We start from the raw sequence: 52,156 nt of genomic DNA, 5'->3' as shown, positions 1-52,156 counted from the left end.
AAGAGCAAAACAACAAAAACACATGTTGCCTTATACGTATCAGCTGGTGAGGCACAGGGACCATGACAGTTCTGCTGTCCATGTGCCCATTTCCACAGTGTGGAAAGAATGATGGTTTTTTGAAAAAGGGAAATGTGTAAAAAAAACCCTTTCATGTTCCACCTGTGCTGCTCCATCTGCTGCTCTGTGAGTTCCACCTGTTGACATCCTTTTGGGAACTCTGCCATTGATCAGTATCCATTGCTGCCAACTACGTAGAGGCTTATGTAGTTCCTGGGGTTGGTTGGGTTCTGTCATCATGAAGTTCATTAAAAAATGTTTCATGAATATTTGCTCTGACTGAACTTTTGAAGGCTGGACCAGTGTGAAGTTTGTCTCATTTTAAGCTTTAGATGATAAAACTTTCCTGTTTTATTCTGTTTTCTCTTCTGGTCCTAGAAGCACAATATTTCAAAGTGGAATCAGCTCTGTTTCACCAAACTTGTGATACTTGTATTTTCAAACTGAATTTCAGCCCACCTGTGTTACCTTCATGGCCCACGAGGGGGCCCTGGCCCACACGTTGGGAATTACTGGAGCCGACAAGGTGGTAACTCAGAATACAGTAGTTTATTTATAAAACATGTATGAAAATAACATGTTTGTCAGCATCAGTGGTGTGAAGCATGTGTGGCAGAGCTGAGAGAGATTCTCTGTTTGTTTCGATACAATGTGATGGTAAAATAATGTTTACCTGCTGGCTTTCACAGAGGTGTTATATCTGTCACTGTGAGTCAGCACTGAGCTGCCGAGCTCGCTTCAGTAACACAATGATGACTTAACTATCTTTTGCTTCTGCTGCAGAATTAAAATGAGGAAGAACAATTTAAGCTAAATATGTGTGTTGCCTTCCAGAAAACATGTTTTATCTCTGACAGCTGGCAGCAGAGAGAGCAAGATGCAAAGGTTTAAAAACTCAGTTTTTTGTCTTTGCTGGTTGTCATCTCTTGTAGGAATGAATTTTTATTGATTATCCACTTCCTCTTTCCTCTCTCAGTTATGTTAAAAGCATCTTGCTAAATATGTAATATGTTATGTATGTCTATGTATGTCATGTATGTGGGCATATGGCAGCACGGTGGTTAGCACTGTTGCCTCACAGTAAGAAGATCCTGACTTCAATTCCACCATCAGGCCGGGGTCTTTCTGTGTGGAGTTTGCATGTTTTCCCCATGTTTGTGTGGGCTCTCCCCAGGTTCTCCGGCTCCCTCCCACAGACTAAAGACATGCGTTCTGTGGTTGATTGAAAAATCTAAATTGCCCATTTAGATTGTGAATGTGCGACTGGCTGTCTGTCTGTGTGTGTTACCCCTGCAACAGACTGGTGACCTGTTCAGGGTGTTCCCCACCTGGGATAGGCTCCATCACCCCCTGCGACCCTGAAAAGGATAAGCGGAAGCGAATGGATGGACACATGTATTTAGTTACCAAGTATATTTTAGATTGTACAAGATGTGCATTCAGATTATTTTTTTAAAGTTTCACAGTGTGATATTATATATATGGCCAAAAGTATTCACTCACATCCAGATCACTGAATTCAGCTGTTCCAGCTTCTTAAATTCTAAAACCAAATGGTGGAGTCCTGGGTATTTACACCCTAATGCAGGTTGTTGCTTAACAGGGTCGTTGGCCCACTATTAATCATGTGACTCAAGTTGTGAAAAAAGGCGTGGATCACTATCGCCAGAGGTTTTGGGTAAACCATAAAATTGTGTGACCTTGCCTCACAATTTCATGTGAGCTATCGTCACCTAATGCAAGATGTGCCTGGGCATATGGGAAGGGATCTCAAAACTAGATTGTAGGTGGCAGATGGTTGGTGTCATAAGCCATCCTCTCTGTTCAAAGATGGTCGTTCACGGTGACATAGATGTCCTGTTTCAAACGATCTGTCTCTTCTGTCCAAAATGTGAAGATTGGCGTCCTCATTGGCATCGTTCATCTGACCTTGAAGTGCAGACGACGATCTGAGGCCGACATCATATTAAACCCTATGGTTTAAGAATGGGATATCACTCATGTTTATATGTTTGTAAAAGCAGACAAGTGACTACTTTTGGTATCAGAGGCTATGTCTACACTTTGACCTGTTGTTATTTCTGTCTGCTGTTTATTTACTTTCCGGCTCTTTGAAAGGTCGCGTCAAAATGGACTAACAATGAGGTGGAGTTGTTGCTGCGAATAACACAAAAGTACAAAATTGCAAAAGCAAGTGAGAATTAAAGAATTTGAAGAAAAGGGAAGACACAAAGGACAACTGTCTGCCTTTCCTGGACTGCGCTGTGCACATTGAAGAGAACGGCAACCTCAACATCGAAGTTTACCGGAAGCCCACACACACGGACCAGTACCTCCTCTTTGACTCCCATCACCCTCTGGAACACAAACTTAGAGTAATCAGGACCCTACACCACCGGGCAGAACGTGTTCCCTCTAAGCCTGAAGGGAAAAAGAAGGAACACACACATGTAAAGGAAGCACTCAAAATGTGCGGCTATCCTAAATGGGCGTTCTTAAAGTCAGCAAAGAGGCACAGAAAAGAAGACCAGACACCAGCGAGGGAGGACAGATGCAACAACATCGTCATCCCCTATGTAGCCGGTGTATCAGAGAAACTCAGGAGAGTTTTCTCCAAGCATGACATCCCAGTGTACTTCAGACCCAGCAACACGCTCAGACAGAAACTGGTTCATCCCAAAGACAAAACGCCAAAACACAAACTTAACAATGTGGTGTATGCTGTACAATGCAGCGAGGAATGCTCAGACCTCTACATTGGAGAGACCAAACAGCCACTTCACAAGCGCATGGCACAACACAGAAGAGCCACCTCCACAGGACAAGACTCAGCAGTCCATCTGCATCTTAAGGATAAAGGACACTCTTTCGAGGATGCCAATGTTCACATTTTGGACAGAGAGGACAGATGGTTTGAAAGAGGAGTGAAAGAAGCCATCTATGTCCACTGTGAGCGACCATCTTTGAACAGAGGCGGTGGTTTACGACACCAACTCTCTGCCATCTATAATCCAGTTTTGAGATCCCTTCCCAGACGCCTTAACGCCCACTCACAGCCTGGGCCATCTGACCTCAGGAATTCGCATGATAAGGTGGGGCCAGGTTTCACAATGAACACACCCGAAACTCTGGCTGATTGGGACCCACGCCCAGTTTCCCACCTTGGCTCAGGCGATTAGAGGATCATCAGGGGGTCCTTTTGTCCCTCTGTGGGGGGTCACTCCCACTAGGTTTATATCTGGGACTCTCCACCATTTGACGTTAGAACTGAAGAAGCTTCTCGGATGAGAGGTGAAACGTCTTCAAGCAACTTAAAGAAGTCCAGACGCTTTTCTTTGCAAGCTCCTTTGACTACGATGACCTGGATGACTGAGAACCTTCACAGACAATTTGAAGAAAAGCTATATGAAGCATGTACAAACAGATATTAATCTTTAATAGGGCTGTCAAAACTGAGAGCAAACAAAATGCCCTCCGCTAGCTTAGTTTAATTGATCACATGACAGCATCACTGTCATGGTCCTGGGTCGTTGACCCAGCGTTTTGTTTTGTGATTATTTCCCTCTGTCTAGTTATTCTGTGTCCTCCCCCCTTGTGTCCGGTTCGGGTTCTAGATTTCCTGTTTTGTTCTGAAAGTCTGTGTCTGTTGTCATTGTGTTCAGCTTGTGTCCTCCAGTCATCATGTGTATTCAGATCAGCTGTTCTTCCCTCCTGTGTGCGATTACCTGATTACCTTGTGTGTGTATATTTAGTGGGTGTCGGTCTGTGTTTGTGGTCGGCTCGTCTGCGTTCATCCATGTATCACTGCGTTAATCTACATTCATCTGCGTTCTATGGTGTTCCTGTCTCTGCGTCTCTCTGCCCCGCACCCCTTTGTATGGTCCCAGGTTTGTCACTTAGTTTCTCCCAGTTTAGGTTTCCGTTTGTAATTACTCGTGCTTCATTGCCTGTTTTTGCCACTACCACCCTGTAAATAAAACGTCACTCGTGTCATCAGTTTGCTGCATTTTGGGTCCTCCTTTTCCTCCACACCACACGGCTCCCTCCGCCAGCCGTGACAATCACATGACTAAAACGCGTCATCGTTTTAAAAAGTCTCAGTTTACGTCGACCGCACTGTGCCGCGAAAACCGCGTTTTTCAAATTTATCCATTTTGGAGAGTGTTTTCAATTTTTCTTTACCAAAAAGGCCGTCTCAGTGTGGACGGAAGGCCAAAAGTGAGAGAAAAAGTTGGTTTTGTGTTCCATCCCCATCCAGGAGAGCATCCTTGACGGCGTTTTCAGCCAAGGAAATCTGAGCTTTTTGAAAACGCTCTCCAAAGCGGATACATTTAAAAATATAGTTTTAGCGTCGCAGTGTGATAGCTTTTGTTCAAATTCTTTAATTCTCACTTGCTCTTGCAACTTTGTACTTTTGTGTTACTCGCAGCAGCAACAGCTCCACCTCATTATTAGTCCATTTAAAAAACTCTGTGCTTTTCCTCTGTGCTGGGCCTCAGTTTGCCGCGACGTTTCAAAGAGCTGGAAAGTAAATAAGTGGGAGACAGAAATGTCTTGCTTTTCACGCATGCGCAGTACTGGAACGTAAGTGTTTTTGGCCGTTTCAATGTAGATGAACAACTCAGTGAAAACGCATGAAAACAATAGTGTGGACGTGGAGCGTTTTCAGACGAAAACACAGTTTTTAAATTTATCCAGGCTAGTATGGATGTAGCCTTAGTGTGGACATGGCCAAAGTGAATTTACTGTCTGCTCACACATTAGCTCTAGTGAGTATGTGGCAGCTATTACACCTCTTTATGTGTAAACGGGGAACAGGAAGTTCAGTCAAATAAAACTGTTTAACACAATAAAGCAATGCATGGTTGTTGCTGTGCTTTGTATAACTGCTCAGTCTGCATCATTCACTCAAGTTACTGTTGCTACAGGACTTAAAACCAAAGTTAAACATCAACTTTAAAAATAAATTATCTTTAATTAATGTAACAGTGCTGGAGTCATTGGGATGGCTGTAGCTGAGGAGGAAGAGCAGCTAGAATCTTCTAATTATCAGAAAGGTTGAGGTTCACTTCCTTCAAGTCAGAACAACTTTGGGTTTAGTAACAGAACAGGTTTGAATAGAAAACAAAAATGGAACCACACAAGAAGCAAGCTAATCTGTTCTGAATATACAGGAACTGCTGCAGTCAAAGATACAACTGCTGTTTGAGCTCAGTGTGAAAAGGAAGGAAGCAGAAAGAGTCAGAAGAAGAAGTTACACTCGTATCTACATAAATAACAACATCTCTTTCTTCTGCTTAATTTTTAGTACAAAGTAAAACAGTTAAAGCAGCAGAGCTGGATGTGAGGATGAGGCGCTCTTTGCTCTGCGTGCTGGAGTTATTCTGTAAGTACATCACTGACTTTCTCTGTTTGCATGTTACTGATTAAAGAAACTATTTAAATATCATGAGGAGGTGAAACAGTTTGTCTAAGAATGTGATTGGTGCTGACTTGGCTCATTTTAACACTGTGTGGGATACACTGCTGTTTTACATTTAAAGTTCATACTTTATGAGCTCAGAAACTGATTTGAGGATGAACATCAACTGAAAATGTACATTTTTCAAAGAGTTGGATGATGTTTCAATCTTGATTTTAGGGCTCAGTACACTCTTCTATGGAAATGCTGAAGGTAAGATTTTTTTTTCTTTTCTTCCTGTTTATAAAATCTGAACAGTATCGATCTGTATCTGTCATCATCCTGGATTTTGGACCAAGCATTTCAGTTTTGGACTCTCAGCATCTGTTTGATGTTCTCTGTTTCACTTGGTTTGTTGTAGTTTTTCAGTTTTTAGTTTTTCTAATATTAAACTTATTCTTAAATTATGTTTTCATTCATATTCTGTGTGTATAGTTATCTTTTCAGTTATTCTTCAAGCTTGTTTCCCATCCTGCTGTGTTCCCTGAGTCTAGTCTGTGTTTCTCTTAGATCTCCTGTGCTTAGTCAGACTTGTCTTCATGTTTGTTTACCTTTTGTCTGGGTCAAGTTTGTGTCTTAGTCTCTGCTTCAGTGTTTATGCTTCCTGTTTTATTTTGACAGTCCCTTGTCCCGTGTCTTGTTTTCAGCTGTTTCTTCCCTCTGTCTTGTCTCCCTGATTTAGTTCCCTGATTACTACATGTTAAAGCCAATCTAAAGAAAATATTAGTTTAGTTTAGTTTAGTTCCACTGAACTAACTGTGGTTACAAATGGCTGTTATTCTAAAACAATTCATGATTTATTTATTTTTTGTAAAACTCATTAAGTAAAAGCTTAAAGTCTGCACTTCAGTCACATTAATTATTTGATTTACAATTGACTGTGGTGGTGAACAGATGCAGAGCTACAAATCTAGTAAAACATAATGGTCTTTTTAAAATTCTCACTAAACCTGCAGTGACAATAGTTCTCTTGTTTTGGGGGGATTTTTTTTTTTTTTTTTTTTGTATTTCTAACTTACAGTACATGACAAGCCCGTACTAACAGCAGACAGCACAACCATACCAGCAGGGGGCAGTGTGACACTGACCTGTGATGTGAAGGACTCTGCTGACTTAAAATATGAGTGGTTCAGACAAACGTCATCTGAAGTAAAGTCCATAATAACTGGTGAATCAGGCAGAACGATCTCTGTGTCTGAAGGAGGCACGTACACCTGCAGGGCTGAAGGGAAAAATATCATCATTACAGGAAGTGACTCAGTCACAATTAAGAAAACTGGTGAGTTTAAACATTTCACTTGAACTCAAAAAAAATTCTGTTATTATTATTATTATTGTTTTTGTTGTATTTGAGGTATTTTTAAAGACAGATCAGCATTTATTCACATAATTATGATAAAACCTGCTGCTGGAAACAACTTTTTGTATTATCTTTTTTTTGTTCCCTGTTTTGTTGTTGTTTCTTTTTTTAACAATATTTGTTGAACAGTCTTGGCTGCTGTGAAACTGCAGCCCATGTGAGTTTATCTACAATTCAAACTGAAGTTTCCTGTTTTCATTTATACGTCTGTTTAAACAGGACATCAAGAAAACAATTATCTTCCCACCAACAGTTAAAACCCTCTAAAACCTCTAACAATGATCCAGCTGTTTCCAGGCAGCTTACTATTTTATATTTGGTGTTTTTGGCCAATTGTTTGTTGTTGTTGTTTATTAAAATATTTGTAAAATCAGTAACCTGAAAGTTGCAAGACCCTTTACCCTTTGTTTTATTAAAGCTATCAAACCACATTTCACAGTGAGCAGGTGGCGCAAAGAAAAAAGATCATTCAGGTTCATATTTTTATGAAAGAAATTGTTTTGTTTTTCAGTTTGGTTTTGACTGTGGAAAATACATTTGTTGACATCTTTTACAACACTGAGACTTTGTATTTTGAGAGTTTAACAGAGTTGTTATGAAACGGCAGATAAATGAGCACGCAATGAAAAAGATCATTCATGTAAACTAAGGTTGGGCGAGTATTTATCGAGCATCGACGACAGGCTGAGGCTGACACTGGTCGTTTTTACAAGAGCGATTTATTTATCTCCCCATGAGTAAGTTTGCTAATAATGTTGGTTAAAGCTAAGAGAAGCAGTCAACAGGAGAAAAAAATAACAGGGCTGTTTTAACAGCATCTTCTTCCAGCTGCAAGCAAATACACTCACGTCAGTGTGCCCAAATGCAGCAGCCACTTTGTATTTTTTTGCCAACTAGTTCCTCCATGTTTAGACTTCTTCTGTGTCCTAAATGCACAAATCAGTCCGTGCATGATTAGTTGCTCGGCCCATCAAAAAGTCACCTGTGTGTATTTATCGCCTATTGTTACTTACTGGACTGATGAATGTTGGTTGGAAAAATATATGGCTGAAAAAGCCATTAAATAAATTTCCCATTTTTTCTTCATTCTCATCAAACATGCATTGACATTAATTTTCTTGGTTTATCGTATGTCCGACTTACAGTACATGACAAGCCCGTACTAACAGCAGACAGCACAACCATACCAGCAGGGGGCAGTGTGACACTGACCTGTGATGTGAAGGACTCTGCTGACTTAAAATATGAGTGGTTCAGACAAACGTCATCTGAAGTAAAGTCCATAATAACTGGTGAATCAGGCAGAACGATCTCTGTGTCTGAAGGAGGCACGTACACCTGCAGGGCTGAAGGGAAAAATATCATCATTACAGGAAGTGACTCAGTCACAATTAAGAAAACTGGTGAGTTTAAACATTTCACTTGAACTAAAAAAAAATTCTGTTATTATTATTATTATTGTTTTTGTTGTATTTGAGGTATTTTTAAAGACAGATCAGCATTTATTCACATAATTATGATAAAACCTGCTGCTGGAAACAACTTTTTGTATTATCTTTTTTTTTTAACAATATTTGTTTGTTGAACAGTTTTGGCTGCTGTGAAACTGCATCCCAGCTGGTCTCAGATATTCACTGGTGAGACAATCACTCTCAGATGTGAGATTCAGGGAGGTGGAAATTTTATATAACTCTCAAGGCTGCAACAGCAGTGGTGTGGAAGGTGAGAGAAAGGACCGAAGAGCAGGCACTGACTAATGACTAATTGGGAGAGAGCTGTATTTACAGTCGTGAGATACAAACAGAAGCAGTGCAGGGACAAAAGAAATGCCTAAACTGGGAAAACTAAAAATCATACAAAATGGCCTGCATGTACTCAGTCCCTAAGGACCCCAAAGCGCTTTACACGACATTCAGTCATGCACCCATTCACACACAGGTGACGGCAAGCTACATTGTAGCCACAGCCACCCTGGGGCGCACTGACAGAGGCGAGGCTGCCGGACACTGCGCCACCGGGCCCTCTGACCACCACCAGTAGGCAAACATGGGGTTAGTATCTTGATATTTGGCATGCAGCCAGCCTGGGATCGAACCACCGACCTTCTGGTTAGTGACTGACCTTCTCTGCCATCTGAGCTACAGCCACCCCATACAAAGAAACAAAAAACCTGGGACATAAACCCAGTACATGACACATAAAGACCTGAGATATGGAACAGGGAGCCTGGAATGCAGAAAGACAGGTGGGATAACAGGCACACAAACCAGCAAGAAACAGAGGAAAACACTGATCTTAAATACACAGGCACTAATGAGGGAGTGAGAAACAGGAAGGAAGCACAGCTGGGAATAATTAGAGATAATGAGGCAAGAGGAAAGCAAAACTAGACACACTGCACACAGGACGGGCTATCAAAAAAACCCAAAAACATGTAGCATGACATTCATAAAGATGCAGAATAGACACTGAGACATGAAACACAGGGAAGACGTAGAGACAGAGAAACAAGACAAGCATTTAACACATGGAGACAAAAGGAAAACAAGGATACAGAACAAAACCTTCACTAGAGACATGACAGCAAGAACACAGCGAACGGCAAAGAACAGAACAGGAAACCAGAAACTATAAATACGAAAAATCCCAGAAAACAATAATTCAAAGAATATATCCATCCATCTCCATCCGCTTTATCCGAGGCCGGGTCACGGGGGCAGCAGCCTAAGCAAAGAGACCCAGACCTCCCTCTCCCCAGCCACCTCCTCCAGCTTATCCGGGGGAATACCAAGGCGTTCCCAGGCCAGCCGAGAGATATAATCTCTCCAGCGTGTCCTGGGTCTGCCCCGGGGCCTCCTCCCGGTGGGACATGCCTGGAACACTTCACCCAGGAGGTGCCCAGGGGGCATCCTTGTCAGATGCCCGAACCACCCCAGCTGGCTCCTTTCGATGTGGAGCAGCAGCGGCTCTACTCTGAGCCCCTCCCGGATGGCCGAACTTCTCACCCTATCTCTAAGGGAGAGGCCAGCCACCCTTCGGAGGAAGCTCATTTCCGCCGCTTGTATCCGCGATCTCGTTCTTTCGGTCACTACCCACAGCTCGTGGCCATAGGTGAGGGTAGGGACATAGATCGACCGGTAAATTGAGAGCTTCGCTTTTACACTCAGCTCCCTCTTCACCACGATGGACCGGTGCAGCGTCCGCATTACTGCAGCTGCAGCCCCAATCCGTCTGTCGATCTCCGGCTCTCTTCTCCCATCACTCGCGAACAAGACCCCGAGATACTTGAACTCCTCCACTTGGGGCAGGAACTCATCCCCGACCCGGAGTGGGGACTCCACCCTTTTCCGGCTGAGAACCATGGCCTCAGATTTGGAGGTGCTGATCCTCATTCCCGCTGCTTCACACTCGGCTGCGAACCGTTCCAGTGCGAGCTGGAGGCCCTCACCCGATGAAGCCAACAGAACCACATCATCCGCAAAAAGCAGAGATGAGATTCTGAGGCCACCAAAGTGAAAGCCCTCCGCCACTTGGCTGCGCCTAGAAATCCTGTCCATAAAAATTATGAACAGAACCGGTGACAAAGGGCAGCCCTGGCGGAGCCCATCACCCACCGGGAACGAGTCCGACTTATTGCCGGCAATGTGAACCAAGCTCTTGCAACGGTTGTATAGGGATCGTATGGCCCGTAGCAATGGGCCAGACACCCCATACTCCCGCAACACCTCCCACAGGACACCCCGAGGGACACGGTCGAATGCCATCTCCAAGTCCACAAAACACATGTAGACTGGTTGGGCAAACTCCCATGCACCCTCAAGTATCCTGGAGAGGATAAAGAGCTGGTCCAGTGTTCCGTGACCAGGACGAAAACCGCATTGTTCCTCCTGTATCCGAGGTTCGACTAATGGACGAACTCTCCTTTCCAGCACCCTGGCATAGACTTTCCCAGGGAGGCTGAGGCTGAATATAACGTAAACCAAAAAACAAACAGTGGGTCACCAGAGCCAGGGCTGTGACAACAGCACATTTATTTCAGGTTGCCAAATCTGCTTTCTTTAAGATTTAAAATTTAATATAGTTTAAACTTTGACGTTGACATGTTTTCATAGAAGTCATTTTGCTTTGACATTTCCAATCAGCTCACAGAGAAACCGACACACACACAGTCAACTACAGCTTATCAAAATGTCAAAGTACTCGAGCACTACGGCTGCAACTATTCATCGAGTAATTCTCATAAAACGATTATAAAAAAGCTTTCAGTTTTTTGCTTTGATGCTTCATTTAACAAACAGCTCTGTAGAGTTCAGTCGTCACCATGTGAACTCGAGTGTTTCACCCACATTTGCATCTATAAATAGACCTGCAATAGAAACATATTAAGAAGCACGCCTGTTGATAAAAAGTATGACAACACTGAACGCATGCAGACCCAGTTTTCCAACAAAAACACTCATAAAAAACAGCAGCAGTGATGATGATGCTGACACAGTTTAACATGCAGTCAGTCTGCACACATGTAGCAAAGAGGTGGAGCTGTTCCAGAGACGGTGAGCTCAAGCTGAGTGAAAGAAAATGTGTTTCTAGTGTGTAAAACAGGAGCGCTGTCCCTGTCTTCACCATTAAAACCTTTCCTGGGAAAAAGCTCAGAAGTCCTTCATCACCTGATCAATGAACTCTGACTTGAGGAAAAGTGAACTTTTTAGCTGCTCCATCCACGGCTGTTTATTTTGCACAGTGTTACGAGTTCAAAAATTGGGGATGGATACAAGAGGAAAACCCACAATAACAACACTGGTCCGGCCGGGTTGAGTCAAACGATGATTTTAATGATCACACACGTGGGAGATGGACACTGTATGCAGACAGCCTCAGATCTCATCACAAAAAACAGTTTTGTGAAATCTGGGTATTAGAACGCCCCTTCATGCGTAATGACAGGTGTAATACAATCAATGTTGACAGTTTTATTTAACACAGAAAATAACATTGTCTCCTTCCCGAGGGCAGATGAACTGTTAACTTGCCTGGTGTCATGTTTAAATCAGGCAGCTCACAGAAGGCTCACAGCAGCTCTCCAACATTTTATACCAGTGATAACTGCAACAAGAAGGGAGGAGTCTAAAGGGGGGCGTGGGCTGTACCATGACCATATTTATACCAAGGCTTTCATTACATTATTTTTCCAATTTAAAATAAAGTAATACAAAATATTAATACAAATGCTTTAATATTTACAATTATAAATATAAAGGTTTTTTGCAGTAAAACTCAGACACTGACCTGGGGCTGTTAGGTTGGACACTGCATTATTATTAACATCTGCATCATCAGAACCTCGTTTACATCAATGCAAGAATTTGCCTGAAAGAACAGAGTAAACCTCATTACACTGACTTTTTATCATTGCAGCCAACACGTAGTCTGCACACTGAAATTAATTCTAACACTAATCATTCAAATAATTATGATAATAAGCTGCTGCTGGAAACAGTGATGTCTTTGTTTTTCTCAGTTCGTAACAGGATCACAGTGAAACTGCAGCACAGCTGGTCTCAGATATTCACTGGTGAGACAATCACTCTCAGATGTGAGATTCAGGGAGGTGAAGGAAAGGTGTGGAAATATGAATGGACAGCACCCAACACAAACAGCCCTCCAACATCCAGTGAATACAGGATCAGCAGAGTTTCAGTGTCCCACAGTGGAGACTACAGATGTCGGGGTAGCAGTGACTATCTCTTAACAGGATGGAGTGATGCCTTCAGACTGACAGTTTCATGTGAGTTGGACCATGATTCATGCTGACATTTCATGTTTACATCTGTCTACTACTCTTTGGTGTTCATTCAAAACTGAACTGGTATTTGAAGTTTGAATATTTATTCTGTTGTTAATTAATTCATTTTGTTATTGTTATTTTCCCCGAAGTAAATGATAACATGATGTATGTTTTCCTGTAACTTCAACAGCAAGTAAACCCAGAGCCACACTGACAGCACAACGTTCAATCATACCAGCAGGGGGCAGTGTGACACTGAGCTGCTCTGTGGAGGGCTCTGCTGGCTGGAAGTTTGACTGGTTCAGACGTGATTCAGTCTCTTCTAAAGCTCAGCTCATGAGAGCAAATGAAGCAAACAGAGTTATTAGTGTCTCACAAGGAGGTCTGTACCACTGCAGAGGAGGGAGAGGAGATCCAGTTTACTACACAGAGGACAGCAGTGACGTCACAGTTACAGAAACTCGTGAGATTAATAATTTTATTTCTGCCAAACTGAGAGATGTCATTTTGTGTTCTGTGCTAACAATTTCATTCAACAACTGTGAGTTTAATAACCCTGAAATGAGAGACACCTCCTGACAAATATAAGAATTTATTCCATCTAATTTTTTTATCTTCATGTTTCTATTTGTGTCTAACTGGATATTTTTCTGTGAACAGTTCCCAGTAAGCCCACTGTGACCCTGCAGCCATCCTGGACTCAGATATACAGCGGTGAGACAGTCACTGTCAGATGTGAGATTCAGGGAGGTGAAGGAGCTCAGTGGACGTATGAATGGAGAGCAGCCAAGTTAAACACACCTCCAACATCCAATGAATACAGAATCATCAGAGCTACTGAGTCTGACAGTGGAGGATACAGCTGCCGGGGCAGGAGGGACTATTTCTTCTCAGAGTGGAGTGATATCATCACACTGACTGTATCATGTAAGATCTTTCATCCAGATTATCTAAATAAGGAAAAAGCACTTCTTCTTTCTTACAGCTTTATAACTGTCTTTCATGTTGGTCAGTAAAATGTTTAGTTTTTATTCCAACAACAAAAACCTGAACAGCAGCTTTTTATTCACAGTGAAGAGAACAAAACATATGAGAGTAACTTCTCTGCTGTGCAGCTCTAATACATGAAAGATGAAATGCAGAACAAATGCTGGATCTGTCTCAGCTGCTCCACCACATCCACTAAGAAACATTAAATCCACTGAGTGTTCCTCATGTGTGTTTTTAACTTAGAAATGCAGCAAATTAAATATGAAAGATTAGTGTTGTGTTTGTGTGACAGTTGTACAGTTTGTTGTAGCTTCACCATTAAAGTTATGTGATATTTATTATTTCCATATTTCCACCAAGTTATTTCAACTGGTTTGATTCAGTCATTGACTTTTGTTCTTTTTCTAAACTGAACTGCAGATAAACCAAAGGCCAAACTGAGAGCTGATAACACAGCTGTTCCAGTAGGGGGCAGTGTGACCCTGACCTGCTCTGTGAGCCCATCATCATCATCTGGATGGAAATACTACTGGTACAGAGATGAGAAATCCTCTGAAGCCCTGACCACACAAGATGCAGTTTTCCACTCAAATGGACAAATCAGTGTCTCACAGGAAGGACTCTACAGGTGCAGAGGAGGAAGAGGAAACCCAGTTTACTACACAGAGGACAGCCAGTCAGTCAGGATTTGGAAAAATGGTGAGTTCAAAGTTAATGAACCCCAAATCACTACCTGATGAAAAGTATCTGATGGAAATTGACCCATTTTGTCATTCATTTGTTCATTTCCTGAATACAGTCCCAAACAGGCCTGTTGTGACTCTGTATCCAAACTGGTCTGAGATATACGGAGGAGAGACGATCACTGTCAGATGTGAGATCCATGGAGGAGACACTGAGTGGGATTATGAGTGGGAAACAAACAGCATGATAAAAGCTCCAAATCAAAGTGAATACAGGATTAGATCTGCTTCATCATCCAACAGTGGAAACTATCGCTGTAAGGGCAGAATGAAAAGTTCACAGCATGAAACAACAGAGTGGAGTCATTCAGTCACACTGAAAGTTTCTGACAGTAAGTAGAGTCATAGTTCATTTAACCTGGAAATAGAAACAGTTTGTAAAAATGTGTTTTTTATTAGTACATGTTGAGATATTTGACATGTTTAGATAGTCTCACTCTTAAAGTTCATCATAAATATTTGTGAGTCAACATTTTAGTGACATTGAATTCAGAGTTAAGAGACGAAAGATTGAGAGAAAATCTTTGTTGAACAGATGAACCCCGTCCTGTCCTCACTGTGTCTCCATCATGGCTGAGTCCTGGAGCCTCAGTAACTCTGAACTGTGAGGTTGAACATCCGTCTGCAGGATGGAGCTTCTACTGGTATAAAGCTGTTCCTGATCTATCAGAGAAATCCTCCAGTTATGAGCTGCTACCTGATGGCAGTGGGACTGCACAGGACTCCTACATCATTCATGGACAGACACACACAGCAGGATATGTGTGCAGAGCTGGAAGAGGAGACCCAGAGTATCACACTGATCACAGTCGACCAAAGTTTGTTTGGTCTGCAGGTCAGCTTGATTCTGTCTAATAAGTTGTGTCATCACTGTAATCCACCAAGGTTCAGCTCATTATTTTTTTTCTAATACTAATTTGACATTATAATCCTAACATCTGTGAGCTTTGTCTCTTCACTGCATGTTGTTTCCAGATGTTCATTCAGCAGCGTCTCTCACAGTGAGTCCTGACAGAGTGCAACACTTCACCTCTGACTCTGTCTCACTGACCTGTGACGGAAACTTCCCTGAGTGGAGAGTGAGGAAGTTCTCTGAGGACGGCCGACTCTCTGACTGTAGGAGAATGACTGGATCCACATGTGACATCAACACATCAAAGTCAGATACTGCAGTGTACTGGTGTGAGTCTGGATCAGGAGAGTTCAGCAGTGCAGTCAACATCACTGTACAGAGTATGTTATTATACATTTACTACTTGGATTTGGATGATTTAGAAATCACATGAACATTTGTCTCAGCTTTGCTGTATGTGAAGTCATTTTATGTGGGAATAAAATACATATACAGCAGTTTGTTAAATACACAAGATCAGATCTTCATGATGAAAAGCATTTGTACAATCTGTTCTTATTATTGTTTGTCAGCTCTTTCTCAAAGTGTGCACCAGCTGATGTGACTGAAACAATTGTGTGTGATTGTGTCACAGATGATGGTAATGGTCCTATCCTGGTGAGTCCTGTTCATCCTGTGACTGAGGGAGCTTCTGTTAGTCTGACCTGCAGCTTGAGAACACAACAAATACTTTCCAATGTGTTTTTCTATCACAATGACAAACTTATTGAAAATGATCCCCGAGGGGAGCTGAAGATCTCTGCAGTGTCAAAGTCTGATGAAGGTTTCTACAAGTGTCAGTACTCAGGAAGAGAGTCAGCACAGAGCTGGATGTCAGTTAAAGGTGAGCAAGATCAAAAGATTTTTAATTTTTCTGTGATTTATTATATTTATTATATTCGTGTACTGCAAAAGGATTAAGGATTTAGCTTGTTTCATCACAAATGTTGGAGCCTGCATGTTTTAATTTTTTTCTTGAAGTACTTTGTCAATTTATTTCATCTTATTTTACTGGGCTAAATAATTTATTAAAAATTCGACTTTCTTCTTTACAGTAGCTGTGTCCACACCTGAGAGCTCTAAATTTTCTCTTCTGATGATCTTTAGATTAATTCTTGGATTCATATTTATTTTCCTTCCATTCCTGTTGTTTTGCTGCAGACGGTCCAAATGTGAGAGCTTTTGTTCTTTTTATATATTTTGAACACAGAGATTACAAATAAAGTGGAAATGGGTTACACTAATCTAAAAGACATAACCATGTGAAAACAAACATCAAACATTTTTAATACAGGTGCTGCTAATGAGCAGACGCTCGATGAGGATGAAAATCAGCAGGAAGTGTACTCCTCTCTTCTTCATGGTTAGTTTTTAATGTGATTGAAATATTCTGATGCTATTTGCAACAAGACTGTACTTATTACATTTGCTGCAGCTTTTCATATAAATGTCATCTGCAAGAATATTTGTGTTTAAATTAGTATCACAGACATGAGGTGACTGATTTTCTCTGACCTGCAGGTGATCGTTGTGTCTATGAGGCAGTCAGAAGATGTGAAAACACTGAAAATGGTAAAGTTTACACTTTCATTAATACAGAGCTTGTGGAAGCTGGATGATGATACAGTAACTGTGTTTAACATGAAAGTCAATCAGATTCTTATTTCAGGTCCAGCAGAAGGTGATTACACCAATGTCACATCTGTGATTCAGCTCGAAGTCATTAACAAGACAAGTGAGTGCACAAAATGTGAGATTTGAAATGCAAAATATACATTGGTAATTATTCTCTCTGATAATAAATGCATTTGTGGACAAAGCAGAGAGTGTTTGAAATGCTTTCATTTGATCACCTCAACAGGGCAAAGTGGTGACCCAGAGGAGAGCTCTGACTACAATGATGTCAATCCAAATTCAGCCACAGCTCTAAAATCTTAACAGCAGCTCTTTAGCTGTTTTTCTCCGTTTTGCTTTTGTTTTCTCTCCCATTAGATAATAATTTTAATGGACTTTAATGTACTGTAGATCAGTTTTTAAAAAAAATCTTTTTAACAATTCTCTTAAAGTCTCTTAAAAAAAAAAGGAAAAGATTTTGAGTTCAAAGCAATGATCCTGATAGTCTGAGTTTATATTTCCTTCAGAAAGAATCACTCAGTGTGTTTCGCTTGATTCTCTCTCATTAGATAAAAAAAAATTTAATAGACTTTAAATTACTGTAGAGCTGTTAGTTTTTTACTTCTCTTTTATTTTTATTATATTATAAATGTTTTTCTGTGAAGCACTTTGTAACTTTGTTAATAAAAGTGAGATATAAATAAAGTGTGTTGTTGTTGTTGTGTGTCAGACTGAGAGTACATGTTACAGCTGTTCAGTGTTGTGCAATAATCCACTGAAAGAGAGCTTTTATTTAAAGGCACTGATTGTCATTTAAAACACTTTACAACCCTCCAACATGAACTAAAGTTATCAACATAATGGGAAGTAACAACTGCTCTGAGGTTATGCTCAGCAGCCTTTTTACTAACTTACGAGACTTGAATGCAGGTGGAGGTGATTCTGTGTGGAGTTTCCTCCATGAACTCCTCCTGATGTTGTGTACAGTTTGACGTGTGTCAAATAATTGTGGTGCTTTTAAAAATGCAACATTTTCTTCAAAATAATATCACACAACACTTCTTTTTTCCTCTGAGTGACCTGTGATGCTTATATGTGTATACAAATGTTGTTTCTAGCTGTCTGCAATATGCTGTTTATTAATCAGTTGAAAATGACTCATGATTTCTGGCTGAGCTCCAGTAAAGAGGAAATGCAGCCTGTGGTTGAAGAGAAAAATGTTGTGTTCAGTAAATGACTTGTTTTAGCAAAGAGGCAACAAGAAATACAGATAATAACAGCACAGTGGTGTTGTCTTGACAACTACATGCTGACATTGTCAAATATGAATATAAAGTATTTCCTTAGTTGAAGGGATAAAAAGTGTCAGGTGTGCCCCTGTAGCACTGCACTTGTTCTCTGTGTGGACTGCACATTTTTATATGATCTACTGGGAAAAATACCACACTGTGAGAACTGATGAAAACTCTCCTTTAGAAAAATATTCAGCATTTAGTTGTCAAGAGAAGCTGTGAAGAGTTTGTTTCTCACACTGTAACCAGCTGTTTTATCATTATTTATATGTTCATTAAGTTATTCTGTTTTCACTTCATTGCTATCTGACATCTTGCTAACAGAACATTTGAAGTCATCTCTTCTCTACATCACAGTGTGATGAGTCTATTAAGTGAAGGAGGACAGAGTGTCACATCTTGACAGTTATTATTATTATTATTAATAATAATATCCCAAAATTCATAGCGCGGCCCAGCCAATTCCAGTTTCCAAGAATGTCGGTACCTACTTAGTTTTAATATTACTCTTATTACGCTTTCTGGGTCACAAAATAAACTTTTAATATATTTTCAGGTGAGAATTTAGCTGTGTGCACTTCAAATATCTACTCTGTTTATCAAGACATCACATATTGGCAAAAGTGCTCCTTTTTGTTACCCACCAGCTCGATAACTAGCCGGGGTTTCAAGGCTCACAAGAGCCGGCAAGAACATTGAACTACCCGGCACATCGTTTTCAGATCCCCGCGGTCTTTGGCTACTCAGGTTAAACATGATATAAGTCACTTAGATGACTTAAAAAAAATATTTTTTTGGCTTTTCTCAGTGTTTTATTTGTTCCTGAGTAAATCATTTTGGCTGAGATTAAAGTTATAGTTTTTACACAGCTGAATAAACGTCACACAAAACTGATTAAAAAGTGTGAGATGGTAGAATTTACTCCAGTGTCCTGTTATATTTTAGATAAGAAGCAGACGGCTGAGTTTATTATTAAACTTTACTCAGACAATCTGCAAATTTCATTAAAGTTTAATAAACTATCATCTAGTCTTTATTTTTAGTTAGCACATATCTTAAACACTTAAAGCTGTAAGCTAATGATAGTTATATATAAGAGCAGATGCTGCTGGTGCAATAAGCTGCACGTTTTACATCCAATGGATGCATGATCTGATTAGTCAACTATCAAAATTGGCATTTGTGGCAGCCTTAGTCTGAAGTCATAAAACAAGAATTGTGTATATTTTTTGATGGGTGCATTTTAAAACTGGAAACATGACGATAGAGAACAACCTCTTTGTTCTTCTGAGCGGTCTGTCGTCCTTACACGTGTGTAGCAAACTGTTTATTCTGCTGTTTGTCTTTTTATCAGAGGAAACTGAAAACTCTCATGATTTCTGGCTGTGCCTGTGGGTTGAGCCACAAATCTTTTGTTCAGCAGGTGTTATGTTTAATGTTTTCAGCAAACTTCACACAGCAGAGGAAACAAGGAATTCAAAGAGCACCGTGGGAAATTCATAAGCAGCTGTTTTCCTGATTGTTGATTTGTGATTTGCTCATTTAGTCCTTCTGTGTTCAGTTTGTTTGCTACCTGATGTGTTACTACAATATTTTAAGTTATTTATTGCAAGTATTCATGATCAAAAATACATTAAGTCATCATTTAAGGTCGTTTTGTGTAGTACATTAGTACAAAATATAATCACTGGGTTGTGTTTGGAGTTGGTTGCCAACAGAGGGAGTCATTTTATTATGACTTCATCTGCTTGGCTGGATGTTAAATATTAGAAAATAAAAGTTGAAGACTTTGACTTCAGAGTCTATTATTTGCCATGTCATGTTGCAATAAATAAATACAATACACACAGTTTTCTGTGTCTATAAAAAAAAGTGTGATGAGCCTTAAAAGTGAAAGAGGATGAATAATTTCTTCTGAGCAGCCTTCAGTGCTTTTGTCACTTGGTGGAAATGATTTTAGTATCACACTCTGTGTTAGTTAGTACACATTTGTAGCATATGCTGCTTTTTGTATGCTTTTATTTTGAAAAGTAGTTTTGTTACTTCCTAACCTCATCCTCCGAACGCAATGAGGTGAACTTAAACTTAGAGCAAAGAGGACATAAAGGAAGTCGTGGCAGGAGGCCGTGGAGCTGTTTCTTTGGAACCAGTGTCAGACCTGGAGGAGGAGCCAGACCCAGTAACAGGTGATATACAACTGATAGACGACAGAGTATATCTTTACCATATTATTGCGATTTATTTAAGGCCGTTGTCACCATATGCAGAGTACACTCTTGCACTGCTAGTTTGCTCTGTGTGATTTTATTTTTCATTGTCTGGCTTGTTTTTATTGTTTTATTTAGGAAGAGTTCATCTTTTAGTTGGCTTTAAAATACAGGAATTAACTGTAAATAAATAGAATTTTATTACTACTGCTCTGTATGCCTTTACTGCCACCCCTTTAAGCTGCTGTAGTCTTCTGTATCTCTTTTCACACCTACATGTGTGTAAATGACTGTTGGTGGTTACTTTCTATCCTCTCAGAGGCTTTTTTTTATCCACTGAAAGGCCTCGTGGTTTGTGACCACCTAGAAAAGAGGAAATGCAGCCTGTGGTTTCAGCCTGAAGTCTTCTGTGTTACAGATGTGCTGTTTTATGTTATCAGCTCATGGCAGAGAATTAACAGGGAATTCACACAAAGGTCACAGTGGGAATTTCACTTTGTTCTCTGTGTGCATGACACATGTTTATATTTGCTCCCTGTACCCGAATAACAGTAATAATTTTCTCTGGTACATTTAAGTATGGATGACAGTGTGTGACAGCAGATTAAAAATGGTGTCACTGCAGTGATGACACATACTAAACTAAAGGGAAAAAATGACGTGCTGTGAAACCATGAAAATAAATTTCTCACACTGCCTTCATACAGCTGCCTTCAACTGTCACCACAAAACAGGCGTTTCAAAACTTTTGCTCCAGGTTTTTGGTATTTTTAGGTTCATCTCAAAGTATCACGTCTACCCTGTGAATGTTAATAACTGTTAATAAGTTCACTACATCACCACCATCACTCCTATTAATGGAGCCCACTCATCCCCAGACTCTGAATCCTCTATGGAAGGCTTTTCAATCAGATCTTTGAAGTATTCCTTCTACTGCTTACAATATCCTTGGTTGACATCAACAGTGCTCCAGGTGTACTATAAACTTTTTACTCTCCTACCACAACTGAGTTTTAGTTTCAGCTGCAGCCAGGGTTGCAGTGTGCTTGGCCTGCCTGTACCTGTTAGCCTCCTCCAAGGTGCCACAAGCTAATAAAGCCTGAGAGTTTGACGTCTTCAACTTGATGGCTGTCTTTACCTCTCAAGTCTACCATCTGGAATACCACCACGACAGGCACCAACAACCTTGCAGCAGCAGCTCTGTGCAGCTGCCTCAGTAATAGAGAAGAAGAACACGATGCAGTCGGATCCCCAGCCTCCTTCAGAATCCTGATCCAACACACCACCAGGTGGCGATCATCTCAGCTTCTTGCTTCATCTGAGAGTCCAGAACATAGGGCTGCAGATCTGATCATATGATTACAAAAGTGATCATCCTTCAATCTAGGGTGTCCTGGTGACATGCGCTCCTCAGGTTCAAAGTTGGTGTTCATTATGGTCAAACTGTGATTAGCACATTAGTCTAATAACAAAACATCACACAGGTTCAGCTGATGCAGAAGGTGAGATGATTCTCACATTATGGACATGTGGCAAAAAGCAAAAACTAGTCTGGTGCTGATTTTTTGCTGTCAGCTGTTACCTGTTTAGCTCTGGGGTAATGATGCATCAGCTTCATGTATTCTTGAAGTCAACCCACCATGTGTCATTACACAAGGGAGGCACTTAAAGCTCAAGTCGAGTGAGGTGGACCAGAGAATAGGGCTGTATCTACACCTGACTTGCTTCTAGACATTTCTCACAGTGAATTAGCAACAAAAAACTGGCTTCCTCATCTAAGTACTTAAAAAAAACAATATTTATTTATTTATTTTTGTTTTGCTTTATTTTCTTTCTGATACAGCTTACCGTGGTTGTGCCAAGTAGATTTCATCACAAAGTTTTGAAGACATCCCACAATCAGAGCATTTGGGTGTTCATAAGGCTTACAGTTATATTCAGAACTATTTCCTCTGGCCTTGACTGAAGAAAGATGTATCTGGTAACATTACAACACGTCACATGTGTCAACCAGACTAAAAAGCTGTCTCGTATTCCAGGGATTTAAACGTTGTTGTCACGATTAGTTAACGGACTCAGGCTCAGACCAGGGAAGGGAGAGGTCCGGGAAAGAGCTGCACAAAAAATCTTCAGTAAGAGATGAACTGACAGAAACAACTCACTGATTCAGATTTTCAGCCTACTGAGCAACTGACGCTGATAGCTCAACGATCCAGCGACGAGTAGCACAGTGCTGCCTATTTAAGTAGGACTCGGGATTACGAAGATAGGCAGCAGGTGTGGAAATGGCAGGTGCGTGGGCCAGGGGCGGGAGCCTGTAATGTGCACTCCCTCCAGTAGGAGAGACAGAAAGAGCAAAACAACAAAAACACATGTTGCGTAATACGTATCAGCTGGTGAGGCACAGGGACCATGACAGTTCTGCTGTCCATGTGCCCATTTCCACAGTGTGGAAATAATGATGGTTTTTTGAAACAGGGAAATGTGTAAAAAAAACCCTTTCATGTTCCACCTGTGCTGCTCCATCTGCTGCTCTGTGAGTTCCACCTGTTGACATTCTTTTGGGAACTCTGCCATTGATCAGTATCCATTGCTGCCAACTACGTAGAGGCGTATGTGGTTCCTGGCCTTGGTTGGGTTCTGTCATCATGAAGTTCATTAAAAAAAATGTTTCATGAATATTTGCTCTGACTGAACTTTTGAAGGCTGGACCAGTGTGAAGTTTGTCTCATTTTAAGCTTTAGATGATAAAACTTTCCTGTTTTATTCTGTTTTCTCTTCTGGTCCTAGAAGCACAATATTTCAAAGTGGAATCAGCTCTGTTTCACCAAACTTGTGATACTTGTATTTTCAAACTGAATTTCAGCCCACCTGTGTTACCTTCATGGCCCACGAGGGGGCCCTGGCCCACACTTTGGGAATTACTGGAGCCGACAAGGTGGTAACTCAGAATACAGTAGTTTATTTATAAAACATGTATGAAAATAACATGTTTGTCAGCATCAGTGGTGTGAAGCATGTGTGGCAGAGCTGAGAGAGATTCTCTGTTTGTTCTGATACAATGTGGTGGTAAAATAATGTTTGCCTGCTGGCTTTCACAGAGGTGTTATATCTGTCACTGTGAGTCAGCACTGAGCTGCCGAGCTCGCTTCAGTAACACAATGATGACTTAACTATCTTTTTCTTCTGCTGCAGAATTAAAATGAGGAAGAACAATTTAAGCTAAATATGTGTGTTGCCTTCCAGAAAACATGTTTTATCTCTGACAGCTGGCAGCAGAGAGAGCAAGATGCAAAGTTTTAAAAACTCAGTTTTTTGTCTTTGCTGGTTGTCATCTCTTGTAGGAATGAATTTTTATTGATTATCCACTTCCTCTTTCCTCTCTCAGTTACGGTATGTTAAAAGCATCTTGCTAAATATGTAATATGTTATGTATGTCTATGTATGTCATGTATGTGGGCATATGGCAGCACGGTGGTTAGCACTGTTGCCTCACAGTAAGAAGATCCTGACTTCAATTCCACCATCAGGCCGGGGTCTTTCTGTGTGGAGTTTGCATGTTTTCCCCATGTTTGCGTGGGCTCTCCTCGGGTTCTCCAGCTTCCTCCCACAGACTAAAGACATGCGTTCTGTGGGGATAGGTTGATTGAAAAATCTAAATTGCCCATTTAGATTGTGAATGTGCGACTGGTTGTCTGTCCCTGTGTGTTACCCCTGCAACAGACTGGTGACCTGTTCAGGGTGTTCCCCACCTGGGATAGGCTCCAGCACCCCCAGCGACCCTGAAAAGGATAAGTGGAAGCGAACGGATGGACACATGTATTTAGTTACCAAGTATATTTTAGTTTGTACAAGATGTGCATTCAGATTATTTTTTTTAAGTTTCACAGTGTGATATTATATATGGCAAAAAGTATTCACTCACATCCAGATCACTGAATTCAGCTGTTCCAGCTTCTTAAATTCTAAAACCAAATGGTGGAGTCCCGGGCATTTACACCCTAATGCAGGTTGTTGCTTAACAGGGTCGTTGGCCCACTATTAATCATGTGACTCAAGTTGTGAAAAAAGGCGTGGATCACTATCGCCAGAGGTTTTGGGTAAACCATAAAATTGTGTGACCTTGCCTCACAATTTCATGTGAGCTATCGTCACCTAATGCAAGATGTGCCTGGGCATATGGGAAGGGATCTCAAAACTAGATTGTAGGTGGCAGATGGTTGGTGTCATAAGCCATCCTCTCTGTTCAAAGATGGTCGTTCACAGTGACATAGATGTCCTGTTTCAAACGATCTGTCTCTTCTGTCCAAAATGTGAAGATTGGCGTCCTCATTGGCATCGTTCATCTGACCTTGAAGTGAACTACTTTTGGTATCAGAGGCTATGTCTACACTTCGACCTGTTGTTATTTCTGTCTGCTATTTATTTACTTTCTGGCTCTTTGAAAGGTCGCGCCAAAATGGACTAACATTCATCGTTTTAAAAAGTCTCAGTTTACGCCGACCACACTGTGCCGCGAAAACTGCGTGTTTCAAATTTATCCACTTTGGAGAGCGTTTTCAATTTTCCTTGATTGAAAAGGCCGTCTCAGTGTGGACGGAAGGCCAAAAGTGAGAGAAAAAGTTGTTTTTGTGTTCCATCCCCATCCAGGAGAGCATCCTTGACGGCGTTTTCAGTCAAGGTCAGCTGAGCTTTTTGAAAACGCTCTCCAAAGCGGATACATTTAAAAATGTCGTTTTCACGACGCAGTGTGGTAGCTTTTATTCAAATTCTTTAATTCTCACTTGCTCTTGCAACTTTGTACTTTTGTGTTACTCGCAGCAACAACTCCACCTCATTGTTAGTCCATTTAAAAAACTCTGTGCTTTTCCTCTGTGCTGGGCCTCAGTTTGCCGCGGCGTTTCAAAGAGCTGGAAAGTAAATAAGTGGGAGACAGAAATGTCTTGCTTTTCACGCATGCGCAGTACTGGAACGTAAGTGTTTTTGGCCGTTTCAATGTAGATGAACAACTCAGTGAAAACGCATGAAAACAATAGTGTGGACGCGGAGCGTTTTCAGACAAAAACGCCGTTTTTAAATTTATCCAGGCTAGTGTGGACGTAGCCTTAGTGTGGACATGGCCAAAGTGAATTTACTGTCTGCTCACTGCTCTAGTGAGTATGTGGCAGCTATTACACCTCTTTATGTGTAAACGGGGAACAGGAAGTTCAGTCAAATAAAACTGTTTAACACAATAAAGCAATGCATGGTTGTTGCTGTGCTTTGTATAATTGCTCAGTATGCATCATTCACTCAAGTTACTGCTGCTACAGGACTTAGAACCAAAGTTAAACATCAACTTTAAAAATAAATAAACTTTAATTAATGTAACAGTGCTGGAGCCATTAGGATGGCTGTAGCTGAGGAGGCAGAGCAGCTAGAATCTTCTAATAATCAGAAGGGTTGAGGTTCACTTCCTTCAAGTCAGAACAACTTTGAGTTTAGTAACAGAACAGGTTTGAATAGAAAACAAAAATGGAACCACACAAGAAGCAAGCTGATCTGTTCTGAATATACAGGAACTGCTGCAGTCGAAGCTACAACTGCTGTTTGAGCTCAGTGTGAAAAGGAAGGAAGCAGAAAGAGTCAGAAGAAGAAGTTACACTCGTATCTATATAAATAACAACATCTCTTTCTTCTGCTTAATTTTTAGTACAAAGTAAAACAGTTAAAGCAGCAGAGCTGGATGTGAGGATGAGGCGCTCTTTGCTCTGCGTGCTGGAGTTATTCTGTAAGTACATCACTGACTTTCTCTGTTTGCATGTTACTGATTAAAGAAACTATTTAAATATCACGAGGAGGTGAAAAGGTTTGTCTAAGAATGTGATTGGTGCTGACTTGGCTTGTTTTAACACTGTGTGGGATACACTGCTGTTTTACATTTAAAGTCTATACTTTATGAGCTCAGAAACTGATTTGAGGATGAACATCAACTGAAAATGCACATTTTTCAAAGAGTTGGATGATGTTTCAATCTTGATTTCAGGGCTCAGCACACTCTTCTATGGAAATGCTGAAGGTAAGATTTTGCTCTTTTTTCTTTTCTTCCTGTTTATAAAATCTGAACAGTATCGATCTGTATCTGTCATGATCCTGGATTTTGGACCAAGCATTTCAGTTTTGGACTCTCAGCGATTGTTTGATGTTCTCTGTTTCACTTGGTTTGTTGTAGTTTTTCAGTTTTTAGTTGTTCTAATATTAAAATTTTTCTTAGTTTATGTTTTCATTCATATTCTGTGTGTATAGTTATCTTTTCAGTTATTCTTCAAGCTTGTTTCCCATCCTGCTGTGTTCCCTGAGTCTAGTCTGTGTTTCTCTTAGATCTCCTGTGCTTAGTCAGACTTGTCTTCATGTTTGTTTACCTTTTGTCTGGGTCAAGTTTGTGTCTTAGTCTCTGCTTCAGTGTTTATGCTTCCTGTTTTATTTTGACAGTCCCTTGTCCCGTGTCTTGTTTTCAGCTGTTTCTTCCCTCTGTCTTGTCTCCCTGATTTAGTTCCCTGATTACTACATGTTAAAGCCAATCTAAAGAGAAATATTCGTTTAGTTTAGTTTAATGTGTGTAAGAAAACATTAGATCACATGTGTGGTAGCAGGTTAGAATGAGCCAGGACGGCAATGGAAATGTGCACTGAAGCAGCAAATCGTTTTTTGACCGTGACATCGTTTGTTTGTATGTACGAGTCAGAAATAAATCTGGACATCTCACATTAAGAAGTGGAAAAATTATGTTTTCAAAGCTTGGTAGAGAAATTCGCCACTACACTACATGTGTGTACTTCAGCCTTTGTCGTGATTTGTCTCATAGTTATTTTCCCTGTTTGTTCTGTATTTCTTGGTTAGTATCTGAGTTTTTTGCACTCAGCCCTCTCTGGGTTTTCGGTTTTCATGTGAAGTTTCATCAGTAAAGCTGTTTTGAGTTTAGTTCTGCTTCCACTGAACTAACTGTGGTTACAAATGGCTGTTATTCTAAAACAATTCATGATTTATTTATTTTTTGTAAAACTCATTAAGTAAAAGCTTAAAGTCTGCACTTCAGTCACATTAATTATTTGATTTACAATTGACTGTGGTGGTGAACAGATGCAGAGCTACAAATCTAGTAAAACATAATGGTCTTTTTAAAATTCTCACTAAACCTGCAGTGACAATAGTTCTCTTGTTTTGGGGGGATTTTTTTTTTTTTTTTTTTGTATTTCTAACTTACAGTACATGACAAGCCCGTACTAACAGCAGACAGCACAACCATACCAGCAGGGGGCAGTGTGACACTGACCTGTGATGTGAAGGACTCTGCTGACTTAAAATATGAGTGGTTCAGACAAACGTCATCTGAAGTAAAGTCCATAATAACTGGTGAATCAGGCAGAACGATCTCTGTGTCTGAAGGAGGCACGTACACCTGCAGGGCTGAAGGGAAAAATATCATCATTACAGGAAGTGACTCAGTCACAATTAAGAAAACTGGTGAGTTTAAACATTTCACTTGAACTAAAACATTTTTTCTGTTATTATTATTATTGTTTTTGTTGTTGTATTTGAGGTATTTTTAAAGACAAATCAGCAGTTATTCACATAATTATGATAAAACCTGCTGCTGGAAACAACTTTTTGCATTATCTTTTTTTTGTTCCCTGTTTTGTTGTTGTTGTTTCTTTTTTTAACAATATTTGTTGAACAGTCTTGGCTGCTGTGAAACTGCAGCCCATGTGAGTTTATCTACAATTCAAACTGAAGTTTCCTGTTTTCATTTATACGTCTGTTTAAACAGGACATCAAGAAACAATTATCTTCCCACCAACAGTTAAAACCCTCTAAAAACTCTAACAATGATCCAGCTGTTTCCAGGCAGCTTACTATTTTATATTTGGTGTTTTTGGCCAATTGTTTGTTGTTGTTGTTTATTAAAATCTTTGTAAAATCAGTAACCTGAAAGTTGCAAGACCCTTTACCCTTTGTTTTATTAAAGCTATCAAACCACATTTCACAGTGAGCAGGTGGAGCAAAGAAAAAAGATCATTCAGGTTCATATTTTTATGAAAGAAATTGTTTTGTTTTTCAGTTTGGTTTTGACTGTTGGAAAATACATTTGTTGACATCTTTTACAACACTGAGACTTTGTATTTTGAGAGTTTAACAGAGTTGTTATGAAACGACAGATAAATGAGCACGCAATGAAAAAGATCATTCATGTAAACTAAGGTTGGGCGAGTATTTATCGAGCATCGACGACAGGCTGAGGCTGACACTGGTCGTTTTTACAAGAGCGATTTATTTATCTGCCCATGAGTAAGTTTGCTAATAATGTTGGTTAAAGCTAAGAGAAGCAGTCAACAGGAGAAAAAAATAACAGGGCTGTTTTAACAGCAGCATCTTCCAGCTGCAAGCAAATGCACTCTCGTCAGTGTGCCCAAATGCAGCAGCCACTTTGTATTTTTTTGGCAACTAGTTCCTCCATGTTTAGATTTCTTCTGTGTTCTAAATGCACAAATCAGTCCGTGCATGATTAATTGCTCAGCCCATCAAAAAGTCACCTGTGTGTATTTATCGCTTATTGTTACTTACTGGACTGATGAATGTTGTTTGGAAAAATATATGGCTGAAAAAGCAGTTAAATAAATTTCCCCTTTTTTTCTTCATTCTCATCAAACATGCATTGACATTAATTTTCTTGGTTTGTCGTATGTCCGACTTACAGTACAGGACAAGCCCGTACTAACAGCAGACAGTACAACTATACCAGCAGGGGGCAGTGTGACACTGACCTGTGATGTGAAGGAATCTGCTGACTTAAAATATGAGTGGTTCAGACAAACGTCATCTGAAGAAAAGTCCATAATAACTGATGAATCAGGCAGAACGATCTCTGTGTCTGAAGGAGGCACGTACACCTGCAGGGCTGAAGGGAAAATTATCATCATTACAGAAAGTGACTCAGTCACAGTTAAGAAAACTGGTGAGTTTAAACATTTCACTTGAACTAAAAAAAAATTCTGTTATTATTATTATTGTTTTTGTTGTATTTGAGGTATTTTTAAAGACAAATCAGCATTTATTCACATAATTATGATAAAACCTGCTGCTGGAAACAACTTTTTGTATTATCTTTTTTTTGTTCCCTGTTTTGTTTTTGTTGTTTCTTTTTTTAACAATATTTGTTGAACAGTCTTAGCTGCTGTGAAACTGCAGCCCATGTGAGTTTATCTACAATTCAAACTGAAGTTTCCTGTTTTCATTTATACGTCTGTTTAAACAGAACATCAGGAAACAATTATCTTAATTAATTTCAATTAAGACCCTCTAAAACCTCTAACAATGATCCAGCTGTTTCCAGGCAGCTTACTATTTTATATTTGGTGTTTTTGGCCAATTGTTTGTTGTTGTTGTTTATTAAAATTTTTGTAAAATCAGTAACCTGAAAGTTGCAAGACCCTTTACCCTTTGTTTTATTAAAGCTATCAAACCACATTTCACAGTGAGCAGGTGGAGCAAAGAAAAAAGATCATTCATGTAAACTAAGTGTCAACAAATGCTTTAAATATGTTTTATGCTCGTTTTAGTTCTTCTGATTTTAGCGAGGATATTTTGGAACTGAAACGGAAACTGAGAGATACTCAGCACTTTATTATTGAACTCAGCGATGTTAAAAAGGCCTTTCATACAGTCAATGTGAACAAGAGCCAGGGTCCTGATAATATTAGTGGCCGCCTAATTAAATCTTGTGCTGATGAACTCAGTCCTATATTTCAGGTTATTTTTAACAAATCCTTGCAAACACAACATGTGCCCTCTCTTTGGAAAGAAGCAGTCGTGGTTCCTGTCCCTAAATCTAGTCGTCCAACAATTCTAAACGACTTCAGGCCTGTTGCCCTCACTTCAGTTGTAATGAAAGTCTTTGAAAAAATCATCAGAAATGTGATTATGAAAGAGACTGAAGGTCAGCTGGATCCAATGCAGTTTGCATATAGGCCCAATAGAGGAGTGGAGGACGCACTTTTGACTTTACTAAATCTGATTCTTAAACATGTAGAGAGTAAAGGGACTTTTGCAAGACTTCTTTTCATTGATTTTTCTTCGGCTTTTAATACAATACAGCCCCATATTTTAATTAAAAGACTTTTAGAACAGTTTGAAATCAGGAAAAACCTGGTGGGCTGGATTTTAGATTTTCTAACTGACAGGTCACAAAGAGTGAGAATAAATGGGGTTCTGTCTGACCCAGTGTTCTCCTCAAGGGTGCGTCCTATCGCCCTTATTATTCACTCTCTATACAAATATGTGTCAGGGCAGACATGAAAACAGGGTCATTATTAAATATGCAGATGACTCTGTTATTGTCAGCTTACTGAAAGAGGGTGAAATTAACCACGGTCCAGTCATTGATGACTTTGTTCAGTGGTGTGAGGAGTCTTATCTCCAGCTGAACATATCTAAAACAAAAGATATGGTGATTGATTTTAGGAAACAACAAAATGGGCACGGAGTCACTTTAATTAAAGGTCAGAAAATAGAGCAAGTACAATCATATAAATATCTTGGGACCATAATAAATGAAAAACTGAACTTTGATCAAAATTGCAAATCAGTTTGTAAAAAGGGTCACCAGCACCTTTATTGCCTTAGGAAACTTGTTCATTTCCACATTGACCAAAAAAATTTAACTTTGTTTTATCGTTCTTTTATTGAGTCAGTTTTATCCTTTTGTTTGGTGGCATGGTTTGGTCAGACCTCTGTCACAGAGAAAAACTCTCTAAATCAGATAGTGAGATGGTCCAGTCGTCTGATAGGTGAGCCACAGTCTTGTTTAGCCTCCCTGTACTCTAAGTGTAGCCGCTATGACTGGTGGACCTACATCTTCACCACCACGTCTGTATGTACAAGCAGAAAGGGGAGTGAGCGGATCAGCGCTCAGAAACTAAGCTGGCTTCAAACACCATTTATTTCCATAAAAAAAAAAAAAAAAAAAAAAAAAAAGCCAGAGTCACAAATACAAGATAAAATTCCCCGTATACAATAAAAATAGTGTTGCAACCTGCTAAAAACCCTGCCGGCAGAAATAACTATACACTATTAAAACAAGGCTAAAACATGTTTTCAATATACTAAAATTACCCTCCCATAGTCCCATAATTCCACAGTCCAGCCACACATGGGCGAGTGGTCCTTATATAAAAGGAGACAGGAGAGGAACTTCTCTTCCAGTATGATAAAACTCGTCAGCAGTAGACCAGGGAGGAGGCTCCTATCACAGACCTGTCTCCTCCTGACAGCGCGTCGCCGCACAGTCCCGCCCCACTCCACACCTGAACACGGCATCCCTCGTCTCACCGTCAGATGCAGGCAGAAGGGCATCCCTGCCCTGTTGTGAATTGCGGCCATCGCCACCCACTTTTGCTGTTCCTGCCGTTGGGACTGGATCACCGAACGACTCGCGGCACCCCACAGTCAGGCAGCAGTTCCTTCCACACACGTGCGGGCTTGCACGCGTTCCTTTTTCTCCTGCTCACCTTTCGTGCGTCGGTCCTCTCTTTGTCTCTGCGCTCGCTATCCCCTTTAACAGGTCAACCTGGCGGCTGATAGGCCACCTTGGGGAACGCCCCTACCTCACAGGTGCCTACAATTGTCTGTTTAGTCCACAGTGGATTAAAGGAACATGGTACAACATTAACACACATAATATGAATATGAGGATAAAACCATGCCGTATAAATATAAATAAACAAACATGCAATATAAATATCACAATAAAATCATGCAAATAAAATCAACACTATGTACCAATACACAGATTGATAAAACATAAAAACACAAATTTCCACTGTGTGACATAAGCAGGTACAGAGGATGGCTTTATCAATCCTTAAAAATGGTTCCCATCCTCTAAGGGGTGAATTTCAGCTTCCTCCCTCAGGACGGAGGTTTCTATTTCCGAGATGCAGGACAAAGCGTTATAAAAATAGCTTTGTCCCCGTTGCTGTCACTGAATTAAATAAGAACTGTTTTTGATTCGAAATATTAAAGTATGTGTCACAGTGAGTTTTATATATTTACTAGGTATGTGTGTTTTTAAAGGGATGTCAAATGCTGTCATTTTTCTGTAAAGCAAATTTACCTTGCCTTTGGGTATAAATAAAGTTACCTTACCTTACGGTTCTGGGTCCGTTGGACCCAGTATTTTGAGTTTATCATGCTTGGTTTATTTTTGCATTATGGATTGTTTTCTGATGTTCTGGTGCTTTGTTTATTATTATCATTATGGATCTGTTTCTGTTATTCTTGGTGAGGGATCAGTTCTTAGGTTTTGGGTTCTCATGTGTATTGCAGTTTCTGTTCAGTGTCTAGTCTGTCTCTCAGTGTCATGTCTGCATCTTGTTTCCTGTCTTATTGTGAAAGTCTTTGTCTTATGTTAGTGTGTGCAGCTTAGCTCCCCCGTCTCGTTAGCCCTGATCTCCCCCAGCTGTGTCTCCCTTCTCTGGCCCATTCCCTCATTACTACCCTGTGTATTTAAGCCCTGTGTTTTCCCATGCTCGGTGTCGCGTCGTACCCTCAGATTATGCCTGTGTGTTCCTGTTCTCCGGTTTCTGTGGTCACTTCATGTTTTGTTTTCGTACCAGCAATAAAGCTGAGGTTTTTGAGTTTCACGTTAGTGTCTGAGTCCTGCGTTTGGATCCTCATCTCCGCCTGCGCGCACACAGAACCCTGACACTAAGGTTGGGCGAGTATTTATCGACCATCGACGACAGGCTGAGGCTGACACTGGTCGTTTTTACAAGAGCGATTTATTTATCTGCCCATGAGTAAGTTTGCTAATAATGTTGGTTAAAGCTAAGAGAAGCAGTCAACAGGAGAAAAAACTAACAGGGCTGTTTTAACAGCATCTTCTTCCAGCTGCAAGCAAATGCACTCTCGTCAGAGTGCCCAAATGCAGCAGCCACTTTGTATTTTTTTGGCAACTAGTTCCTCCATGTTTAGACTTCTTCTGTGTTCTAAATGCACAAATCAGTCCGTGCATGATTAATTGCTCAGCCCATCAAAAAGTCACCTGTGTGTATTTATCGCCTATTGTTACTTACTGGACTGATGAATGTTGGTTGAAAAAATATATGGCCGAAAAAGCCATTAAATAAATTTCCCCCTTTTTTTTTTTTCCGTCATTCTCCTCAAACATGCATTGACATTAATTTTCTTGGTTTGTCGTATGTCCGACTTGCAGTACATGACAAGCCCGTACTAACAGCAGACAGTACAACTATACCAGCAGGGGGCAGTGTGACACTGACCTGTGATGTGAAGGACTCTGCTGACTTAAAATATGAGTGGTTCAGACAAACGTCATCTGAAGTAAAGTCCATAATAACTGGTGAATCAGGCAGAACGATCTCTGTGTCTGAAGGAGGCACGTACACCTGCAGGGCTGAAGGGAAAAATATCATCATTACAGAAAGTGACTCAGTCACGGTTCAGAAAACTGGTGAGTTTGAACATTTCACTTGAACTAAAAAAAAAAAATTCTGTTATTATTATTATTATTGTTTTTGTTGTATTTGAGGTATTTTTAAAGACAGATCAGCATTTATTCACATAATTATGATAAAACCTGCTGCTGGAAACAACTTTTTGTATTATCTTTTTTTTGTTCCCTGTTTTGTTGTTGTTGTTTCTTTTTTTAACAATATTTGTTTGTTGAACAGTTTTGGCTGCTGTGAAACTGCATCCCAGCTGGTCTCAGATATTCACTGGTGAGACAATCACTCTCAGATGTGAGATTCAGGGAGGTGAAGGAAAGGTGTGGAAATATGAATGGACAGCACCCAACACAAACAGCCCTCCAACATCCAGTGAATACAGGATCAGCAGAGTTTCAGTGTCCCACAGTGGAGACTACAGATGTCGGGGTAGCAGTGACTATCTCTTAACAGGATGGAGTGATGCCTTCAGACTGACAGTTTCATGTGAGTTGGACCATGATTCATGCTGACATTTCATGTTTACATCTGTCTACTACTCTTTGGTGTTCATTCAAAACTGAACTGGTATTTGAAGTTTGAATATTTATTCTGTTGTTAATTAATTCATTTTGTTATTGTTATTTTCCCCGAAGTAAATGATAACATGATGTATGTTTTCCTGTAACTTCAACAGCAAGTAAACCCAGAGCCACACTGACAGCACAAAGTTCAGTCATACCAGCAGGGGGCAGTGTGACACTGAGCTGCTCTGTGGAGGGCTCTGCTGGCTGGAAGTTTGACTGGTTCAGACGTGATTCGGTCTCTTCTAAAGCTCAGCTCATGAGAGGAAATGAAGCAAACAGAGTTATTAGTGTCTCACAAGGAGGTCTGTACCACTGCAGAGGAGGGAGAGGAGATCCAGTTTACTACACAGAGGACAGCAGTGTCGTCACACTTAAAGAAACTCGTGAGTTTAAGCACCCCATTTAGAGTAAAAAATAAAGTCTAAAGTTTAAAATCCAGACTCATTATGAGATAGTTCCGTCTTATTATTATCATGATTGCAGATTTTTAATGCAAAATAATTATTTTTAAAATAAAATACTTAAAAATCTCTGTTACTGAAAACCAATCAAGTGTCCTGCAGAGTAATCAGCGATGATAATGATGTTATTGATCTGAACAGGAAATTTTATATAACTCTCAAGGCTGCAACAGCAGTAGTGTGGAAGGTGAGAGAAAGGACCGAAGAGCAGGCACTGAAAATGACTTATTGGGAGAGAGCTGTATTTACAGTCGTGAGATACAAACAGAAGCAGTGCCGGGACAAAAGAAATGCCTAAACTGGGAAAACTAAAAATCATACAAAATGGCCTGCATGTGTATAGCACTTTACTCAGTCCCTAAGGACCCCAAAGCGCTTTACACGACATTCAGTCATTCACCCATTCACACACTGGCAATAGCAAGCTACTTTGTAGCCACAGCCACCCTGGGGCGCACTGACAGAGGCGAGGCTGCCGGACACTGGCGCCACCGGGCCCTCTGACCACCACCAGTAGGCAAACACGGGGTTAGTATCTTGATATTTGGCATGCAGCCAGCCTGGGATCGAACCACCGACCTTCTGGTTAGTGACTGACCTTCTCTGCCATCTGAGCTACAGCCACCCCATACAAAGAAACAAAAAACCCGGGACATAAACCCAGTACATGACCCATAAAGACCTGAGATATGGAACAGGGAGCCTGGAATGCAGAAAGACAGGTGGATAACAGACACACAAACCAGCAAGAAACAGAGGAAAACACTGATCTTAAATACACTGGCAGTAATGAGGGAGTGAGAAACAGGAAGGAAGCACAGCTGGGAATAATTAGAGATAATGAGGCAAGTGGAAAGCAAAACTAGACACACTGCACACAGGACGGGCTATCAAAAAAACCCAAAAACATGTAGCATGACATTCATAAAGATGCAGAATAGACACTGAGACATGAAACACAGGGAAGACGTAGAGACAGAGAAACAAGACAAGCATTTAACACATGGAGACAAAAGGAAAACAAGGATACAGAACAAAACCTTCACTAGAGACATGACAGCAAGAACACAGCGAAAGGCAAAGAACAGAACAGGAAACCAGAAACTATAAATACGAATAATCCCAGAAAACAATAATTCAAAGAATATAACTTAAACCAAAAAACAAACAGTGGGTCACCAGAGCCAGGGCTGTGACAACAGCACATTCATTTCAGGTTGCCAAATCTGCTTTCTTTAAGATTTAAAATTTAATATAGTTTAAACTTTGACGTTGACATGTTTTTATAGAAGTCATTTTGCTTTGACATTTCCAATCAGCTCACAGAGAAACCAACACACAGTCAACTACAGCTTATCAAAATGTCAAAGTACTCGAGCACTACGGCTGCAACTGTTCATCGAGTAATTCTCATAAAACGATTATAAAAAATCTTTCAGTTTTTTGCTTTGATGCTTCGTTTAACAAACAGCTCTGTAGCGTTCAGTCGTCACCATGTGAACTCGAGTGTTTCACCCACATTTGCATCTATAAATAGACCTGCAATAGAAACATATTAAGAAGCACGCCTGTTGATAACAAATATGACAACACTGAACGCATGCAGACCCAGTTTTCCAACAAAAACAATCATAAAAAACAGCAGCAGTGATGATGATGCTGACACAGTTTAACATGCAGTCAGTCTGCACAGATGGAGCAAAGAGGTGGAGCTGTTACAGAGACGGTGAGCTCAAGCTGAGTGAAAGAAAATGTGTTTCTAGTGTGTAAAACAGGAGCGCTGTCCCTGTCTTCACCATTAAAACCTTTCCTGGGAAAAAGCTCAGAAGTCCTTCATCAAACCTCCTTCATCACCTGATCAATGAACTCTGACTTGAGGAAAAGTGAACTTTTTAGCTGCTCCATCCACGGCTGTTTGTTTTACACAGGAAAAAAAGAATCTGCATTAAAGATGCAGAAGTCACATTAAAATATGCAGATGAACTGTTAACTTGCCTGGTGTCATGTTTAAATCAGGCAGCTTACAGAAAGCTCACAGCAGCTCTCCAACATTTTATACCAGTGATAACTGCAACAAGAAGGGAGGAGTCTAAAGGGGGGCGTGGGGTGTACCATGACCATATTTATTCCAAGGCTTTCATTACATTATTTTTCCAATTTAAAATAAAGTAATACAAAATATTAATACAAATGCTGTAATATTTAAAATTATAAATATAAAGGTTTTTTGCAGGCCAAAATAAATATTCATGGGCCAGTAAAACTCAGACACTGACCCGGGGCTGTTAGGTTTGAAACTGAATTATTATTAACATTTGCATCATCAGAACCTCGTTTACATCAATGCAAGAATTTGCCTGAAAGGACAGAGTAAACCTCATTACGCTGACTTTTTATCATTGCAACCAACACGTTGTCTGCACACTGAAATTAATTCTAACACTAATCATTCAAATAATTATGATAATACGCTGCTGCTGGAAACAGTGATGTCTTTGTTTTTCTCAGTTCGTAACAGGATCACAGTGAAACTGCAGCACAGCTGGTCTCAGATATTCACTGGTGACACAATCACTCTCAGATGTGAGATTCAGGGAGGTGAAGGAAAGGTGTGGAAATATGAATGGACAGCACCCAACACAAACAGCCCTCCAACATCCAGTGAATACAGGATCAGCAGAGTTTCAGTGTCCCACAGTGGAGACTACAGATGTCGGGGTAGCAGTGACTATCTCTTAACAGGATGGAGTGATGCAATCAGACTGACAGTTTCATGTGAGTTGGACCATGATTCATGCTGACATTTCATGTTTACATCTGTCTACTACTCTTTGGTGTTCATTCAAAACTGAACTGATATTTGAAGTTTGAATATTTATTTTGTTATTAATTAATTAATTTTGTTATTGTTATTTTCCCTGAACTAAATCATAATATGATGTATTTTTTTTCCTGTATCTTCAACAGCAACAGCAAGTAAACCCAGAGCCACACTGATAGCACAAAGTTCAGTCATACCAGCAGGGGGCAGTGTGACACTGAGCTGCTCTGTGGAGGGCTCTGCTGGCTGGAAGTTTGACTGGTTCAGACGTGATTCAGTCTCTTCTAAAGCTCAGCTCATGAGAGGAAATGAAGGAAAAACAGTTATTCATGTCTCACAAGGAGGTCTGTACCACTGCAGAGGAGGGAGAGGAGATCCAGTTTACTACACAGAGGACAGCAGTGACGTCACAGTTGGAGAAACTCGTGAGTTTAATAATTTTATTTCTGCCAAACTGAGAGATGTTATTTTGTGTTCTGTGCTAACAATTTTATTCAACAACTGTGAGTTTATTAAACCTGATATGAGAGACAACTCCTGACAAATAGAAGAATTTATTCCGTCTTATTTTTTTATCTTCATGTTTTTATTTGTCTCTAACTGGATATTTTTCTGTGAACAGTTCCCAGTAAGCCCACTGTGACCCTGCAGCCATCCTGGACTCAGATATACAGCGGTGAGACAGTCACTGTCAGATGTGAGATTCAGGGAGGTGAAGGAGCTCAGTGGACGTATGAATGGAGAGCAGCCAAGTTAAACACACCTCCAACATCCAATGAATACAGAATCATCAGAGCTACTGAGTCTGACAGTGGAGGATACAGCTGCCGGGGCAGAAGGGACTATTTCTTCTCAGAGTGGAGTGATATCATCACACTGACTGTATCATGTAAGATCTTTCATCCAGAGTATCTAAATAAGGAAAAAGCACTTCTTCTTTCTTACAGCTTTATAACTGTCTTTCATGTTGGTCAGTAAAATGTTTAGTTTTTATTCCAACAACAAAAACCTGAACAGCAGCTTTTTATTCACAGTGAAGAGAACAAAACATATGAGAGTAACTTCTCTGCTGTGCAGCTCTAATACATGAAAGATGAAATGCAGAACAAATGCTGAATCTGTCTCAGCTGCTCCACCACATCCACTAAGAAACATTAAATCCACTGATTGTTCCTCATGTGTGTTTTTAACTTAGAAATGCAGCAAATTAAATATGAAAGATTAGTGTTGTGTTTGTGTGATAGTTGTACAGTTTGTTGTAGCTTCACCATTAAAGTTATGTGATATTTATTATTGACATATTTCCACCAAGTTATTTCAACTGGTTTGATTCAGTCATTGACTTTTGTTCTTTTTCTAAACTGAACTGCAGATAAACCAAAGGCCAAACTGAGAGCTGATAACACAGCTGTTCCAGTAGGGGGCAGTGTGACCCTGACCTGCTCTGTGAACCCATCATCATCATCATCTGGATGGAAATACTACTGGTACAGAGATGAGAAATCCTCTGAAGCCCTGACCACACAAGATGCAGTTTTCCACTCAAATGGACAAATCAGTGTCTCGCACGAAGGACTCTACAGGTGCAGAGGAGGAAGAGGAAACCCAGTTTACTACACAAAGGACAGCCAGTCAGTCAGGATTGGGAAAACTGGTGAGTTCAAAGTTAATGAACCCCAAATCACTACCTGATGAAAAGTATCTGATGGAAATTGACCCCTTTTCTCATTCACTTGTTCATTTCCTGAATACAGTCCCAATCAGACCTGTTGTGACTCTGTATCCAAACTGGTCTGAGATATACAGAGGAGAGACGATCACTGTCAGATGTGAGATCCATGGAGGAGACACTGAGTGGGATTATGAGTGGGAAACAAACAGCATGATAAAAGCTCCAAATCAAAATGAACACAGGATTAGATCTGCTTCATCATCCAACAGTGGAAACTATCGCTGTAAGGGCAGAATGAAAAGTTCACAGCATAAAACAACAGAGTGGAGTGATTCAGTCACACTGACAGTTTCTGACAGTAAGTAGAGTCATAGTTCATTTAACCTGGAAATAGAAACGGTTTGTAAAAATGTGTTTTTATTAGTACATGTTGAGATATTTGACATGTTTAGATAGTCTCACTCTTAAAGTTCATCATAAATATTTGTGAGTCAACATTTTAGTGACATTGAATTCAGAGTTAAGAGACGAAACATTGAGAGAAAATCTTTGTTGATCAGATGAACCCCGTCCTGTCCTCACTGTGTCTCCATCATGGCTGAGTCCTGGAGCCTCAGTAACTCTGAACTGTGAGGTTAAACATCCGTCTGCAGGATGGAGCTTCTACTGGTATAAAGCTGTTCGAAATCTATCAGAGAAATCCTCCAGTTATGAGCTGCTACCTGATGGCAGTGGGACTGCACAGGACTCCTACATCATTCATGGACAGACACATACAGCAGGATATGTGTGCAGAGCTGGAAGAGGAGACCCAGAGTATCACACTGATCACAGTCGACCAAAGTTTGTCTGGTCTGCAGGTCAGCTTGATTCTATTGTAACCAGTGCAGCTGTTGTTTACCTCCAAAGGAGAATTGAATCTTTTCATTTCTGATTGTGATTAAAGTCTTTATTTAAAACTTGTTTAATGTTTAGCTCAGTGAAATAAGTAGGCGACCCTATATGCCGTATGGCTAGGCAGCAGTCCGACCTGTGTCCCTTTGCTGCTTGTCTTCCCATTTCACTCTCCCTGCTTTCCTGTCTCTCTACACTGTCACTATCAAAAAAAGTAAGAAGCTTTGTGTTTATTAATTGAAATTATTTTCACTTAGATAAAAGTGCATGTACAGATAAAACAGCCAAAAATACAAAATTTTAAAAAGAAAAGATCAAGAGAGAATGCTAACTAGTTAACGGCTCTGACAAAGATGAGGAAAACCCTGACAGATAAGGAGATAGGTAATCGTTGCCATTAAAAAAAAAAAAAAAAAAAAATCCTAACATCTGTGAGCTTTGTGTCTTCACTGCATGTTGTTTCCAGATGTTCATTCAGCAGCGTCTCTCACAGTGAGTCCTGACAGAGTGCAACACTTTACCTCTGACTCTGTCTCACTGACCTGTGAGGGAAACTTCACTGAGTGGAGAGTGAGGAAGTTCTCTGAGGACGGCCGACTCTCTGACTGTAGGAGAATGACTGGATCCACATGTAACATCCACACATCAAAGTCAGATACTGCAGTGTACTGGTGTGAGTCTGGATCAGGAGAGTTCAGCAGTGCAGTCAACATCACTGTACAGAGTATGTTATTATACATTTACTTCTTGGTTGTTAATGATTTAGACGTCACATGAACTTTTGTCCCACCTTTGCTGTATGTGAAGTCATTTCATGTGGGAAAAATAAAACACATACAGCAGTTTTTAAATACACAAGATCAGATCTTCATGATGAAAAACATTTGTACAATCTGTTCTTATTATTGTTTGTCAGCTTTTTCTAAAAGTGTGCAGCAGCTGATGTGACTGAAACAATTGTGTGTGATTGTGTCACAGATGATGGTAATGGTCCTATCCTGGTGAGTCCTGTTCATCCTGTGACTGAGGGAGCTTCAGTTAGTCTGAGCTGCAGTTTGAGAACACAAAAAATACTTTCCAATGTGTTTTTCTATCACAATGACAAACGTATTCAAAATGATCCCCGAGGGGAGCTGAAGATCTCTGCAGTGTCAAAGTCTGATGAAGGTTTCTACAAGTGTCAGTACTCAGGAAGAGAGTCAGCACAGAGCTGGATGTCAGTTAAAGGTGAGCAAGATCAAAAGATTTTTAATTTTTCTGTGATTTATTATATTTATTATATTCGTGTACTGCAAAAGGATTTAGCTTGTTTCATCACAAATGTTGGAGCCTGCATGTTTTAATTTTTTTCTTGAAGTACTTTGTCAATTTATTTCATCTTATTTTACTGGGCTAAATAATTTATTAAAAATTCGACTTTCTTCTTTACAGTAGCTGTGTCCACACCTGAGAGCTCTAAATTTTCTCTTCTGATGATCTTTAGATTAATTCTTGGATTCATATTTATTTTCCTTCCATTCCTGTTGTTTTGCTGCAGACGGTCCAAATGTGAGAGCTTTTGTTCTTTTTATATATTTTGAACACAGAGATTACAAATAAAGTGGAAATGGGTTACACTAATCTAAAAGACATAACCATGTGAAAACAAACATCAAACATTTTTAATACAGGTGCTGCTAATGAGCAGACGCTCGATGAGGATGAAAATCAGCAGGAAGTGTACTCCTCTCTTCTTCATGGTTAGTTTTTAATGTGATTGAAATATTCTGATGCTATTTGCAACAAGACTGTACTTATTACATTTGCTGCAGCTTTTCATATAAATGTCATCTGCAAGAATATTTGTGTTTAAATTAGTATCACAGACATGAGGTGACTGATTTTCTCTGACCTGCAGGTGATCGTTGTGTCTATGAGGCAGTCAGAAGATGTGAAAACACTGAAAATGGTAAAGTTTACACTTTCATTAATACAGAGCTTGTGGAAGCTGGATGATGATACAGTAACTGTGTTTAACATGAAAGTCAATCAGATTCTTATTTCAGGTCCAGCAGAAGGTGATTACACCAATGTCACATCTGTGATTCAGCTCGAAGTCATTAACAAGACAAGTGAGTGCACAAAATGTGAGATTTGAAATGCAAAATATACATTGGTAATTATTCTCTCTGATAATAAATGCATTTGTGGACAAAGCAGAGAGTGTTTGAAATGCTTTCATTTGATCACCTCAACAGGGCAAAGTGGTGACCCAGAGGAGAGCTCTGACTACAATGATGTCAATCCAAATTCAGCCACAGCTCTAAAATCTTAACAGCAGCTCTTTAGCTGTTTTTCTCCGTTTTGCTTTTGTTTTCTCTCCCATTAGATAATAATTTTAATGGACTTTAATGTACTGTAGATCAGTTTTTAAAAAAAATCTTTTTAACAATTCTCTTAAAGTCTCTTAAAAAAAAAAGGAAAAGATTTTGAGTTCAAAGCAATGATCCTGATAGTCTGAGTTTATATTTCCTTCAGAAAGAATCACTCAGTGTGTTTCGCTTGATTCTCTCTCATTAGATAAAAAAAAATTTAATAGACTTTAAATTACTGTAGAGCTGTTAGTTTTTAACTTCTCTTTTATTTTTATTATATTATAAATGTTTTTCTGTGAAGCACTTTGTAACTTTGTTAATAAAAGTGTGATATAAATAAAGTGTGTTGTTGTTGTGTGTCAGACTGAGAGTACATGTTACAGCTGTTCAGTGTTGTGCAATAATCCACTGAAAGAGAGCTTTTATTTAAAGGCACTGATTGTCATTTAAAACACTTTACAACCCTCCAACATGAACTAAAGTTATCAACATAATGGGAAGTAACAACTGCTCTGAGGTTATGCTCAGCAGCCTTTTTACTAACTTACGAGACTTGAATGCAGGTGGAGGTGATTCTGTGTGGAGTTTCCTCCATGAACTCCTCCTGATGTTGTGTACAGTTTGACGTGTGGTCAAATAATTGTGGTGCTTTTAAAAATGCAACATTTTCTTCAAAATAATATCACACAACACTTCTTTTTCCTCTGAGTGACCTGTGATGCTTATATGTGTATACAAATGTGTTTCTAGCTGTCTGCAATATGCTGTTTATTAATCAGTTGAAAATGACTCATGATTTCTGGCTGAGCTCCAGTAAAGAGGAAATGCAGCCTGTGGTTGAAGAGAAAAATGTTGTGTTCAGTAAATGACTTGTTTTAGCAAAGAGGCAACAAGAAATACAGACAATAACAGCACAGTGGTGTTGTCTTGACAACTACATGCTGACATTGTCAAATATGAATATAAAGTATTTCCTTAGTTGAAGGGATAAAAAGTGTCAGGTGTGCCCCTGTAGCACTGCACTTGTTCTCTGTGTGGACTGCACATTTTTATATGATCTACTGGGGAAAAAATACCACACTGTGAGAACTGATGAAAACTCTCCTTTAGAAAAATATTCAGCATTTAGTTGTCAAGAGAAGCTGTGAAGAGTTTGTTTCTCACACTGTAACCAGCTGTTTTATCATTATTTATATGTTCATTAAGTTATTCTGTTTTCACTTCATTGCTATCTGACATCTTGCTAACAGAACATTTGAAGTCATCTCTTCTCTACATCACAGTGTGATGAGTCTATTAAGTGAAGGAGGACAGAGTGTCACATCTTGACAGTTATTATTATTATTATTAATAATAATATCCCAAAATTCATAGCGCGGCCCAGCCAATTCCAGTTTCCAAGAATGTCGGTACCTACTTAGTTTTAATATTACTCTTATTACGCTTTCTGGGTCACAAAATAAACTTTTAAGATATTTTCAGGCGAGAATGTAGCTGTGTGCACTTCAAAATATCTACTCTGTTTATCAAGACATCACATATTGGCAAAAGTGCTCCTTTTTGTTACCCACCAGCTCGATAGCTAGCCGGGGTTTCAAGGCTCACAAGAGCCGGCAAAGAACATTGAACTACCCGGCACATCGTTTTCAGATCCCCGCGGTCTTTGGCTACTCAGGTTAAACATGATATAAGTCACTTAGATGATTTTAAAAATTTATTTTTTTGGCTTTTCTCAGTGTTTTATTTGTTCCTGAGTAAATCATTTTGGCTGAGATTAAAGTTATAGTTATTACACAGCTGAATAAACGTCACACAAAACTGATTAAAAAGTGTGAGATGGTAGAATTTACTCCAGTGTCCTGTTATATTTTAGATAACAAGCAGACGGCTGAGTTTATTATTAAACTTTACTGAGACAATCTGCAAATTTCATTAAAGTTTAATAAACTATCATCTAGTCTTTATTTTTAGTTAGCACATATCTTAAACACTTAAAGCTGTAAGCTAATGATAGTTATATATAAGAGCAGATGCTGCTGGTGCAATAAGCTGCACGTTTTACATCCAATGGATGCATGATCTGATTAGTCAACTATCAAAATTGGCATTTGTGGCAGCCTTAGTCTGAAGTCATAAAACAAGAATTGTGTATATTTTTTGATGGGTGCATTTTAAAACTGGAAACATGACGATAGAGAACAACCTCTTTGTTCTTCTGAGCGGGTCTGTCGTCCTTACACGTGGTGTAGCAAACTGTCTATTCTGCTGGTTCGCCTTTTTATCAGAGGAAACTGAAAACTCTCATGATTTCTGGCTGTGCCTGTGGGTTGAGCCACAAATCTTTTGTTCAGCAGGTGTTATGTTTAATGTTTTCAGCAAACTTCACACAGCAGAGGAAACAAGGAATTCAAAGAGCACCGTGGGAAATTCATAAGCAGCTGTTTTCCTGATTGTTGATTTGTGATTTGCTCATTTAGTCCTTCTGTGTTCAGTTTGTTTGCTACCTGATGTGTTACTACAATATTTTAAGTTATTTATTGCAAGTATTCATTATCAAAAATACATTAAGTCATCATTTAAGGACGTTTTGTGTAGTACTTTAGTACAAAATATAATCACTGGGTTGTGTTTGGAGTTGGTTGCCAACAGAGGGAGTCATTTTATTATGACTTCATCTGCTTGGCTGGATGTTAAATATTAGAAGATAAAAGTTGAAGACTTTGACTTCAGAGTCTATTATTTGCCATGTCATGTTGCAATAAATAAATACAATACACACAGTTTTCTGTGTCTATAAAAAAAAGTGTGATGAGCCTTAAAAGTGAAAGAGGATGAATTATTCTTCTGAGCAGCCTTCAGTGCTTTTGTCACTTGGTGGAAATGATTTTAGTATCACACTCTGTGTTAGTTAGTACACATCTGTAGCATATGCTGCTTTTTGTATGCTTTTATTTTGAAAAGTAGTTTTGTTACTTCCTAACCTCATCCTCTGAACGCAATGAGGTGAACTTAAACTTAGAGCAAAGAGGACATAAAGGAAGTCGTGGCAGGAGGCCGTGGAGCTGTTTCTTTGGAACCAGTGTCAGACCTGGAGGAGGAGCCAGACCCAGTAACAGGTGATATACAACTGATAGACGACAGAGTATATCTTTACCATATTATTGCGATTTATTTAAGGCCGTTGTCACCATATGCAGAGTATTCTCTTGCACTGCTAGTTTGCTCTGTGTGATTTTATTTTTCATTGTCTGGCTTGTTTTTATTGTTTTATTTAGGAAGAGTTTATCTTTAAGTTGGCTTTAAAATACAGGAATTTACTGTAAATAAATAGAATTTTATTACTACTGCTCTGTATGCCTTTACTGCCACCCCTTTAAGCTGCTCTAGTCTTCTGTATCTCTTTTTTACACCTACATGTGTGTAAATGACTGTTGGTGGTTACTTTCTATCCTCTCAGAGGCTTTTTTTATCCACTGAAAGGCCTCGTGGTTTGTGACCACCTAGAAAAGAGGAAATGCAGCCTGTGGTTTCAGCCTGAAGTCTTCTGTGTTACAGATGTGCTGTTTTATGTTATCAGCTCATAGCAGAGAATTAACAGGGAATTCACACAAAGGTCACAGTGGGAATTTCACTTTGTTCTCTGTGTGCATGACACATGTTTATATTTTGCTCCCTGTACCCGAATAACAGTAATAATTTCTCTGGTACATTTAAGTATGGATGACAGTGTGTGACAGCAGATTAAAAATGGTGTCACTGCAGTGATGACACATACTAAACTAAAGGGAAAAAATGACGTGCTGTGAAACCATGAAAATAAATTTCTCACACTGCCTTCATACAGCTGCCTTCAACTGTCACCACAAAACAGGCGTTTCAAAACTTTTGCTCCAGGTTTTTGGTATTTTAGGTTCATCTCAAAGTATCACGTCTACCCTGTGAATGTTAATAACTGTTAATAAGTTCACTACATCACCACCATCACTCCTATTAATGGAGCCCACTCATCCCCAGACTCTGAATCCTCTATGGAAGGCTTTTCAATCAGATCTTTGAAGTATTCCTTCTACTGCTTACAATATCCTTGGTTGACATCAACAGTGCTCCAGGTGTACTATAAACTTTTTACTCTCCTACCACAACTGAGTTTTAGTTTCAGCTGCAGCCAGGGTTGCAGTGTGCTTGGCCTGCCTGTACCTGTTAGCCTCCTCCAAGGTGCCACAAGCTAATAAAGCCTGAGAGTTTGACGTCTTCAACTTGATGGCTGTCTTTACCTCTCAAGTCTACCATCTGGAATACCACCACGACAGGCACCAACAACCTTGCCAGCAGCAGCTCTGTGCAGCTGCCTCAGTAATAGAGAAGAAGAACACGATGCAGTCGGATCCCCAGCCTCCTTCAGAATCCTGATCCAACACACCACCAGGTGGCGATCATCTCAGCTTCTTGCTTCATCTGAGAGTCCAGAACATAGGGCTGCAGATCTGATCATATGATTACAAAAGTGATCATCCTTCAATCTAGGGTGTCCTGGTGACATGCGCTCCTCAGGTTCAAAGTTGGTGTTCATTATGGTCAAACTGTGATTAGCACATTAGTCTAATAACAAAACATCACACAGGTTCAGCTGATGCAGAAGGTGAGATGATTCTCACATTATGGACATGTGGCAAAAAGCAAAAACTAGTCTGGTGCTGATTTTTTGCTGTCAGCTGTTACCTGTTTAGCTCTGGGGTAATGATGCATCAGCTTCATGTATTCTTGAAGTCAACCCACCATGTGTCATTACACAAGGGAGGCACTTAAAGCTCAAGTCGAGTGAGGTGGACCAGAGAATAGGGCTGTATCTACACCTGACTTGCTTCTAGACATTTCTCACAGTGAATTAGCAACCAAAAAAACTGGCTTCCTCATCTAAGTACTTAAAAAAAACCAATATTTATTTATTTATTTTGTTTTGCTTTATTTTCTTTCTGATACAGCTTACCGTGGTTGTGCCAAGTAGATTTCATCACAAAGTTTTGAAGACATCCCACAATCAGAGCATTTGGGTGTTCATAAGGCTTACAATTATATTCAGAACTATTTCCTCTGGCCTTGACTGAAGAAAGATGTATCTGGTAACATTACAACACGTCACATGTGTCAACCAGGCTAAAAAGCTGTCTCGTATTCCAGGGATTTAAACGTTGTTGTCACGATTAGTTAACGGACTCAGGCGCAGACCAGGGAAGGGAAAGGTACGGGAAAGAGCTGCACAAAAAATCTTCAGTAAGAGATGAACTGATGGAAACAACTCACAGATTCAGATTTCAGCCTACTGAGCAACTGACGCTGATAGCACAACGATCCAGCGACGAGTAGCACAGTGCTGCCTATTTAAGTAGGACTCGGGATTACGAAGATAGGCAGCAGGTGTGGAAATGGCAGGTGCGTGGGCCAGGGGCGGGAGCCTGTAATGTGCACTCCCTCCAGTAGGAGAGACAGAAAGAGCAAAACAACAAAAACACATGTTGCCGTAATACGTATCAGCTGGTGAGGCACAGGGACCATGACAGTTCCTGCTGTCCATGTGCCCATTTCCCACAGTGTGGAAATAATGATGGTTTTTTGAAACAGGGAAATGTGTAAAAAAAACCCTTTCATGTTCCACCTGTGCTGCTCCATCTGCCTGCTCTGTGAGTTCCACCCTGTTGACATTCTTTGGGAACTCTGCCATTGATCAGTATCCATTGCTGCCAACTACGTAGAGGCGTATGTGGTTCCTGGGCTTGGTTGGGTTCTAATCATCATGAAGTTCATTAAAAAAATGTTTCATGAATATTTGCTCTGACTGAACTTTTGAAGGCTGGACCAGTGTGAAGTTTGTCTCATTTTAAACTTTAGATGATAAAACTTTCCTGTTCTATTCTGTTTTCTCTTCTGGTCCTAGAAGCACAATATTTGAAGTGGAATCAGCTCTGTTTCACCAAACTTGTGATACTTGTATTTTCAAACTGAACTTCAGCCCACCTGTGTTACCTTCATGGCCCACGAGGGGGCCCTGGCCCACACGTTGGGAATTACTAGAGCCGACAAGGTGGTAACTCAGAATACAGTAGTTTATTTGTAAAACATGTATGAAAATAACATGTTTGTCAGCATCAGTGGTGTGAAGCATGTGTGGCAGAGCTGAGAGAGATTCTCTGTTTGTTCGATACAATGTGGGTAAAATAATGTTTGCCTGCTGGCTTTCACAGAGGTGTTATATCTGTCACTGTGAGTCAGCACTGAGCTGCCGAGCTCGCTTCAGTAACACAATGATGACTTAACTATCTTTTTCTTCTGCTGCAGAATTAAAATGAGGAAGAACAATTTAAGCTAAATATGTGTGTTGCCTTCCAGAAAACATGTTTTATCTCTGACAGCTGGCAGCAGAGAGAGCAAGATGCAAAGTTTTAAAAACTCAGTTTTTTGTCTTTGCTGGTTGTCATCTCTTGTAGGAATGAATTTTTATTGATTATCCACTTCCTCTTTCCTCTCTCAGTTACGTATGTTAAAAGCATCTTGCTAAATATGTAATATGTTATGTATGTCTATGTATGTCATGTATGTGGGCATATGGCAGCACGGTGGTTAGCACTGTTGCCTCACAGTAAGAAGATCCTGACTTCAATTCCACCATCAGGCCGGGGTCTTTCTGTGTGGAGTTTGCATGTTTTCCCCATGTTTGCGTGGGCTCTCCCGGTTCTCCGGCTTCCTCCCACAGTCTAAAGACATGCGTTCTGTGGGGATAGGTTGATTGAAAAATCTAAATTGCCCATTTAGATTGTGAATGTGCGACTGGTTGTCTGTCTGTGTGTTACCCCTGCAACAGACTGGTGACCTGTTCAGGGTGTTCCCCACCTGGGATAGGCTCCAGTACCCCCAGCGACCCTGAAAAGGATAAGTGGAAGCGAATGGATGGACACATGTATTTAGTTACCAAGTATATTTTAGTTTGTACAAGATGTGCATTCAGATTATTTTTTTTAAGTTTCACAGTGTGATATTATATATGGCCAAAAGTATTCACTCACATCCAGATCACTGAATTCAGCTGTTCCAGCTTCTTAAATTCTAAAACCAAATGGTGGAGTCCCGGGTATTTACACCCTAATGCAGGTTGTTGCTTAACAGGGTCGTTGGCCCACTATTAATCATGTGACTCAAGTTGTGAAAAAAGGCGTGGATCACTATCGCCAGAGGTTTTGGGTAAACCATAAAATTGTGTGACCTTGCCTCACAATTTCATGTGAGCTATCGTCACCTAATGCAAGATGTGCCTGGGCATATGGGAAGGGATCTCAAAACTAGATTGTAGGTGGCAGATGGTTGGTGTCATAAGCCATCCTCTCTGTTCAAAGATGGTCGTTCACAGTGACATAGATGTCCTGTTTCAAACGATCTGTCTCTTCTGTCCAAAATGTGAAGATTGGCGTCCTCATTGGCATCGTTCATCTGACCTTGAAGTGAACTACTTTTGGTATCAGAGGCTATGTCTACACTTCGACCTGTTGTTATTTCTGTCTGCTATTTATTTACTTTCTGGCTCTTTGAAAGGTCGCGCCAAAATGGACTAACATTCATCGTTTTAAAAAGTCTCAGTTTACGCCGACCACACTGTGCCGCGAAAACTGCGTGTTTCAAATTTATCCACTTTGGAGAGCGTTTTCAATTTTCCTTGATTGAAAAGGCCGTCTCAGTGTGGACGGAAGGCCAAAAGTGAGAGAAAAAGTTGTTTTTGTGTTCCATCCCCATCCAGGAGAGCATCCTTGACGGCGTTTTCAGTCAAGGTCAGCTGAGCTTTTTGAAAACGCTCTCCAAAGCGGATACATTTAAAAATGTCGTTTTCACGACGCAGTGTGGTAGCTTTTATTCAAATTCTTTAATTCTCACTTGCTCTTGCAACTTTGTACTTTTGTGTTACTCGCAGCAACAACTCCACCTCATTGTTAGTCCATTTAAAAAACTCTGTGCTTTTCCTCTGTGCTGGGCCTCAGTTTGCCGCGGCGTTTCAAAGAGCTGGAAAGTAAATAAGTGGGAGACAGAAATGTCTTGCTTTTCACGCATGCGCAGTACTGGAACGTAAGTGTTTTTGGCCGTTTCAATGTAGATGAACAACTCAGTGAAAACGCATGAAAACAATAGTGTGGACGCGGAGCGTTTTCAGACAAAAACGCCGTTTTTAAATTTATCCAGGCTAGTGTGGACGTAGCCTTAGTGTGGACATGGCCAAAGTGAATTTACTGTCTGCTCACTGCTCTAGTGAGTATGTGGCAGCTATTACACCTCTTTATGTGTAAACGGGGAACAGGAAGTTCAGTCAAATAAAACTGTTTAACACAATAAAGCAATGCATGCTTGTTGCTGTGCTTTGTATAATGCTCAGTATGCATCATTCACTCAAGTTACTGCTGCTACAGGACTTAAAACCAAAGTTAAACATCAACTTTAAAAATAAATAAACTTTAATTAATGTAACAGTGCTGGAGCCATTAGGATGGCTGTAGCTGAGGAGGCAGAGCAGCTAGAATCTTCTAATAATCAGAAGGGTTGAGGTTCACTTCCTTCAAGTCAGAACAACTTTGAGTTTAGTAACAGAACAGGTTTGAATAGAAAACAAAAATGGAACCACACAAGAAGCAAGCTGATCTGTTCTGAATATACAGGAACTGCTGCAGTCGAAGCTACAACTGCTGTTTGAGCTCAGTGTGAAAAGGAAGGAAGCAGAAAGAGTCAGAAGAAGAAGTTACACTCGTATCTATATAAATAACAACATCTCTTTCTTCTGCTTAATTTTTAGTACAAAGTAAAACAGTTAAAGCAGCAGAGCTGGATGTGAGGATGAGGCGCTCTTTGCTCTGCGTGCTGGAGTTATTCTGTAAGTACATCACTGACTTTCTCTGTTTGCATGTTACTGATTAAAGAAACTATTTAAATATCACGAGGAGGTGAAAAGGTTTGTCTAAGAATGTGATTGGTGCTGACTTGGCTTGTTTTAACACTGTGTGGGATACACTGCTGTTTTACATTTAAAGTCTATACTTTATGAGCTCAGAAACTGATTTGAGGATGAACATCAACTGAAAATGCACATTTTTCAAAGAGTTGGATGATGTTTCAATCTTGATTTCAGGGCTCAGCACACTCTTCTATGGAAATGCTGAAGGTAAGATTTTGCTCTTTTTTCTTTTCTTCCTGTTTATAAAATCTGAACAGTATCGATCTGTATCTGTCATGATCCTGGATTTTGGACCAAGCATTTCAGTTTTGGACTCTCAGCGATTGTTTGATGTTCTCTGTTTCACTTGGTTTGTTGTAGTTTTTCAGTTTTTAGTTGTTCTAATATTAAAATTTTTCTTAGTTTATGTTTTCATTCATATTCTGTGTGTATAGTTATCTTTTCAGTTATTCTTCAAGCTTGTTTCCCATCCTGCTGTGTTCCCTGAGTCTAGTCTGTG

General features: G+C 40.0%; 3 protein-coding genes across 3 annotated transcripts; all 3 read left to right on the top strand.

The window, feature by feature from the left end:
* Window positions 1-8,485: 8,485 nt before the first annotated feature.
* On the top strand, window positions 8,486-17,275 carry LOC113017634 (sialoadhesin-like; the record flags this gene model as incomplete). Its single annotated transcript, XM_026160775.1, has 14 exons — window positions 8,486-8,603; window positions 12,400-12,666; window positions 12,857-13,129; window positions 13,327-13,593; window positions 14,077-14,355; window positions 14,456-14,731; window positions 14,935-15,234; window positions 15,375-15,632; window positions 15,887-16,135; window positions 16,347-16,463; window positions 16,586-16,654; window positions 16,813-16,863; window positions 16,961-17,026; window positions 17,153-17,275. Coding segments are annotated over 14 exons (2,667 nt in total), but the record flags the coding sequence as incomplete, so codon positions are not given.
* A 17,341-nt stretch (window positions 17,276-34,616) lies between these two features.
* On the top strand, window positions 34,617-38,066 carry LOC113017654 (leukocyte immunoglobulin-like receptor subfamily B member 1). Its single transcript, XM_026160789.1, has 4 exons — window positions 34,617-34,855; window positions 37,442-37,708; window positions 37,901-37,924; window positions 38,050-38,066. The coding sequence occupies exons 1-4, from the start codon at window positions 34,729-34,731 to the stop codon at window positions 38,064-38,066; spliced, it is 435 nt and encodes a 144-aa protein (XP_026016574.1). The 5' UTR covers window positions 34,617-34,728.
* Window positions 38,067-38,525: 459 nt separating this feature from the next.
* Window positions 38,526-42,680, top strand: LOC113017642 (Fc receptor-like protein 5; the record flags this gene model as incomplete). Its single annotated transcript, XM_026160784.1, has 9 exons — window positions 38,526-38,643; window positions 39,987-40,286; window positions 40,787-41,044; window positions 41,299-41,547; window positions 41,752-41,868; window positions 41,991-42,059; window positions 42,218-42,268; window positions 42,366-42,431; window positions 42,558-42,680. Coding segments are annotated over 9 exons (1,305 nt in total), but the record flags the coding sequence as incomplete, so codon positions are not given.
* Between the last annotated feature and the right edge of the window lie 9,476 nt (window positions 42,681-52,156).

This window comes from Astatotilapia calliptera, unplaced genomic scaffold (assembly GCF_900246225.1).
Source record: "Astatotilapia calliptera unplaced genomic scaffold, fAstCal1.2 U_scaffold_17, whole genome shotgun sequence".
NCBI lineage: Eukaryota > Metazoa > Chordata > Actinopteri > Cichliformes > Cichlidae > Astatotilapia > Astatotilapia calliptera.
Note: the sequence above shows the minus strand (reverse complement) of the source record. Positions and strands in the feature narration are given on the sequence as shown.

What these genes read in the sequence shown, in the direction of transcription:
- LOC113017654 (XM_026160789.1), top strand. Translation starts at nt 34,729, where the DNA reads ATGAGAGGAAATGAAGCAAACAGAGTTATTAGTGTCTCACAAGGAGGT. An exon ending in CGTCACACTTAAAGAAACTC is followed by an intron (nt 34,856 to 37,441) that starts GTGAGTTTAAGC and finishes TGTTTTTCTCAG; the next exon opens with TTCGTAACAGGATCACAGTG. An exon ending in AATCAGACTGACAGTTTCAT is followed by an intron (nt 37,709 to 37,900) that starts GTGAGTTGGACC and finishes TATCTTCAACAG; the next exon opens with CAACAGCAAGTAAACCCAGA.